A 72089-nucleotide genomic window follows, 5' to 3' on the forward strand; every position below is an offset into this window, starting at 1 on the left:
ATTCCCATTATGAGAGTCAGGTATTTGGAATGTCAATTCACCTTAGCTAAAAATATTGCTCTGAAACAAAGGTGTTAATCTGTACCTGACTACATCATTCATTCATTCAAACAAGCAAACAAAACATAAAAAAAAAACACCAAAATCCAAAACCCTGGTCCTATCCCAAACTTACTAAACAAATTGTAAGACTGAAAAACCAACATGTTGCAAAAGCCTCCTACATGAAAACTCTGAGATATGATGTGTGATTTGGTGAGAAGAGAGCCCTGTGCTGGGAGTCAGGAGGCCCAGGTTCTAATTGTGTGACTCTGGACAAACCATTTAGATTTTCCAGGCTTCATTTTCTCACTATTAAAATGTAAGATTGGACAGGACCAGTGGATGTCCATAGTGCCCCAAGGATCCTCACCCTTTTCAGGATTACATGGGGAGTGGTCTTTTCCTCATCAGAGATCTCACAAAGGTGGAGGGAGGCATGGCAGAATTCCTCTGGGTAGGAGTTGGAAGAGATGCCAGGGGGGTGCTGAGAGTCATTTTCCTTCTATGATCCTCAGCAGGGCTATCTGAGTGCAGCAAAGAGTCTGAAATGAACCCCCTCATGTAGAGGAAGGTTCCAAAAATAAAGACAGCAGTGGTAGATGAGACCTGGAGGGCAGGCATATGTGTGTATCCTGATATTCTCTCGCTGTGCCTGGATCAAAACTTTAACTATGGTGAACCTCAAGATGTGTTGCCTACATAAGGGTTAATGTAAAAACTCAGGGCAAGATTTCTGCTAGCCTGATCCTCTTGGGGCTGGAATTAAAAAAGGAACTAATTGTTTTGTTATTTTTTCCAACCAGACTCTGAAACGCCCCAGGTGCGGTTTGATAAGATTAATGATGAGGATGTGGCCACGTGCGTCTCCAGGGGCTGGTACCTCACGCCCAGTGTGACCTGGCTGGATCGGGCAGAGAGGGACCTGAGCAACCACGGTACCGTGGAGCTCCTGGAGGAGCAGATGAATGGCTTCTACCGGGTGTTCTCTGTCCTGAAATACCCGGTCAAGTTAAATGAGAAATATGTCTGCCACATAACAGAGACAGATGTGAACAACCAGCCCTTCAGAATCATCTGCAAGTACCCAAGTAAGTGAGTTAAAGCAGGGTGTATTCCCCCACAAAGAAGTCATTATTCAGTAATATTTACCAAATGCCAAATGTATCAGGCACTTCTGGGCACTTTGGAGATTTAAAGAAACTCAGGAAGAGAAGGTTGTAGCTTGGGGCAAGAGAAGGTGGGGAGGTGGGAGTTTCTCTGTGTTTGAAAAAAGACCACACTTCAGGAACTTACAGCTTTCATCCCAATCGATGTGTCTGTTCCTATTGGTAAGGCTTCTCTCCCTCTGCTACGGGCGTCAGCTTTATGATGTGACAGGCTGAATAAGCATAGCTGCCCTTGATCAGTCTCTTACCATGTGCCTGGCACTTTACATACGTCATATTAAGTCCTTGCCTCAACCCTGCAAGGTAGTTGTTATTGCTGTCCCCCTCCTGTGTGAGGGAAGCAAGACGGCAAAGAATTTGACCAAGGACATGGCTAATAAGCACGTGAGTTAGAATTCAAATCCGTTCTTTCTGAATCCAAAGCTCATATACTTTATTTTCTTACACCACCCAGCATTTATGTATCTAAGATTATACACTCCATGAACAGATTTAAGTCATCTAAGTCTTGTCCCGAGACTGCGAATCCCTCACAAGCAGCAGCCATGTTCCTCTATCCCTCTTTTCTGGCTCCTGATGCACAGCAGTCTCTTGGAATAGGTGGTGTTCGCTCTTAAGTTTTTGAGTCTCATGGTCGTGGCCCCAGAGATGCAAAATAACCTTGAATCTTGAAATGGAAACGCACAACTCTTGTTCCTTTTCTCAGGACACATCAGGAGCATCTTCCTCCCTCCTCCCCCTGCAGGCTCAGATCTAATAAGCAGACTCTGCAGTCATTCCTTGGCCTGGGATGTATTCTTTCCGGTGTATACTGGAATGCGGTGGGATCTGGTGACTGATGGTATCAGTTCCTCTGACATGTATCTCAGTCCCACAAACCTAACAGACACAGTAGTACAGTATATTCCAAAGCCCTGGGCCTATTTTGCTTCTGTATTTCCCCTCTCTCTGAAAGTTGGTGGGAAATATCCCATTCACTTCCCTTTTCTCTTTTTGCTTCTGTCATTGTTCCCCTAACAGTAGTGTTGAATTAATGAATGAGTAAACCAGGATTTTGCCTTAAAAATGAAGGAGAGTTACTAACGGTGAATGAGTTATTTAAGGGCTACTGCTCTTAGGAGGAACAGAGAGAACTCATTTTTCACGACTGCTCCTTCCTGTGTGACTTTCAGGAATGCATTGTAGCTGAATGCAGGGTTTGCCTCTAATATAAAACTCCAGCCTTCCATGCTTGCTTTCTTTTTTACAGGGAGAAAGTATCCCCGTACATATGACTACTATTAAGAGATTTGAATAACATCTGCCCGAGGACCAAACTGTCTTGCCTTTAGCCACTGGAGCTCCTGGTTTTCTCTTGTGGACTATATTCTCTTTGTCCTAGGCACCTACCTGTCATAAACCTAAAAGATAAGGAGGTAACAGGTCCAGTGTACTGGATGTTGACTAAAACTATAGGAGCGCCCCTATTTTGTCTCTCTTAGGTCTGTATATTTATAAAGTCTTGTTTCTTTATCTCTAATTCTCTTATTTATAAGATTTACTTTTATTTGACCTCATGCCTCTCATATGTTAAGTTCTCTGAATAAAATTTTAAAATCTTTACTGTGAGATGAAAGATGACCAAAAACCTGATGAACTTTCTACTCTGTGTATGTTTCATTGATGTGGTGCTGCAGTGACAGACGATTTGTTGGAGACTTCAGGGCAGAGCAGGATTTCTCTAAGCCAGATTTTTTGGGTTTTGGTATCAATATTATTACATGGGCACTTTGCTGATACGAAGTTGAGAGAGACATCTTCCTGAAACTGATTATGAATGGGAATCACTATATCTGTAAAAGCCTTCTTTTACATAGCATAACTGAGCAAAGGCTATGGAAAGCTTGGAAAGTCAAAGAAGGTGAGACTCACTCTTGAACGTTTCTGATTTGCCCAACTGATTTCAGAGTCTTTGTTACTCCTAAAACTCACCTTCCAAATCTCTCCTATCTCTATACTTTCTGTACAGAATCTCCTCCTTTGTTCCTTTTGGAAGGGGGTGGGGGTGATATCTGTCCCGGGCCTTGTAGGAATCAAGCTTAGGTTATGGGAGAGAGGAGAAAAAGGCATGTAAGAGAAAAGGGAATTCAGAAAATCATCCAGGAACCAGAGATTTTAATTGGGTTAAAACCCCAATTTTTTGAATTACTGGACTCAGGTGATAAAATAATTTTGATGGAGATAAGACATATATCTGCTTCTAAAACGTCCACATAGAATGTCACAAAAAGAAGGCATCTCAGAGAGGTTTACTGGGCCAAACCTCTGAGGTGTATGCTGGAGGTTGCTGGGGTCCCACACTGGCTGGCATGACTCCTGGATGCATCGTTTCTGGGGAAACCAAGTTGGATTGTGGATCACGCCTCGGGGAACTTCAGAGGCCCGGCCTGATCCGCACTCACTTAAGAGTGAGAAGACGTGCAGACAGTTATTAGAACTAAATGAAAAAACTTATTAATTGCTTATACGTGCTCAGCAGTTACATAATTAGAGAACACGAATGAGGAATTAATGGCTCATGTGGATGTAATAATTTTTAAAATAAAGGGAAAGACGGTGGCAAAGTAGAATGAGTATGAGAGGGACCCAGGTTTGAATCCTCACTCTGTTCTTTGCAAATTGTGTGGTATTACATAAATTCCTTAAACTTTACAAACTGTCTGTTCCTTATCTGTAAAATATCTTTTTCACCAAGTCATTGTGAGAATTATAAGAATGTATAATAGAAAATAATTGGTGATAATTTGACATTTACGCAGCACTTTCTACGTGCCAGAGACTATTTGAAAAAATTATATACATTAGCTCATTGAATCCTCGAAAAAAGAACAAAATGAGGTAGGTACTCTTGTTATGCCACTTTAAAGAGGAAACTGAGGGACTTCCCTGGTGGTCCAGTGGTAAAGAATCTGCCTTCTAATGCAGGGGAGGTGGGTTTGATCCCTGGTCAGGGAACTAAGATCCCACATGCCACGGGGCAACTAAGCCCATGCGCCACAACTACTGAGCCCACGCTCCTCAACTAGAGAGCCCGTGTGCCACAAACTACAGAGCCCGCACACCACAACTAGAGAGAGAAAACCTGCACGCCACAACTACAGAGAGAAAACCCGCACGCCACAACTACAGAGAGAAAAGCCTCACGCCACAACTCGAAAGAGAAAAGCCGCACGCCACAACTACAGAGAGAAAAGCCGCACGCCACAACTCGAGAGAAGAGTGTGTGCCGCAATGAAGAACCTGTGTGCCGCAACAAAAGATCCCACATGCCTCAACGAATATCCCACGTGCCGCAACTAAGACCCGATGAAGCCAAAAAAATTTAAAAAAAAAAAAAGGAAACTGAGACACAGAGAGATTAAATAACTCCTGGAATATAAAGGGCAGAGGCAGAACGAGGATATAAACTCAGGAAGCCTGGTTGTTAAACATTACATGATATCGTCTCTCAGTAAGTTATCAGTCACAATAAGAACAATGTTATGATACAGATAAATTAGAAAGAAGTTGAAACATGAAACTAAGAATGGTATTTATGAAAGACAAAGAATATATAAAGTTATAAATATTACTGGCTGCCAGCTTTAACTATGGAGTCTAGTGGAAGGATTTTGGAGCAAGCATTTTGTTTTGAGTTGTCACTGCTCCTTGGAAAATGACAAATTCTGCTAACTTATATAATTTAAAATGAGGCAAGGCACTAGAAGGATAAAGTCCCTTCTCTTTTGGCGGCAGAAATTTCCTTTCATCATCCTCTTGACAATTTTATACAGGTTTCCTGGTTAAATATTTTATTCTTATCCATTAACCATCTTGCCTCTTATTTTCCTGGCAATATATTATTTTTACAGACCCTAACACTGTCAAGTTTCCTAAGTTTCTTATCTGACCACATCAGGTCAGTTAAGACCTGTGCATTACAGTGATCATGATCAGGGTGCATTTCCTGTTCCTTTCTCCTAAATTCATTTAACCCGTTTTCCAGCAAGTTGTGTTACTCCATTCCATACATTCATGGTGTTTCCTTCTCAGTTTTGACCTCTCTATAGAATCCATGGTACCATTTCCCATCTGAACTCTCTACATGCTATGTTTTCATCTATGAATCCAACCCATTGTACCATTTTTCTGTGTACACTGTTTGTTAACGATGCCACAAGGAAGCAGGAGAAATACACGTACCCAGAGTTTCTCAAAAGGGTTCTCTGTCTTTATTATGGACCTTCCCAACTCAACATTTTCTTTTTTTTCTCACTTGATATATTCTCCATAGGCCATCTTGTCTACACAAAGGAACACTATCTCCATACTGTCTATTCCAAGATCTTTATCTCCAGCCCAGATCTCTTCCAAAACCTTCCTATCCAACTACTCATACCTCCAAACTCAGATTCAACCTGTGAAAAACTGAATTCATCACCTCCCATTCCTTCCTCCTTTCCCCAGCCAACTGGTTTCTCCTGCTCTCTTACCAACGCTAGAAGATGGCACCATTATCTACCAAGTCATCCAAGCTGGAACCTTAGGGTCATTCATGACCATTACCTCCTCCTTAACTCCCATAGCTAGTCATTAGCCAGCTCTTGTCAATGTTACCTCATTAACCTTCTATTAATCCCCACTGCCATTATCTTAAAATTCAAGTCACCATTATTTCTCACCTCATTCCTGAAGTAGCCTTCTATCTGGTCCACTACCGCCAGATCTTGTCACCCTCATGACAAAGGGCTAATAATAATACATGAAGAACTATTATAAACCAGTAAGCAAAGGCCAGCAACCAACAGAAAATGAACAAAGGTAATGGAAGAAAAGAACAAGGACCAATAATTCACGAAAAGATGCTCAATCTCACATAAGGAATAATAAAATAATTAAAAATAAGTCAATGAGTTACCATTTTTCCTCTGTTAGACACCCCAAAGTTTGAAGACACAGTGCTTGCAAAGTTTGGGAAAATAGATATGCTCAGTGTATGTATTTTTGGTGCAATTGTAGGTAAATGCATGCAACCTCTTTGAAGGACAAATGGCAATTATAAGCAAATTTATAAGTGTACACACCCTCTAAGAGGATGAATTTTTTTCACTGTATTTTCTTTGATACAATTTGAATTTTTTCTTTTACCATGTGCATGTATTAGTTTATCAATAAGAAATGTGTTAAATAATTTTTAAAAGTGAACTCCTATTGACAGGAAGACCTCTCATTCAGACAGCAACATGATACTTCCTAGTTACTTCATGAATCAGCCTTCAGCAGCAGTAGCCCAGGGTTTACGTTCTTCATGTCTTCCACCTATGCTACATTTACTCCAGGGCTCTGAGGACATCTGCTTAGATCTACTCGTTCAATAGACTTTTTTTACTCCCTCCTCCCCCTTATTTCAGAAGTAATTTAAGAGGACTGTTGGGGACTTGACACAGGCACTCCAAAACTAAAGTTAATCACAGTAATTTGTTCTAATTTACAGAGCTCATAATGTTACATTTTGATTATAGGAAACTTACCTTCTAAATTATGTTTCTTTCAGGCTCTTTTAATTCATTTTCATTTCCTGAACACATGCATACTGTAATAGCAGGAGAAGTGCTCCCAGAGCATGGTAGAAGGTTGGGAGAGGCCAGCCAGCATTTAAAAGTGGTTGTGGACAAGGTACCCTTCAAATTGGGTTTAAGAATTCTGAGAATGAAAGTTTAAAGAATCAAACGGTGATTAATGAGATCAGTAATTTGTAGCAATAACACAACCAGAGATGACATTTTAATATCTGATTAGCATTTGAATAATACTCCAAATCCAATCAAGGTGACCTGGCTATAATTTGAGAGAAGCAAGACTTCTATACATTATGACTAAAATTAAGAAAGCTTAAACCAACTGTAATGAGTTCTCTTGGAAGACAGAATTAATTATTGCTGGTGGGGAGTACATGATATCTGTAAGAATCACTTGGACAGGGAGATGGAGAACTAGTATTGGTCATGTATCTCCAAGATAGAGCAAAGCAGAGGGTCTTAACTAGCCAACATTCAGTCCACTTGGAAATGCTTATCCCTATGGTATACACGTGTACCTGGTAAACAGCCACTAAGATTATCCTACCAGATCTTCACATGCTCCCTGTGCCACCTTCCCAGGTTTGTTTGGCTTCTCATACAGGTTTACCTGCAGCCAGCCTCACCCGATGCCATTCAGTCTCATAAGGTCCATGGCAGTTTTTGGAGTCATTTAGTTTAACCTCTACCCAATACTGTTCCCTGACTTCTCATTACTTCCTACCCAGACCCACCATTGGTGATTCTTTTAAATAAACTTGTTCTATCAGTCCTTGAGTAAACCTTTCCCCCTGCAGCTGCAGTCCCAAGATCAGGAGAAACTTTTCAGGCCTCTTTTAAGCCTCCTGAAACTCAAATCTACTTTTATGAGGTAAATGGTTAATGTTCTTGCAACTTTATTTGGCCTTAATTTGGGGGAAAGAAAACAATACAACTATTATTTTAATTTCTTTATTTATCAATAGTATCCAAAAAAAAAAAAAAATCAAGAGTTAACAAAAAACAAGTTAAATGCAATAAGGAAGCCTACTAAATACAAATACATTTCACAAATACACAGGCAACAGAAACCTGTCCAAATTGCTTCTTGGAATTTGACTGTTTAAAAACACAAGTATAAAGGGAAGACATTCAGACTGGTCCACATGGGCTTATTAGCAGGTGGAGGAGCCCTGCTTTCCAAAAGCAGTGATGGAGGCCAGAGTCATGGCATGTGAGAAGGTTTCCATGGACACTGAATCTTAACAGATGCTGTAATATGTTTATAAAAACCATACACACACAGAGAAAGCCCAAGGAAGCTTGCAGTCTAAGCCCTGTGCTTTTAGAAAGCTGGAGGAACAGAACCCAATTGAATCCTGTTTATTTGCTCCATGCAAAGCTTCACGCAAGACTCCCCAGACTAGGCTATTTAGCAGCTTTCCGTGAATGATTGTCAGATCACATGATCCTGTGGTGCATACAGTAGCTTCCCTATTTACAGGAGGAATGCAGATTTTGCTCTTGGGAATTCAATGTTGCAGGGGAGGGTCGTCTTGGATAGCAACCACTGACCTAAATGTAACTGGTGAGGAGACACTCTGCCTTCTTGCTTTAAACAGACTGGTACTCCTGCCCTCTCTTCCATAGTGTCCAAGGGCTGGCAAATCTTGATCAAGGCGTGCTGTTGGGAGTTCTCCAAGGCACTTTGACAGGGAGGTACATTTCAGACCACACAAGTTGGGTTGGAAGACAGCTTTTAAGTGGGATGATTTACAAAAGCTCAGAATTCTAAACAAAGTGGAATGTTTTCAAAGGAGAAAAAGGAAACCTGTTTAGAAGGAATTCCATTTTCAGCACAACTGTCTCAGAGTTGCCTGTGCAGTACAGTCTACATCATTTCCCTTTGGTGGTCTGTAATCTGCTTTCTGAAAATGAGATCTTATGTCAAGTTTTTAATTTTGTTATTCCAAATGCATCCTAAACATTGTATTGAGTGGAGTTAATTATCACAGAGGCCGAAAGACACAGGAATGACTGACTTCTCCCCAGTCACAGTTTTAAGATTCAATGTCCATTTTTTTCCCTCTCGAAATGTGAAACCTTCTTTCATCCTCATCTCTAAAGGGAAAGCCATTTCTGTTCCCACGAAGGTTAAAGATGACATGCAAAAGTGAAGACAAAGTGAAGTGGTTCTCTTTCCCACTCTCTTCCTGGGCAGGCTTTACCAGAAGGCTCTACATCACAGCACAACCCGTGGGGCCATTCAGACCGAGGTCAGATTTGGTCAGCTTGTTTTTGGCTGTCTGACTCTTATATAATGACAAGGTTTCATTTATCTTAAGCAGAAGGAGGAAAATCACATTGTCTCCTTCTGGACCAATTATCAGAACCACAGAATTTACAATTTCTCAAGTCAAAAGTTTAATGCATTCCTACCTGCTGAGGAAACTGAGGCCCAGAAATAGGAAGAGACAGGGACAGAGTCACTCTCCTAGTTAGTGGAGGATCAGTGAGCATATTGATAGGCTGGGACATCTAAGTCTTGCTTAGCTGCACTGGTCTCAATCCTTTGGAATACTGATCTGCATGGATCTATGAGAATGAATGAAAACAAATTAGCTTTTTGGATCTTAAAAGCTTTGTATGGAGACACTTCTCCTGGCTGCTGTCTGAGGTACTCCCTGCTCCTCTGACAGACTGCTGACCCACTGGAAGCCAGGGGGCAAACTCTGGGCTGCATCTAGTATGTGGCAGGGCTGGGGGGAGTCCGGGTGATAGCAGTCCCTGCACAAGGAAGAACCCCAAACTCTCCCACCTCTGAAATGGCAGGACTAATGAAAAATAATTACAAAAGCTTAATTTCTAGTGAAGAAAATAAAATATTAAACAACAACAACAATAATATAATGATAATAACTGAAGAATGAAATCAACTTGCCAAAAAAGTTTACAGAAAAATAGCACCTTTGGTAAAAAGTATTTTAAAAATTTGGTTAGGTCTCTAAGGGGCTCAAAGTCTACAAGTATCTGCATCATTTGGGTGCACCCTCCCAGACACTAGGTAACTAGGAGGATGGCCGTGTATCTAGAGCCAGTGGCTGGGGCCATGAGGAGAAGCACAGATGCTAGAGGTCTGTTATGCTGATGGCAGCAGGAAGGGCTGGAAGCCAAATGCAGTCTTCTCCACTGAGCTTCCCAAATCCCTCCTCTGGGGACAGCCTGCTAAGCTCTTTCTCACTGCCTGCACCCCCTGCAGCATGTTCACAGCTGTGGTAGACTCAGAAGTGTTCCAGATCTGGTTACTCTCTCCCAACACCGATGCAGTTTCCCTCCAGCCCCCGAGCACCATTTACAGTTTCTCTCAAAGTACTCCTAGAAATGAAGGCTATGGCCCTTCCCCTCCTAGCCAGCCACCCCCATTTCCTTTACTGCAAAACAAATAGACAAAATAAAACTCATTGCTATACAAGCAAATACTGGTGATTTGGCGATTGTAGCAGACACTTGCGTATACTGGACCCAGCGCTGAAGTGGAAGAGAAGGTGCCAGGCTCTGGACACCTTTCCCAGATGCCTCCTCATTAGATCTCTTTGGTGCTCACTCTCTTGGTCTTTTCAGCTGTTTCCTTTGAGAAGCAAGAGAAAATAAGCGTTATGGAATAAAAAAAAATATTGGCATTTATCTAGTCTTCAAGACTTTACATAGCATGACAGATACATGCTTATGCCGAGTTCTGTTTGCTTGTCTATCTCCTCTGTGGATGATGAACAACTTGAGGACAAGGATCATGTCTTACTCGTGACACGGCTGTATAGGGACTGTTGCTAAATTAAGAGCTGACCCCATTTAAACTCCTATGAAACAATAACGTCAGACATTATTATATTCACGAAGAAATGAAGAAAATGAAGAAAAGGACGCTAAATGGAGGTGCTACAAAATGTTCTGAATCCAAGTTGGGAGAAGCATTAAGAGCAACAGGCTCGGGACTTCCCTGGTGGCGCAGTGGTTAAGAATCCATCTGCCAACTCAGGGGACATGGGTTTGAGCCCTGGTCCAGCAAGATCCCACATGCTGCGGAGCAACTAAGCCCATGAGCCACTACTAAGCCCACGTGCCACAACTACTGAAGCCCATGCTCTGCAACAAGAGAATCCACTGCGATGAGAAGCCCTGAGAAGCCTGCGCACCGCAACGAAGAGTAGCCCTCGCTCACTGCAACTAGAGAAAGCCCGCAGGCAGCAACGAAGACCTAATGCAGCCCAAAAAACAAACACACACACACACACACACACAAAAAAAGAGCAACAGGCTCTGGAGGCAAATTGCCTGAGCTTGAATCATGGCTGTGTGACTTTCTGGGGGACTTTGGGCATATTATGAAATCTTCTGTCTCAATGTCTTCAACTACAAAATGAGTACTACCTCTTATACCAGTAGCCCATTTCTCCAAAGAAGACATTCTTACTTATAGCCAAAAAGCACATGAGAAGATGCTCAACATCTTTAGTCATTAGGGAGATGAAAATCAAAACTACAATGAGATGCCACTTCACACCCACTAGGATGGCTAATAAAAAATAACGACCATGACAAATGTTGGTGAGTTTGTGGAGGAATTGGAATAGTGCTGGTGAGGATATAAAATAGTACAGTCACTTTGGAAAACGGTCTGGAAGTTCCTCAAAAGATTAAACACAAAGTTTCCATATGATCCAGCAAATCTCACTCCTAGGTATATACCCAATAGAACTGAAAACATAAGTCCACACAGAAACCGGCAGAAGAATGTTCATAGCAGTATTGTTTATCATAGCCAAAAAGTAGAAACAACCTAAATATACATCAACTGATAAATGGATATATAAAATGTGGTATATCCACACCATGAAATGTTATTTCGCCATAAAAAGGAATGAAGTCCTGATTCATGCTACAACAAGGATAAACCTTGAAAACGTTACACTAAATGAAAAAAGTCAGACAGAAAATGCCATATATCATATGATTCCATTTATATGTGTCCATAATAGGCAAATCTATAGAAATAGAAAGTAGATTAGTGGCTGCCAGGGGCTGGGGGAGGGGAGAATGTAAGTGACTTCAAATGGGTATGGGGTTTCTTTTAGGGAAGATGAAAATGCTCTGGAATTAGACAGTGGTGATGGTTGACAATCTTGTGAATATATTAAAAACCATTGGATTGTATACTTTAAAAGGATGAGTTTTATGGTATGTGAATTACATCTCAATAAAAAAATTAAATAGGGAATAAAAAACAAGTGTCTGGCATCTAGTACACACTGTCGGTGCCCCATCCATAGCCCGTGCCTTTAACGTTTCAGTACACTGGCCTGGCTTCTTACTGCCAGCAGCTGCATCTCTTTGCCTGAGGTTTTCTCTGGCTGCTGGAGCCTGCTCTGCCCACACATGCCGACAGGGCAGAAATGCCAGGGAATTCATGTTTGCCGGTGGCTGCTCTCAGCCATTGGCTGATGGGAGTTCACACAGGCATAGCCCAGCTCCCTGCTCCGTTGCGCACAGTAACTATTCCTGGAGTTCTGCAACAGGACTAAGCTCCACTTGCTCCCAGTGGTAACATGCCTGGATACGCACTCTTTACTGTTTCCTTCCCTTCATGGGCTCTCTTCCCAACTCCCCTTCTGGTGTTTCCTGGGACTGCCTCCCAAATAAACTATTTGTACTTGAGTCCTTGCCTTGGCGTCTGCTTCCGAGGCAACTCACATAAAACAGAGACGCTAAAAAATGTTAGCTATTATCATTCACTCCCCACTGTCTACTCTGATCATTTCTCCACCCTAGAGATGAAAGGAATTCCTATTAAGTTCTTTTTGCTTTTAAGGGTTTATACTCATCTGGAGGCTCAAGGCTGCTGAAATATGGAAAAACAAAGGGCTAGGAGCTTCTGCATTTGTTTTAAAAAATGACATGAGGTTTCTACACTATCAGTGACAATAATGACAATAATGATATTTCAGCAGTGACAAGGCTGCTGAAATATGGAAAAACAAAGGGCTAGGAGGTTCTGCATTTGTTTAAAAAAAAGACATGAAGTTTCTACACTATCAGTGACAATAATGACAATGCATATGAAAAAGCATCAATAAATATGAGAATTTATTATTAATACTAATAATTCTTGATTTTCAATTCAAATATTTCATGTCAATAGTTCTTGTGACCATTATATTCCTTAAAAACTTATATGTCAGAGAGAAGGCATATATGTCATATTACCAGACCCAGTTTACAGACAGATGATTCAAGGAGCAACATCCTCTGTTAAAACTACAGGTAAACCAGTGGAAAGACAGGCCCAGAAGTCCAGCATATCCATGTTTTCTCCCTAGGCCCTCAGAAAAATATGTCAGTGGATCACTATTCTGCTAAGAACCTTTTCCCCAAGAAGGCCTTCAACTTAATGACATAGAATACTGATTTATTATTTTCTCAAGTCTCTAGGAAGCAGAATCTCTAAGTTTCCAGGCTATGTTCTAGCTAGCTTGGCATTTAACTTAAATCCTTTCTGCTGTGGCCCAAATCCACTAATTTCATGCTCACTGAGAGCCAACTGTACACCAGACCCTGTGCTAAATGCAGGGCTACAATGGTGAGCAAGTCATAGAGCCTGCCCTCAAGGGGCTCACAGTCTTTGGGTCTGGGCACTGGTGGTGAAAAGAAATAGGAGTTTTTTTAGACTATGCTCATTTGCAAACCACTTCCAACACATTTGCAAACCACCACTCAGCTGATTCTAACTTATAAAGCAATTTACCAAGTTGTAACCTACATCTGTTGGGGCATACTGGCCCCACGAGGACTCCGTCAGGGAGCTATATGTATCATGGTTTGCGTAATACAGGTATACAGGTATATCATTCGGGACCTAATGTATGGGACAGAGCACATCTCCTTGGTCACCTGGGGAGTTAGGCAGTGTCTGAGTGGTGGAAGGGCCTGGTGGCAACAGGGATACCTGAACCAGCGTGGAGGCTGCAACTCACCTGGTGCTTTTGGAGCTCCTCCACATATCTGGTCATTTCCTCCTCTGTATGGGTCTGGGCCCCCTTCTGATTCTTTCCTGTAAGAAGAACCAAGGCTCAGAGCAGTGGTGGCTGAGGGAGGCCAGTTAGGGATCGCCACTAATATCTACCTTTTAGGCTCTCAATTTCATTTCCCATTTACCATATGGAAGGTGAGGTGAATTACCCACATTTTTCTAACTATAAAGTGTCCCAGTGCAATGGACACCTCCAAAGTAATGTGCGTGGGTAGTAAGTGACTGGGCCAGGGTCCAAATCCAGGCCAAGGGGAGACGGATGGAGCTGGGGTTCTAGAAAACTTTTCTGAAACATCTCTTTGTAGAAGGGTGATAGTGGTGATGCTGGCTTGTGCACGGCCCCCTCCTCCCCAAACTCTCCCTGACATCTCTATCTCCCAACCCACCCTGCTCATATCTCAACTATCTCAACTTTCTCTTTTTTGGGGGACCCAATGCTGTTAATTCAAACATGTGTATGAACATGCCTCCTTTTCCTGCTTGGCATGGATGGCAAGCAAGAGTCATTTTGTCTTCCAACCACCTAAGTCTTTGACATATAGGATTTCCTAAGCTGTCATAAGGATTAAGTGGGTTAATATGTAAAGTGCTTAGAAGAAATGCATGTACTTCTCACTCTTATGCATTTGCTTTCTTTATTATTATTACCATTCTAATCTCTTATCAACATTTGATCTTGTCCTGGGTCTCGAACCTCTCTTGTTCCAAACCTCTGGAGTAACTTTCCAACATAATGCATCTGGCATAAGTGCTTTGCCCTCAATGCTGCCCCCTGAGAGCTCTGACATTACAAGTATGAGCCAGTCTCTTGCTCCCCAGTTTCCTTGCTGGGACCCAGCCACTGCACTCTTCCCCACCATCCCCACTCTGACTTCTCTCATGGTGATTTCACGACGGAAGTTGTCTCCGTGCCGTCCCTTCTTTCTGCGTGAGGTGCACAGCTCACCGTCACAGGTCATGGCTGTGCAGACCCAGTTTCCACAGGCACACACACAGCGGTTACAGTCCACCTCGGTCTCAGCTCCATCAGCATATGTTTCGTCCTCCAGAGCACACTCTGTGGGACCAGAAATAAGAGGCAAGAGTTTAGGGCGAGGGTGGAACAGGACATCTTGGCTATAGTCTGTGCATGTTACCCGTTTCCCAGACAAGACCTGCTTGTCCCTCAGAGGCACCATATCTGAGCAAACGCCACCAACAACCTGAAGATTTTTGGACCTGAATCTCAGCTCGGAGATGCTGGGCTGGCGCCCAGTCTAGAATCGTGGAAGGGAATTTTCTTAGTAAGCTCTGCAGAGTTCCACGATCCCCTCTATCTTGGCCCCCTCTAAATGTCCCCACTCCCTACAACCCCCTCCCTATTTCTTAGGTTAGGCATACTCTTCTCTGGAGGGTTGAAGGCTGGATTGAGACACTTGAGGAACTCTTGGAAGCTGAGTTTCCAGTCAGCATTTTCATCAGACAGTTCAATGAGAGCATCGATACAGAGTCCTCTGAAATGAAACACAGGAGAAACGTGTCAGCAAGACCTCAGCTTCAGTCCCAAAGAAAGGAATTAAGCATCAGGATTACACAGACCTAGGCCTCCGCAGGCGGCCAAGGGGACTATTTAAAGAGAACATTTCTACACTGACCTCCTACAACCATTATGCGACCCGACTCCTGTAACCATCCAACCTATAGTTTATTATATGGGATGTCAGATCACTCAAGCTGTTCAGATATGCCCAAGATGACTAAAGTTTCCTGGATGGTTTTGTCCACTTGGATTGGCAAATGTTTCACCACCTGCATACATTCCACTAGCAGTTGCCTTTCCCCATGCTATGCATGTCAAGTCAACCCAACTAGAAAAATCCAACAGAAGTGGTAGGAACAGATGATATGAAATGCATGTGTGATTTGAAAGAACATGAGTTGAAGCCAGCATCACCACTATCACCCTTCTGCAAAAAGATCTTTCAGAAAAGTTTTCTAGAACTCCAGCTCCCTCCGTCTCCCCTTGGCCTGGATTTGAGTCCTGGCTCAACCACTTACAACCCAAATGGCCTTGGGCTAGTTATTCAACCTTCCCGCACCTGTTTTCTCATCTGTAAAATGGGAACGAGGAGCCCTCCTTCACTGGGATATTATGGGGATCAGATGTTGAACTTGTAAAATATTACCTCATTTCAGGTTATCAAAATATGAAGGATTTACAGATATTATACTTTAAGGTCATGGGCTATTATTAGGAAAGAATCCTAGAATCTGGGTTTCATGCTTTGAAATCTTTTGAACAAATAGGTGCTTTTCCTATTTTTAATTCTTACCAGTATACTGGAACCACACCAGAAGTTTCTTAGGGGTTAATTTTTATTAATATTTACTCTGGAATAATACCAGAAAAGGAGAGGAACGTGCTTACATTTGTAACAATTAGAGTTCTTTACATGAAATAGCACTGGTTATCTTAAAATCAGAACTAAAGCTATTTTAGACCTATGGTTAAATAGAACATTAAAGTAATTCCTTAAGAAAATTAAACATTAAAACATCACCCATGACACTCAGAAACAACTTTGGTCTGATGTGATCATTTATTTTAAAATTACATTCTTCCATTCCTTGCAATTTCTGGCCAAAAACAGTAACTACTTGATCCGATATCATAACGTTCACAGAAGAGACCAGGACAGAATCCCTATTTTGCTTTTTACTTCACATCGACTTTGACACTGGTGGCTCCTTTGCAGGTAGGAAGGGGTTCAAAGCTCTTCTCTTATCCAGCCTTCCCTCGTGGACCTCTCCCTTACCCGCTCACTCCACTCACCTAAGCAGCTTGTTGTTCCCCTGGTCTGCATAGGTAGTGATGTTGATGGCGGTTTCATTTTGCTCCACAAATTTCAAAAATTCGCTGGAGTCCAAGCGAGAGTCACCATTATCAAAGTTCTAGAAAGGGGACAAAGTGATCTTTCAGGAATGTTTTGTAAAACCCCAGCTCTATCATTCCCCCATTCAGCTTGACCCATCTCTGGTTCATCTTGTTCTTGACACTGTCCAACCCTGCTCTGCCCTTTGAGCAAAAAAGGTTCAAAGCCCTGGGGCACCCAGAGAAGGAAGGCACCTGTGCCCCAAGATGAGAGAGTCAAAGTGTCTGGGCAGAGGTCACTGAGGGCCTTTCAATCCTAGACCCTGCTCAGGATGGCAGCCTGAACCTAGGCCTGCAGTGTCCAAGGAGCCTGGGGGTGCTTAAGAGGTCTCTGTAGCCGCATCCCTGACCCTGTTCCAGACATTCTTGACTTCACTCCACCACTCCATGTTCTCAAACCCTAATGATCATGGAAGAAACTTGTGAATCAGAATCTGTGTCGGAGCCCAGGATGTGTATTTCTAACAAGCTGCTTGGGAACAATGGTGCAGGTGACCCTCAGAGCTCACTTTGGGAATCACAGGACCATTTCTTGCTGCTTGAATTCCAGCCTCCCTGGCCTGCTCTCAGTGCTTACTTCTCACACTGGTACACCTAGCTGAACTCATCAGTGAGAAGTCAAAGGCAAAGGCCGCTGCATGTTATTTGCATTGATAACCTCCCCTTGGAGGTGGTGCAAGCCCCCTACCCCTCCACCCTATGCTGCAGGCTACACTGTAGATGGTGCAGCCTGTCCTCATGACCCAGCTCACACCCCATGAGCACAAGGCAAGGGTGTAGTGAGCTCAGTACTGTCCTCCCTTTGGCAAGATGCTAAACTGAGACCTTAGCCATCTGGGACAATTCAGGATGCCCAGGCCCCAGCCGCAGGAGGAGGGTGGCAATTTCAAGGCTCTGATCAAAGTCCAAGTTGGATAACTGCTGCTCTCCTAAATAGTTCTAGTGGAAAAAAATTTTTTTTCAAAATTCTTTCCCTAGGCTGCCTCATATTGCTACCCTGGGAAATAGTCTGCACCCCCATGTTACTTTCAAAGTGGCTCCCAGGCGGTGGAAGGGATTCTGGAAGAAAAGTCTGACCAGGTGGAAGGGAAAGATACAGCTACTGACTGACTCTCCTTGCATGACTCATGTGTCATGTGCATTCTACACTAAGGTTGTAAATCTTTCCGTGGTATGTATGACGGGTACGTATAAAACAACCCTGTAGGCCTTTGCTTAATCCCTAGTTATCATTCTCATCCTAATTCCTAGGAAAAGGTCTCAGATCTCTGGTCACTATACTTATACCCTGGCTCCAATTTCAGCCCTGGCCACCAGGAATTCAGGGTGTGTGTGTGTGTGACACGGTCATAAAAGGCTCTTTCTACCCGGTCTTCCCCTCTTCACTCTGTTACGCTTTTGTCTAAAAATTGTGACTGAAACACCAGTTGAGATGAGAGTCTGATTCTGGTCTTATCCAAATTCCGATTAGATTTGTTTTGCAACTGATTCTGATGTAAGGAATGCCGACTGGGCTAGAGGGCAATTCACTGGTTCAGAAACAGTCTCTGTGAGATACTGATCTCTCAGCAACAGGCAGCTGTCTGCCTAGTGGGAAGAAGCCTCCCTTTGAAGATTGCACCGTATGGTTCTTTGATAATCATCAACAAGTAGATAGTGAAAACCCTGTTTTCTCGGAAGACACTGGGAAGAGTGAGCATTTGTTTGTCAGTCAGGAGTAAGCTTTCTTGGTTAGCATGAGAATGCCCTACAGAAAAGCTACTTTCTCAAGTGGCCTTGCAGTGTTTAGATGGGAGCCTATTAGAGAGAGTTACTGCCAGAGGAGGTGGAGATGTGTGGAGGGGGTGTGTGGCCCTGGTCCTTGAGAATCAAATTAACAGCACCTGCCAGTGATGCCCACGGCAGGGTACCATCAAGGGGCCACCAGAACGGTTACAAGGTCCCAGGAGGTCTCCTGGAAAGAGCATCCTGGGCCCCACGGCTCCTAGGCTATAATGACCACGGCAAAGTCACTGCTCACGACCGACCCAGCAGGTGCTGTTCACTTGGCTTTGGAAAAATCATTTTCTTTTAAGTAACCTTCTGCTCCTGTCTGACTCTCCTGGCTCCTTTCTGTAGACAAGGAAACACCCCTGCCCCCAGGGCTCTCTAATGTGGGAGTAGTTGAGAGAGAAGACAGAGTGAGAGGCTGTGCTTTCTCTTCTCAAACACTTGGAATCCAGAGAGATTTACTTTCTGTCACAGAGAGAAACTTCTACCTAAGGACGGTAACGCAAATGAAGTCCTAAATGACCAATATCCTACTTCAACCCAACCTGGTATGTTTCCATCTGTGGGGTCCATGATGCCAGTTAGAAAGAGGAAGCCACAGACTAGGCAGGTGTTGACCACATTCAGTGGCCACAGAGGTGCCAAGAAGTCCCTTGTGTGTGTGTGCGTTGCCCCCGAGTCCGGGCTGGCTAGGCCTGCAACACACCCTGGGGGCATGTGAGGGCGTCCGTCTGGGGATGAGCCTCCAAGGGCACCTACCCAGAGATGTGTGTGTCTGTAAGTGAGGGGGTCTTTTGTGCAGGTGTGGGAATGCGGGCACCTGAACGTGTGTGTAGGATGTGTCTCTGTGTGGCATGCACATCTCTGTATGTGGTGTATGTACGTCTGTGTTTCTGTGTGTGTTATGTTTATGAGTGTGATGTACCTATGTGTGCGATTATGTCCTTATCAGTCAGCAGGAAGAGCGCCATTAACTGCTTCTTCCAGCAACTGTCTCAAGCTCTCTGAAAGATCTCCACATCATGGCAGCCTTACTCATTGCTAAATACTATCCCCTCCCTCGTTTTCCTCTTTGAAAGCAGCATCTTTCCTCCCTCCAACTGGAACGATCTGTTTCTTCAGCTAAACACAATGGGAATAGCAATATCTAGGTTCATGAAGAATTCTGGACCCATGAAACACCAGTCCATTGACTCTCCTCAGATGAAGAGAAACTCTGCAGGCCATGGATGGTCAAGTTAAAGACTTAGAAAAGGGCTTCCCTGGTGGCGCAGTGGTTGAGAGTCCGCCTGCCGATGCAGGGGACATGGGTTTGTGCCCCGGTCCGGGAAGATGCCACATGCCTCGGAGCGGCTGGGCCCGTGGGCCATGGCCGCTGGGGCTGCGCGTCCGGGGCCTGTGCTCCGCAACAGGAGGGGCCACGGCAGTGAGAGGCCCGCGTACCGCAAAAAAAAAAAAAAAAAGACTTAGAGAAAAGCCAAACTGGGTGGGAAAGAGGCTGAAGTGGCCTGGGTCTGGGTATTGGCAGGCAGCTCTACAAGGTGTCATATGGAGGATGGGGATACAGCCTGGCCATATTTTTCATGGACAGGCTCTCCAAGACCTTTGTGGCTTTAATTGCCCAAAGGGAGCAGCCCATGTGTGTTAGATCCCAAAGGCTGGACTCCTGGAGTCCCACTGTCTGTCACAGCTTCATGGAATGATCTGTGAAGAAACTCAGGGACTCTAGGCAGGTTTATGTTTCCTTGTGGTCTGGGAAGATGTGATCAGGTAATGGAAGAGGAAGACTCCCTTTCTCCGGGCTGAACAGTCTTTGACTCCAACTCTGGTTTACCTTAAAGTACTTGTCTAGGATTTCACTGTAGTTGCTGCCTTTAGAGAACCAGCCATCTGGGATGATCTCCGCTTCCAGCCACTGGATAATGCGACGCCGGAGTTCATCGCGGTTGGACTGATAGCAAACGACTGCAGGAAAGGGGAGAGAGGTCAGCCGAGCAGTGAGGACCCCAATGTCACCCAGCACCGCGTACATGGGGACTCAGTGCCCAGGAGTCTGCATGTGTCATCTCACTGAATTCTCACAGCAATCCAGGGAAACAGGATCATCACACACATGTACAGAGGGGTCAGCCCAGGGTACACACTAGAAAGTATCTAACCCAGGATTCAAGCTCATGTCTAAAAATATAAAGTTTGAGAATGTTGAAACAGAGATTATGTTGCTAAGGCGAGAAAAAAGAAAGAAAAATAAAGGACATTTTCATTAACTTTAGGAAGCTGAGGGGAAAAAAAATCAATCAATCAATAGAACAGCTCTCTTGGCTCAAAAATGAGCTGAAATAATAAACGAATAAGTGAAAACATTACAATTCTTTATGCACTGGATTTCTGATTCTTTCTATATAGCTTTTCGTCTCTCTCACTTAAAAACTTCTCCCACTTAAAATTTTATACTTTATTATGAACAACAGAAAATGAGGCCAAGGAAGGGCATGTTGAAGCCCTGCTCTGGAGAGCTGTTCATTGTAAGCCACATGGCAACAACAGGTGGGGCTGAGAGTCCAGTGGATGGGGAAGCAGAGAAGGGAAAGCCTTGGCAAAAGGGAATTCCTGGAGGCAACACATGTTGGGATGTGAAAAGGGCACTGAGCCAGGGAAATGAAACTATGGGCACTTTCCCCCACTCTGCCACTTCCTAGCTGTGTGACTCAGGGAAATTCACTTAACTTCTCTGAGCCTAGATTTCCTCATCTATAAGGTAATTATAGTAAAAGCTACTTCACAAGGTTATTGTGAGGATCTAAGGAAAAGTGTATGCTAAAGGAGTCTGGTAACTATAAACCATGAGGAAATTTTAAATTTGTATTCATAGAAAACCATGGAAAGAGTCTCACTGTCGTTTCCAATCACCCCTTTCAAAACGAGTTGTCCTATCTGATTCTCCTTGTTCTGTGACACCCGCAGGTCTCACAGAGCACTGAAGGAGGGACTTGGTGGCTTTCCCATCCTTGCAGTTCAATCATTACTCAGCAAAAATGGAAAACACAGCCAACATTCTGACCCAACCAGCTGCTTCCCGTGACAAGCACAAAAAAATGCAGTTGTGCAGCTTTTGTGAGCTATGTTGAGGAGTGACTAGTTCTGGGTCACAAGTTCTGACACACTGAAGATCTTGTGAGCTTTGGCAGGGATTGTGGAACATGGGATTTCCTCCCTAAGATGCACACCGTAGAAAAAACAGGCACTCACCTGGGCTGGCAGATGGACTTACAGATTTCTTCTCTGCAAGACAAAAGGAGAAAATGCATAATGCAAAGTGAAGAAAAAAGAAATTTCTGTGTATTGCTAGGATTAAAACTGCCCACATTAAGGGAGCCACTTATATCTTTCCATCACTTCGTCTTGAGTCCTTATATCCTCTCCTTCCAGGTCCCACGTTTGGGGATCTTTGCTTCCCTGCTTTGTTTGACATTTTGAGGCCACTGAGTTACCCTCCTGATCTCACACCTCCTACTGTTAGCTTGCGGGGGGCGCGGTGCTGCTGGGAGTTTGAGAATTCATACAGAATCATTATGGACAAAGAAATGGAGACCAACATGTGGGAAACAGCTTCTTATTTCTCCAAGGAAGTTCAAGGCTGGCCAGGCGGCTGGTGTCTAGGTAGCAACAAGCTTGGGACCCCTTCCCTCTTACCATAATAGCAATGGTTTGAGTGTGAATTAGAGGAAGTATAATATTATCAGGGCTGAGAGGTGCCCAAATTTAAAAAGCATAGGATATGTGAAATTTATCTGCTTTCTAAAAAGGTACAGAATTCAGTTAAATGCTACCATATTATTGACTGTTGATGTGGTTCCCCACCCACTATCCATCTCCAGACAGCACTGAAAGCCACATTGGGAATCTGATGCAGGAAGCACAGGGCAGAGGCCTGGGCCACCCAGGGCAAACCCAGCAGGCTCATGAGCACCAAGGGGATGCCTCTCCAAGCAACTGGGTGGTCTCCACAGCTTTGGGCCCTATGCTCAGGGTGGAAAGGACTCCAGGGGGCCACACTGCTCCGTTCCATGGCTCCCCAGCTGGAGCTGTGATGTGGTGATGAGAGCACTCTTTACCTTTGCAGTGTCCATCGTAATCGACCTGGATTTTGGATCCAGTAAGGCAGGCATCTCTATGCAGCTCGCAGTGGTTGAGGTAGGTCTTGCTGTTGCTGCCACACACAGGCCTCTTGTGAGGTTTGCATTGCTGAAACAGACCGCGGAGGACGTTGGTGCAGTTAGGGCTGAGTTTGTGTGTGTGCACGTGCACACACACACACACACGCACACGCACACAGAGCCATCTTGTGAGGGGAGTCCCCACCAGCAGAGATGCCTTCTATCCTGCCAGGGCAACAGGGAGCCTCAGCTCTGGCATCAGTGACCTTACCCCACTCATTGTTAGAGGGACCACATCACCTTGCAGCCCCTCGTGGTGCTCTGTGCTGATCCTGGCCCAGGGTCATCTCTTCTACTCAATGAAAAGAAATAAATCCCCCCTACTCCAACCCTATCAAATTAGCAGGAAGGGCATTTTATTCGAAGTCAGGAATCTGGATTATCTATCACTTTATCACTTTGTAGAAAGTCAATCAATGTCTCTGGATGATCTAAGATCCCTTAAAATTCCAACATTCTTTTTGTTTTTTTGCGGCACGCGGGCCTCTCACTGTTGTGGTCTCTCCCGTTGCGGAGCACAGGCTCCGGACGCGCAGGCTCAGTGACCATGGCTCACGGGCCCAGCCGCTCCGCGGCATGTGGGATCTTCCCGGACCGGAGCATGAACCCGTGTCTCCTGCATCGGCAGGCGGACTCTCAACCACTGCGCCACCAGGGAAGCCCTAAATTCCAACATTCCACGACACAAAACAGCCAGAGCTGGGAATGTGGAGAGACTGAAAGACAGGCACATACAGCTCCCTACCCCCCATCACCCCAATTCTTCACTTATTCCAGGGTCTAGCTACAAGAATCTTTGCTCTCTGGCTTTATTTAGTATTTTGTTTTTCTCCTAATCTCACAACAGTTGCTGTGAGGCAGGGGCAGGGGGTGCCTGGGTCTTTGTGAAGTACTACACAGTAAATGAACTAAGGTTCACTTGGCAACCTGATTCTACTTTGGCTATACTATATAAAGTGCCATTGTGACAGGCAAGCTCAGTTTCTTTAGACTTCATGATTTTTTTTTAGTTTCTTTTAAATTTATTTAATTTAATTTATTTATTTATTATTTTTGGCTGTGCACGGGCTTTCTCTAGTTGCAGCAAGCGGGGGCTACTCTTTGTTGCGGTGCGTGGGCGGTGGCTTCTCCTGTTGCGGAGCACGGGCTCTAGGCGGGCGGGCTTCAGTAGTTGTGGCACGTGAGCCCAGTAGTTGTGATTCGTGGGCTCTAGAGTGCAGGCTCAGTAGCTGTCGTACACGAGCTTAGCTGCTCCGCGGCATGTGGGAGCTTCCCGGACCAGGGCTCAAACCCGTGTCCCCTGCATTGGCAGGAGGGAAGCCTGAGACTTCCATGGTTTTTGAAAGGGGTAAGGGGGGAGCAAGTTCTGCTCAGACCTAACAAAGGCACTAAAGTAAAAATGAGCAGCTGTGGTAAAAGAACACAGAACCCTGGAACTGGAAAGTAGCCCAACCTTTCCAACTTATAGACCAGAAAACCAAAGCCCAGAAAGACAAACTTCTTTTAACCAATACTTACCACTGGGTTCTTACCATGTGCTGGCCCTGAGCAAAGCGAAACATGGTCTGTCTTTATGGCATCCAGTGGCAACTAATTTGTTTAAAATCACACAATGATATATGGCCGAGCTGAGGCTAGACACCAGGTTTCTGGACCCTAAATGGCCACGTAGTGGCCAGGAACACCACTAGTGAGGACATCCCAGAGTCCCCAGCAGATTTGGTTTGCAGGTTTCTGAGTTGGGGACTTCCTTTCTGGGACAATGGGTCAGGATCTTTCAACAGGGCACTAAGGTGGGTGTATTTACGTGTAGAATTACAGATGAATTTCCAGTCTTGGGTTCATTTGACAGAAAGGGGAAAAAAGGGCACACATCCAGGTTATTTATGTTTGCCAAGAGCAAGAATCCTGCCTACAAAAGAAGTATTTCTTAAAAGGTCACTTTGTTTTTTAAACTTCATTAAAAACAAAACCAAACCTGAGAAATCTGCATTCCATCTAGTATTTTAAAATATGCATATCCTTTGACCTAGCATGCCCCAGTGGGACTCTTTATCCTACAGAGATAAAGCCAGCAGCATGTAAGAACATTTGTAGAAAGATGTCATTGTTTGTAGTGGCAAACAATCCATGAAACAACCTCAATGTCCATCTTCTATAGGAAAATGATTACATAAATCTGGTTCCTGTACATCACTAAATATTGAGCTATTAAAAAATGAGTTAGAACTATATATGCTGACCTAGAGGGTTGTTGTTATATATTAATGAGTATAAGATACAAGTTGCATATACCTAGATCTGTCTATATTACGATCCCATTTTTGTATAAAATAGGGGGAAACCCTATATGTTTATAGCTGCATAGAAAAAAAACCCGTGTGGAACACCTAACTGTTTATACTGGTTATTTCAGACTAATGGGATTTGAGGGTTATGGGGAAGATTATTATATTTATGTTTGCATAAATGTCTGTACTACTTGACTTATAAAAAGCAATTGTTAATTTTGTAATTTAAAACTCTTCTAAAGCTAAACATTTTTTAAAAGGAAAAATATCCCTACATTCACATCTGATTTTTAACTTCTGAGATAAAAATTTCACTTCTCTCAGATAGACAAGGTGTGCTTTTATAAAGATGATGAAATCGTTGGCACTGCTCTGCAGACTGGTAGCTCCAGCGAGATAACCACACTCTGGCTCCCACCCTCGGGACTTACCTCGATGCAGAGGCAGGTGGGCTCTCCCTTCTCTGTGACTGCACATTCCCGGCCGGCTCCACAAAACACATTGGCACAGATCTTGGATTTGCTCCTTGGTTCCTCCTAAAACACAAAATCATCAAGGAAACCCTTGTGTCAGTGAGATGAGCCCATCTCCGGATGAGCCAATGGTGGTGATTATGTCTCAGCCTCGGGCCGTGGCCTAGAGTCGAGGCTCATGGTGCTGAAGGGTCCTAAACAGCCAGAAGTTCTCCCCAACAGCCAGCATCAGTCTTGCTGGCACTGCTCCCTCTCAGGCCCAGCTCCCTATGAATCTCTAAGATTGTTTCTCAAAGAGCAAGAGCTTCTTTCTTGCAGGCTTCCTTTCTTCTAAAACGTTTATTGAGCACCCATTAAATGCCAATACTAGGCTAAGGACTGGAGATAAAAAGGCATAGTCCCTGTCCTCAAGAAGCTCCATGGCTATCCAAGGAAACAGACTAAAGAGACCTCTAGAAAGCAATGAGCAAGTGTTAACAACAGGAAGGTGAGACTCAAACAAGACTTTCTGAAGGTAAGATGCCTTAACTGACTCCTACAGGATGAGAAGAGCAAGCTAGGCAGAAGTGGAAATGCTTGAGAGAAATACAGATATCTGAAGGACCAAAATCTCACTGAGCAGTGTTCAAGGCACTGCCATCTCAAAAGGCAAAAGAAGGATGGTTAAACCATTGGAAACATGGATCTGCCATTATTCGACATGGTCTTATGCAGCCCCTGCCCATATCTGCCTCTGGCTTCAAGACCAAGAGGGCCAAAGAATCACGTGACAGACAGACCTGTTCTCAAACCACTTGTGGTCAGACATTCGTGTTCAGACATGTGCAGCAAAACTGACAAGGCAGGGAATGGTCCCAGTCTGTGCCACTGACAATGTGGGTGTTCACAGGCACTAATCTGTCAGTGACACAGTCCTTCCCTCCTATTAATTGGTGGCAGAAAGCTAGTCCCACCTCATCTGCCACTCAGGTCAGCAGTAGTGGAGGCTGAACGAAGGAGAATGTGATTTCTTGAGCCCTTTTCTTGACTGCATGGGTAGGCAGTCACCAGTGCCTCCAGGCTTCTGCCCACTGGGGTAGCATTGGCCGTGGAAGAACCAACAAAGATGGCAGAGGCTGGGATGGGGTCGTGGGACTGGCTATAGTAAAGCTGGGGGATGGAACCTAAGATTCCATCCTTCAGGCCGTGTCTGCCGTGTCATGCAGAAAACTCACACCCGCAAAGCTTGTAACTGTAAAATTCTTATAGTCGGTAAATGTTTTACATCCAAGAAAAGGTCAAAGAAAGCAATAAACAAAGTGGATGTTGAGGGCTGAGAGGGTATGTCCAATACAAGTTGGTCTGCTGCCACCCGGAGGCTGCTTTGCAAACTCTAGGTTATTTTCTCTCTGAGCCAGCTTGCCCGTCATGCAGGGCTCCCATTGGTCTAGAAACCCTTGCCATGCTCGCATTTCATTGGTTCACAAGCTGTTGCTAAACCCATTCTCTTTTGGATGTTGCTAAGGCGAATTCAATAAAGCTGGCAGGGAGCAAAGAAAGAGGAAGTAATTCCCAGCAGGCTGGGGGTACTGGAGAGCTGTTGTTTCCTAAACCAGGAGTGGAGATAAAATCTAGTATATTCTCCAGGCAGGGCCCTCTTGGAAACTCCCTGGGAATGGCAAGCAGCTCTAAAAATGAAGAGGAAAAGGCTATTGCTGACCAGTGTAAAAAAAAATCTCACATAAGACTACCTTCTCCTCTCCCCCTTCGTGAAACAACATGCTGAGGGCTACAGACAAATATATACCCCCAGTGAGTGTGTCACGTGAGTTAAAGATACACTACTGCATAAAAAAGCATGCTCAGACATATGCCTACACTCAAAGACACACCAGCAGACAGTCCCACAAGCCTTTACCACTTACTAGCTGTATGTCCATAATTAGTCACTTCAATTCTCTGAGCCTTGCTTTCTTCATCTGTAAAATAGGGGTAAATACCTGCCCTACCTTGTGAAGATGAAATGAGATAATATATTTGGAACTGCATCATAAACTGTAAAGCAAGCTGCTTGCTAAGTATTATTCATTTTAATGATTATAGAGTTTCCTGAAGAATAACCTGTGGCATTTACAGAGCCTATTTTCATCTTATGTTTGTTTTTAGTGAGTATTAAAAATAAAAGCTTTTACTGATAGGTCAAACTCAACCCAAGTCATTTTTCAGAAATAATTCTCAAAAACCCATTTAAAGAAACAGATACCCTTTACATAAAATATAATGACTAATAATTGAATAGTACTACTAAAATTTACAAAGCGTTTTCATACATACAATTTCATCTTACTGTGGACAGCCCTGCAAAAACATGTGTATTATTAACCACATTTTATAGATGAGGAAACAAAATGGGAAGGTCGAGTGACTTGCCCAAGGTCCCACAGCTAAAAATGAGGAGCTAGGATTCCAACCCAGATCTTCAGACAATAGGTGACTAAGCTCCTATTTCTAAATGCCTGGCGCCCTGCTAAGTGAATTTCATTTTACAGGATCTTATTTAAGCTCTACGACAACACCATAAATCAGACATCATAACTATCCCCATTTTATAGATGAGGGAACTAAGCCTTAAGAGCTGAAATAAGTAGAAAGTGGCAGAGCTAGGGTTCTACCCAACCAAAGGGAAAACTATTCTTTTATATTTGATTTATTTTCATATCTATAAGATTGAAAATTAAAAAAATTATGATGGGGATTTGATTTGCATAATTAGCAAATGTCAGGAGAAAGTGCTTAAGGTTATGACAGAGTTAGATTTGATGTCCACCTCCCACCTCTGCTCCTTACTTGCCATGGTTGTGGGCAAGGTACTCTCTTTAAACCTCAGTTTCTAGTGTGTAAAATGGGAACACTAATCCCTATGAGGACTGTGGGAGGCTTATATGAGATGTACTGCATGCAGCACAGTGCCTGCCACACAACAGGAAGCGGCCGTTATTACAGAGGGCAACTGATTTTCATACAATTTTCCCACCGTGATGCTGTCATCACCTTGGGCTGTCAAGTCCCCAACCATCCTTCCTTACACTGAATGATAATACTAAGAGCAGCACTGACCGAATGGAAAAAACCAAGAGCCTAACAACCCTGTTATCGTGTCTGAAGACCACAGAGAAATGCTAGCTAAACAGCATTCCTCTTTGCAGGTGGCACATCTGTCAATAGGGGGCAATCTCTCTCTTTGTCTTACGGAGCTTGGAGCTGCAATGCAGAAGCGCAGCTTTGGCTTCAGCAGCTCCTCCCAGCTCCGTCCTCCCAATCGAGATGTGACAAAGCAGGGTGGGAGAATGGGCGGGTGCCCTGAGGGCATCAGGACACCAAGAACCAGGGATTTGCTGACTTGGGAAAAAACATCTAACCTGAAGCCCTCACAGCACACCAGCCCCCTATTCTGCTCATTCACAGGCATGCTGTCAAGTAGAAATCAATAAGGCAGAAAATTTTCTTTGTGTCATTGAAAGCCCTTCTCCAAGCCCTATGTTTTCTGGGAGCAGGGATGTCAGGAGCATCCCTGAGGCTCCTGAGAAGTTCCTCAGAGGGGTAGGTGCTCTTACCCGTCTGCTGAGTGACTGATTCTGAGTGAGGGAGAACATCTTGAGAGGGGATAAACATGGCAGGAACATGCTCAAGGTACAGGACAATGGCTGCCTGGTGTGTGAATGCAGGAAGAGAGAGATGAGGTGGGGCTCGCAGGTGGCAGGGGGCGGGTCAGGCCAGGTGATCCAAGGGGCTCTCCATGGATCTGATGCACAGTGAAGACCCTGGGAAGTTTGGGACGGGGCAGGTGACATGATGAAGGTGGTGCTTTCGAATATTGTGTCTGGTCCCTTCCAGCTTGGAAATACCGACTCAAAGTGCAGGGCAGCCTGGAGAGAGGCTGGAGACAAAAACCTGCCAGGTGTAAGGCCGCAATCTTGTGGGGGGTGACCAGGGCCTAGGGCTAGTATTAATCAGGGCACCTACAACTGAGTGAGGCTCTTCACAGATCTCTTTGTCCTCACAACGTCTGTGTAGGTTTCCATATTTTTAGTTCCATGTAACAGATAGGGAGGAATTATAAGATTCAGAAAAGCTCTGTGATGTGCAGAGTCCACATAACTCGCGAGAGCTGCGTCAGAACTGGAACACATCAGCCTGACCCCAGAGTCTTGATAATCCCTTATGGGGAACAGTCAAATGAGCTGCAGGGAGAGGGTACAGCTACAAGGGCTGGTACAGGGAGGAGTCACAGGCGCAGTGCAGTTCTCACAATGGAAAGAAAATTGTCTGCTTTACTACCATAACAATTTTAGGAATTAGGTCCCAAAGCTGTATGAGAATTTCATCTACGTAGAGATAACGACGTTGGCATCTGAATATTCTCTGGGAGCATGAGGTCGCAGGTATATGAACCGGTTGTCTGAATATACCTGTGTGACTGAGTGGAGAGAGGGAATGTGTTCTGGAAGTGAGGCCACCATGATATATTGAGAAAAATCAACAAAATACTTGCTCCCTATGGAGAAACATCAAGTTTCTAGCTTTATCCTTCTACATCCTCTCCTTGACTTGCTTTTATGTTGCTTTCATTATGTGTCGCAAGCCATGCTCTGGGGGTTTGGTCTCATGTTCATCTGCACACTTCAAATTCTCCTTGGTAAAAGATGACCGGGAACATTGCTGACTTTTACCAGGGAAAAACGTCCTCTCTGAGCCACTGCATGGTGATAATGATACTTTCTGTTTGAACAGCAATTTTGACGAGTCTGTAATTTTTACTGTTACTTTTATTTTCAAAACCTTTTAGGATAGGCAGGCAGGGGTTACTTCTAAGCCCCCTCCAGATGTAACATCCTGTGATAAAGAAGAAATGGAGGCTCACAGCTGTATTGACTGTTCCAAGACTTCATGGGTACAGACCTGGGTCCTGGCCCAAGGTCTCCAGACTTTATTTCCAGTCCTCTTTCCACTAAACCACTTTGCCTCTCTACAAATCAGAGCTAGAAAAGGTATTGTCTTGGATCCAAGGTCTAAAAAAAAAAAACAAAACAGAAATTATCTTTGCTCTTGAAAAAGATCCTTTGCAAGCCATGGGAAAACCAGTTATCTGCAAAACCACCAGTAGAGGTGACAGGGTGTCTGAGTCTCTGGGCTGACCAGCACTAAGCCTGAACATAAAATATGCTTTGAATGTTTAAAAGAAGTCTTCTGAAGTAAAACAATTTCTGGAAGAACAGTGTGCTTTGGCAGGGGAGGAAGCTTATAAGCAAAGCCATAAAACTGTCAGCTTAATATACCATCATCATTTCACTAATGTGAACTGGGTTGGCGCTGTCCCCTCCATCCCTTTTCTCCTTCCCAACTTTCTTTTTGAAAAAAACAGCCCTACATATGCCAAGGTGGAATTTTGGCTCCCCTTGCCACTATTCTGTGACAGAGCGGCTTTGCTGACATGAGAAAGGCGCTCCTTGCTTTGCCAGAATTAGTCATGGAAACTTCACAGGAACACCAGGGCCCCTCAGATATGCTGAGCACCAGAGCTGGGGACAAAGGAATTCACAGAACTGGGGAGAGCAGGAGACCTGGGTGGGGCACAGGCTGGGACGGCCGTTCTGGAACGGAACCCAGCAGCACAGGCTTGAGAAAGCCAGGAAGAAAGCAAGGCCACTTCAGGATCCTGAAATATGGCTGGAGCATCATGTGACCTTGCTCAATTCTCTGATTCTTTTTCTCTGAAGAGTTGTGTTGCTACGTCCTACATATTCCAGGAAAGAGGAGGAAGGAGTGACTTCTAGCAGTTGCTCTGATGCACTTGGCAACAGGCACTGTGTTTGTCCCTCCCTCGTGGGTGCTCACAGCCAATCCCTCATCTTAAGGTTTAGGCACCAGGGCCAGACCCAGGTTTTGTGGGGCCTGAAGCTTAACAAGTTGAGGGGCCCCCCCTTAAGAAAAAGCATACACCACTATGACTGCAAAATTGGGCACAGGGCTTTGGAAGTGGGCCTTACAAGTAAAAGGACCGAAAATGAAGCTTAATTAGCTTCTCAGTCAATCTGACTCACCATAAACAAGAAGGCTTTGAGGTCTTTAGTCTGTCAGTCAGAGCCCTATTTAATATTTTATGCACACGAAGTGTATCTCAAGTAGACTAAACGCCTGCACATTTTGGCTTCCCATAGACTCACCACATTGTCTTGCCAGAGAAAAATGCTCAGTAAACGTTTTTTACATTAAATGTCATTTGGGGTTCTTCAGGTTGGTGTCAGTGTCAGTGGCCAGCGACAATGCACTCAGGATGTTTGGGGTAAGGCATGGCTAAGCTTCATGATATCAAAATAAGGGCTGCAACACCCCCAAGAGGATTAGCCTTAAGATAAAAAAATAAAACACCTCTATTATGGATCTGTCATTCAAGAATTATCTATTTTTTCATTGTATTAATTTCTATGTTCAGCCTCTATCATAGCTTACAGGATAGCACATTTTCTACTCATTATGTGGTAATGTGTGCCTGGAAATGCCTACTTTCAAATTTCAAATGGGACAAAGCTGTTTACCTTAACCACTGTCTTTGTTATTTTACAGATCCTGTCACATTCTCCTAAGTGCTGGCCCTGTCACACAAGGAACTACACTGCCATCTTCATATGGAAGCCCTTTCACCTTCCCAGCTGCTCATCTGCCGTCTCTGGAATGCCTCCCCCTCCGTATGTTAGGACTTTTTTGAGGTGGCCCAGATACAGCATGGCAGACTGGATGCTTGGTTTCTATATAATGGTAAGTTCAGTTTTCTGCAATGGTCTTGTCCAGTCATAGCATAAACAAATAGTGGCATTTAGTAAGCACAGAGTTAGCAATATGTTAGGCCCTTTCACATGGACTGAAAATAATCTCACAAGGGTCTATGAGGGTGGAGTATTCATCCCTGTTGGCAGTGAGGAGGCTGTAACTCTGAGCTGTGTGTGAGGTAGGTAGGCATTTCTGCTCCCATGCCTTCAGGTCATGGTCCACAGCAATGAGCTGGGTGTCTTCCTGTGGAGTGCCATGCTATCTCCCCAACTCAGGCACATGCAGTGACGCCACTCTGACGGGCTATTGGGCTCCCCACTATCTGTCAATAGTCTTCAGAGTGACCCCTGGGAATTCCCAAGATAGAGTGGCAGTCTTCCTAAAGGGTGCTTTTTGTAAGTTCCCTGGTTTCACAATTTCACCCTTCAGTTTCATCAGAACCCTCAATGGAAACTTTTAAGCCAGACCACTCTCCACCCTGAATTAGTCTGTTGGGTGTGAGCATGGTATTCATTTTCTGTTTTCCAACCATCTGCCTGAGACTTGTCCATTTTAAAGGACAAAGTAGAGGGTACGGATAGTCCTCTAGTCTTCTTCAGTGAAAGCCAAAGCAAGGAGTTTAAACCTCTCAGAAAGCGTATTTGATAATGCCTATAACAACAAACAAGAAGGATAACAGGGGCTTCCCTGGTGGCGCAGTGGTTAAGATTCTGCCTGCCAATGCAGGGGACACGGGTTCGAGCCCTGGTCTGGGAAGATCCCACATGCCGTGGAGCAACTAAGCCCGTGCACCATAACTACTGAGCCTGCACTCTAGAGCCCGTGAGCCACGACTAATGAGCCCGCGTGCTACAACTACTGAAGCCTGCGTGCCTAGAGCCTGTGCTGTGCAATAAGAGAAGCCACCGCAATAAGAAGCCCATGCACTGCAACGAAGAGTAGCCCCTGCTCGCCGCACCTAGAGAAAGCCTGCGCACAGCAACGAAGACCCAACACAGCCAAAAATAAATAAATAAAATAAATAAATTTATTTTTTTAAAAAAGAAAAAAGGATAACAGCCTGTGACCAGCATGGTACAAGTCCTGTGGCATATACTCTAAAAGAGTACAGGATGTGGCCTCTGCCTTCACAGAAGTTTCTAACATAGTCCAGGAGATGAAACTAACACACACAGACCAATGCAGTCCTGAAGTCAATGGGGCTGACCTTAGGAGATGGGTTTCACGGACGAGGTGGGACTCGTCCCGAAGAATGGTAGGATCTGGACAGAAAATCTGTAAGTTTCTGAGCAGGAGGGTTTTTTTTTTTTTTTTTTGGCGGTACACGGGCCTCTCACTGTTGTGGCCTCTCCCGTTGCGGAGCATAGGCTCCGGACGCGCAGGCTCAGCAGCCATGGCTCACGGGCCCAGCCACTCCACGGCATGTGGATCTTCCCGGACCAGGGCTCGAACCCGTGTCCCCTACATCGGCAGGCGGACTCTCAACCACTGCGCCACCAGGGAAGCCCTAGCAGGAGGGTTTTAAGAACAGTTGGGTGGTGGCATGTGGGAAGAAATAGGTCAGGAGGAATTGGGGGCACAAGGAAACCAGCTAGAAAGAGTCTGGGGTGATAAGTCTCATGGAAGGTAGTGACATGGATTCAGAGAAAGGAAGAAATCAAAGAGCAATCTCTAAAGAACAAGGGGATCTGGCAACATACCAGACAGAAGAGAGGAAGGAGAAAATCCAGGGAGCTGCCAAGATCTTTGGCTTTGAAGGCCTGGAAGGCTGCTGGTGTGTCTGTCAGAGTGGAGCCCTGGGAAGGGGCTGAATGAAAGAGGGGCAGGCAATGATGAGTCAGTTATGGACATTAGTCTAAAGGGACAGTAAAACATCCCACTAAGTTGAAAATAAAGGATTGGAGGTGCACATCTGGACATCATGTGTAGATGATGAGAACAAATGAGCTCAGGAGGAAAGGGTGGGAATCGAGGGCTGAGGGCAACTGAGACAAAGGGACAAGATGAGCACAGACAGCAGCAGAAAGGAAGGCAGGTTGCCCATGGGGTCCTTGTGCAAATCAGAAAAAGTGTCTTCCCCTTTGGGCAGATGCAACACCGGGCCAGGTTACAGGGCTTGGCAAGCAGAGTGCAGGTTGGATTTCAGCCCCCCTCACCTCCTTGTGCAGTGAAAAGCCTGCACAACTGTATGAGGGCTGTGAAGGCAGACCAGCCAAGAAAGCAGAGTAGGCACATTCAGAAAACCGGGAGCAAAACCAGGAAGTCTAGAGAGCTCCTAGAAATGGAAGATGAATGGCACTGCATGCGAAATGCTTTGGCAAACATTGGGAAGTAGGCAAAAAAAAAAAAACCCACAAAGAACTTTTAAACCTCTGCTAAAACCTGAATCAGTAACCCAGGTGTCAGACCAGGCAGAGGCAGTGAGGTCCTATGTAAAGAGAATTGGTGCAAGAGCCTGGAGAGAGGCCTTGGACATGTCTCTGCTTCTAACACACTGTGTGACTTAGGGCAAGGTGCTTGACCTCTCTGGGCCTCAGATTCCCCATCTATAAAATGTAAGTGTTGTTGATGATGCCAAAGTCCCTTAAACTGTTAGAATTCTCTTACCTAGGAAGCACAGGAATTTACCGTTTCAGATGTTCCTGAATATCAAACTTTAATCTCCCAAGGAAACTAACCTAAACTAAACTAAAGATGTTGGTTATGTATAGACCCTCTTGAGGGTGTTTCACGGTTTTTGCTGGGCTTTGGTGGGGGAATTAAAGTTGGATTTCATAGTCAAAGGATTTTCGTAAGCAATGCTTTTTCATTCCCTCCTGGATCATGGCAGAGGAAATCAGGGGAGCAGTAATGGGACCCCAACTGAGTGGCCTGATTTCACTCTTAACTGGTTGGAGCCCTCTACTCCCCTAGAATGCCATTAATAACATTTTTATTCTATTTGTGTTTGCCTTGCAAGAAAAAAAAAGGAAGAAAAGAAGGGAGAGAATGGCTAAAGGAAATTCACATGAGATTCACAATTCTTCATTCCTGCCAAGAACCTGTCACTGAAGTATGTCTGGGACTGCCAGGACTTACATTTACTCAGCATTCATGCTCTAATTATTTCCACATGTAGTTCAAGGAAAATGGTTGATTAAAGGTTAAAAAAAAAAAAAAACCCCACACACCTAAGTCCCAATTCCCTCAACTAAAGAAGGGAGACAGCTCTAGGGCAGCTGTGGAAGAGTTCTGAGAGCCAGTTTTAGAAGTGTCCCCTGCAGTGCTGGCCACATCTGGACCAACATCCCCACACATTCCCGGCACTCCTTCCCGAGCAAGCCAACCCTCCACCTCCCCAGGCTTCCCAAGCCCTGAACAAAAGAGAATTCACATTCTTTGGACTTCTGAGTGGAATATAGGATTTATTCCCCTGCTATGGTGGAAGGCAGAAGAGACATGAATACAGGCTAAGAGCTACAAGTTCTCCTCACCAGCCCTTTTGGCCTGGGCTCTTCTCAATTTAGGTAGCTCCTGATATCACATAACTCCTAAGGAAGGAATCCAATGTGGCAGAGAACTTGGGTACCTTCCCTGAACTGGGGGATAACCATTTGTGGCTCCTTTCCATCATCCCAGTTTGCACATGGTTCTCCCTAAAACTGAAAGGCAATCCACTACTCTCCAAGGTGGTTCACATGATCTGGCACCAATGCCAACACTGTCACCTACTTGGCCACATTTAACCAGGTCTTTGGCACGTGGCTCAGTCTTCTTCCTCTCTTCTGGGTGACTTCATTGTTTACTTGGCCTTCTCACCTCCAGGAATCCTCATTTCTCAGGTCCTCTGGCTATAGGCACTTCAGGAGGTGTCTGTGAGTAGAGCAGGTGGCCAAAGCAGACTAAAATAAAGGGTATGACGCAACTGAGGTACTACGTTTGAAAAGAAAACTCATTACCCTTTGAAAATGTCAGCACCATGAGGTATTGTTATCTGCTTCTTTAACCTTCAGATGGGCAAAGAATGTCCCACAGGACCAGCTAAAAAAATAATGTCACCGGGCTTCCCTGGTGGCGCAGTGGTTGAGAGTCCGCCTGCCGATGTAGGGGACACGGGTTCGTGCCCCGGTCCGGGAGGATCCCACATGCCGTGGAGCGGCTGGGCCCGTGAGCCATGGCCGCTGAGCCTGTGCGTCCAGAGCCTGTGCTCCGCAACGGGAGAGGCCACAACAGTGAGAGGGGAAGTCTGATTTATCGTCTGGATTGCCCCAATTCTTCCTGTCCTTCAAAGCTTAGCTCAAGCTACACCACCCCATCCTCAGTGGCTTTTTCCTTTTGATTGGTATGAATTCCTCCTTCCTTCTCTGAACGTTCATTCCTCTCTGTATGAACTCCTTTTGATCACTTTTAAAAACTTTTAATTGTGCAGATTTTGTCTTCCCAGCTGAACTCTAAGTTCCTAAAGGACAAGGATTATGTTTTAGAGTTCTGTCACAGGTCCTGGCATAGCACCCTGTGACACTCAGTCAACCTTCGTTGAAAGTATGAAAGGGGGACTGAATCCCACTGCCCTAAGGACTTGGAGCAGGGGCAGAAAGCCAGCCCCTGTGCCAGCTTCCCTCCTGGGGCTGCCCCCTTCCAGGACCAGTCTTTTTGGGGAAATAGGATCAAGACCCAACTCTTCCATCAGGCCATAAATATTTAGCTTGGAATTTCACTAATTAGAGATTGCCTTAGACCCACAGAAAGACATTGGGGTGCGTGTGTATGTGTGTTTTGATAAAGTGGACAGGAGAACAATGGAGGACTGAAATGACTTTCAGACATGTCCTTGTTCACGATTAATGTATAACCTAGCTGATAAGCTGAGGGAATGAGAATTTGGTGGAGGGAGGGAGGGTGGAAGATGAGGTGATGCGGGAATATGAGGTCCTCAGGGAGGGCAAAATTGGGTGGGACTTCAGAGTGTAGCGTACAGGCCACCCAAGAGCAGCCCAACAAGGTGGCCTATAAAAGGGAGAAGTGGACATGAAGAGAAGCACGTGAGAAGAGGCCAAGAGAAATTGTGCAAATGGGCTTGTTATCAAGGCAGCTGTTTTGTGTTACCTCTTCTCAGGAACCCCACCCGACACTGCCCTATGAGGTAGAAGGAAGGCAAGATGGTCAGTCTTCCTACATGAGAAAAAGAGGCTTCTTGCCTTGTTCTACCCCTCCTCCAGTCTGAGAATCTCTCTAGCCACTCCCCTCTGGCTCATCCACTAGGCTGACCTTGCAGTGGGCTGGAATACACTGAAATGAGTTGCCAGGGCAGGGCAAAGACTTAGCTGTGACCGAGTGATTTATTTCCCCTGGTGCTTGGGGAAAAGGAATTGTGATGTCCAACCAAGAGCTGAGACCATTTGACAGAATGGAGCGGGCAAGAGGGTGGGGGGAAAGCCAAGAAGGCAGGGTTGACTGGAACAAAATAGAACAGAGAGACCCAGAGACCCAGCATAGCAGAGCAGCCTAAGTCTCCTCTTTAAAGACATAGACAAAGCCCTGGGAATCTTTTGGGGTAGTGTAGCTGAAAAGCATCTGTCAAGTTTGCAGCATCCTGGCAATTATTCGCCAGCCCAGGGAATGCAGAAGGGGTTAAAACCCAGCAAGAAACTCTGGACTAAATGAAGTCTCCATATGTGTGGCTCGGTATGGTTCTAGGAGAAATAGACAGATGTAATTAGAAGTGCTCAGACATTGTGTTGTCATGGCAACTGCCAGACAGGGGCAGGGGGAGGGGGGCACTGGGGGGGAAGTAGGGGGAAAACCTGGAGTCTGAGGAATACAATCTTCCAACGAAATGCCAGAGGCAGGTGGCGGTCATCACCCTCAGGCTCCACAAGCAGGGTCTATTTCTCTAGCCTACCCACTCCCAGACTCTTGAGGACTCTCCCTACCCAGTTCCTCCTCACTTCCCACCGGCCGGGTACATACCCAGAGCAATTCCACATGCAAATGAAGGGCTACATTCAGATGGCATCCAAAGGAAGTTGATTCTTGGGGAAGAGTTTGTGCAGGTGATATTGTTCTCTGGGTGGTCTCTGGCCCCAGGAGCTTTCTGGATCTGAGTCTGAGGACCAGTGAAGGAAGCTGCAGGCTTAATTTATATATCACTATGGAGCCTAGCTCCTCTATGAGGGGGATGCTGGATGAGTGCTGAGGGCAAGTAGGGGTATGTGAGCTTGAGTGGGGGAACACGTGCTCATAGTAGGACTATGATACATTTTATCAGCCAAACTGGGACATTTTTGAGAGTAAAAGGGGGAACTTTCAAATAGATTACTTGGACAACAGGCATAAACTGTGACACATGGTCACCTTAATTATTAGGCTGCCCAAGTGGAAAATGCTTATTTTCATTTTATAATGTGGGAATTCTTACCTGGTGTCTATGAGACCCTAGAAACCCAGCTACAGATTTTGGTATTCGGTTTTCCTAGGGCATAACCTAGGAAAGATGAAAAACCCAAAGAAAGTACTCTTTTGGGCCTGAGCTGCCTCTTGTAGCTTTAATCTCCCTTGATTCAACTGCCACATGAGGATATTCATGGGGTTCTGCTGCTGCAAAGCTGGGGAACCTGGGCAGATGAGACCATTCTTACTTCAAAATCTTTGTCATTACAAATCCTTCTAACTACTTCTCTAAAGAGACAATCATTAAGTTCACGCATCGTTGCCAAAGGGAGACGGTCCTAATGAATTTACGGCAATAATGTGGTCAATGGAGTGGGATCATTCCACAGCAGTGAGACCTAATAAATCTCCCCCTGAAGAGGGGAGGTTTCCAAAGGTGCATTCTTAAATATTCCTTAACAACAGAACCAAAAGCAGTGGCTCAGGGATCCTCTGGTCACAAAACCCAGCAAAAGGTCAGACTCTCCCAGGCAACCAGCAGAAATGACTGTATTTTAGGTATAATACAGCCAGCCTAGAAATTATGAGCATGTGGTCCAGCCACAACCTCAGTTACAAAATTGTAGGATGTTTAAATGGTAAGGCCACCCAGGGTGCATCCCCTAGTATTTTCTCAGGGACTCTGGAAATCACAGCCATCTGGTCAGAGTTCCTGGCAGTTACTTAGCAATCATGGCTGGTCGCAGCCCTCTCCTCTCAACCCTGGTTCAAGGTTGGCAGCCACTGGGGCCAATGTGCCTTATTTACCTGGACCTATACCCCGACAGGTTCTGGAAAATGGGGCTCAAAATCTCTGAGCTTAATGTAGAGCTTCCCCAAGATTTTTGGGTGGCAATTATGACCCTTAATCATCAATTAACACTGCTGCTCTCTGCTGGGCAGGAGTGTCAGGAAATTCCAGCACCCACTGCATGTTTCCTGGGTTTTAATAGTCCAGTTTAGAGGAATGTTAATCTTTCTGGAATGAATTAAGAATTACATAAAATCAATCCTTTTGAAAAAAGCTACACTCCAAACACAATTTAATCTGCACTTCCTTATCATTGTCCAGAGTGGAACTGGACAAAACCTATTTTGGAGAAAGTCAGCAAAATATGGAATAATCAAGCAACAAAATACCAAACATCATGCTAGATGCTAGGGACTCAAGGAACAATAAAGCATAGTCCACGTCCCTAAGCTGGTGACAGTTCAGATGAGAAGATGGAATTTTAAATAACAGAACAACACAATCTAATAAGAGCTAAGTCAAGACAATGTGTGGCTAAATGCAACATATGGTTAGGTGACAACTGTCTAGAGCAGTGCTGTCCAACAGAAATATAACACCAGGCTCATAAATGAGTTAAAATTTTCTAGTAGCCATATTTTAAAAAGCCAAATGAAACAGATAAAATTATTTTAATAATTTGTTTTATTAAGCCAATATAGCCAAAAGTTTACCATTTCAGCATGTAATAATTATTAATGAGACATTTTACACTCCTTTTTTTCATACTAAATCTTTGAAATCCGGCATGTATTTTATACTTACAGCACATCTTAATGGGACTGGCCACATTTCAAGTGCTCAAGAGCCAACCTGTGGCTAGTGCTTTTCCTACTGAACAGCACAGTTCTAAACAGTAAGTTCTGAGTTCTGACATTACTGAGAGCTGAATCAAGGAGGAGAGTTTAGATAGAGAGATTAAGACTTTAACTGGGAATGTTTTAGAAGTGGTGTATATTACAGAAGTCAACAGATATTATCTGATCCCGCAGGGAAGGCAGCATGCTGGGCTGCGTCTGAGACCAGGAAACTGAAAGAGTACCTAGTCCTTTGAAAATGGACAGGCATCCTGGGCGCTTAAGCCTAATCCTGACTCAGCTTTCAATGCCTGTGGACAAGGCACTTCACCCTTCTGGTCTCCTCTATAAGGAAGATAAAATGTTTGCTACCTCCTATTTTAGGACTGTATGGCTTATCTCATGAAACAGTGTTAAAGGGCTAATTAAACCACATATTTTGAGCCTTCTCTTAACTACTTAAATACGTTTTTTTTTTTTTTTTTTTTTTTGCATAGAAGTCCATGGACAACTTTCACAATGAGGTGGATATTTCTCAAAACTCTTCTTTTCATTTTTCTGCTCTACTGATATATTTACTCTGTTGCCGTCAGCTTTCAATAATATCACACACACACACACACACACATACACACACACACACACACTTTTAGTGCCTTGAGATTAAAGTCAATGAAAACATGCGCATTCTATTCTTCTTGAGATACTCCTGCCTTGCATTCTTTCCTTGGAGCAGTTGGGAAGCCACAGCTTGGGGGGGAAGGAGCTGCAAAACCTACTTGTGCTGGCCAATCAGGCCTTAGCTGACAGGAGGCCCACTAGTGGGAATGTGCCAGGTATCCTGCTCCATTGTAGCAAACTCCCTATTTTTGCAGAGATTAAAATCCTGTGAGACCCTTAAGCTATACCAACAATGCACAAAGACCTCCTTTTCTGTTCATTTTGTTTTCCCTAAGGGCTGCATTAGAAACCCTACCCCAAACCCACTAGCTCAGTAACTACACACAGATTATCATTTGTGGTAAAAACATTCCCAAGTATTATGTGGCGGTATAGTTCTTAAAGCTCTGTTCTCCTTCATTTTTAACTGACTGAACACGAGAGAAATGCCACACACTGAACTGACTTCACTGAAAAGTGGAGCAAGATGCAGCGGAAGTCGGGAACGTGGTCTGTGGGTCAATGGCAGGAGAGTTTAGAGAGTAAAACTGCAGATAAGGGGCTGGTCTGTTCCCTGGGACTCCACTCACTACTGGTCACTGTGCCTCAGGAGAGAAGACTTCTCTGAGATCTAATGTGGAAATCCAGAGACATTGTTTTACCCATACTGGGGACATCACAGGTGCCATTCAAATGAAACAGAAGAAAGAACAAAAGCAGGAAGCCTCCCGAAAAGTAAAGGTCTCAGCAAATGGTGAGGTCAGAAGACAAACCGACCAGAGGCCTTGGGGCAAAGAATCACTGATAACAGAATTTAATGCTTTATTTTACATTCCTTGGGACATTTGCTTACTCTGGGAATGAGGCCCAGTTAAATCAGAATTGCTGATCATGGAAAGAAAGAATAAAAATATTTACTATTCAGCTAGTGTCTGCGTAAATTCCAACTTTACCTGGACCTGAGAGAATCAGAATCCAGGTTTCAGACTAAGCAAGCCCAGCATTACTACCACGTCCAAGGTTAAGCAAAGTGTTGATGGACACGTGCTATCAACCACCTTCCCAGGTGCACAATATACTTGCAGAATCTGGCACAGAAATGATTGAGGTGGGCAGGATACTATGCATCTTCTCATACTGCAGATGAGATATTTGAGTGCATTGATCAATACATTTGGCCAGTGGATTAATTCCACAGATTACTTACTGAGCACCTACTATATGCTAAGCTCAGTTCTAGGTGCTGGGGATTCATTGGTAAAGGAGAAAGAAGGGCTCTGTCCTGAAGGAGTACATATTCTAGAGCGAGGACAGTGAGTAAACCCAAATAACAAGATCATTTCAGATTGTGATGAATGTTTAGAAGAATATAGAGTATGTTTGACAGAGAAATCTGGGAGAGAGGCCACCACTTAGATCGAGTGGTTAGGAAACACTCTTTCGAGCTGAGACCTGAGGGATGAATGGAGCAATTCAGACAGAAGGAAAGTGTGAAGGTTCTGAAGCAGGGTGGAATTTGTCATGTTCCTGGACCAGAAGAAAGGTCACTGTGGCTGTGACACAGGGCCCAACAGGGAGAGCAGTGAGAGGTGAGCTAGAAAAAGCAAGCAAGGGCTTGAGCATGTAGGGCCCTGTAGGCACGGGTAAGAAGTTTATATTTTATTCTTAATGAGATGAGGGCTAGTGGAGGGTTTTACATAGAAGAGTGACGTGATTATATAAGTGCTTTATGAAGATCACTCAGGTTGCTGTGCAGAGAAGTAGATGGAGAAAGCTAGAGGGCAAAGGGGTAGAGCAGCTAGGATGCTACTGCAATAGCCCAAGTACAAAATGATGGTGGCATGGACTAAGGTGGTAGTGATGGAGACAGAACAGTCAATAGAGAGGTGATATACTCTGACAGCAGAGCCGACAGAATTTGCTGATGGACTGACTGGGTACGGATGGGGCAAGTGAAAAATCAAAAAGAAGATTCCTGGATACTTCAAGCTGATAATAAAAGACCCCAGCCAGTTCTAGGTAGATATAGACATGGACACGCCAGTGGTCCAGTCTAGAGTCAGGCTCAGAAGAATCTTCTGTCAGACTGGCCCTGGGATCCCGATGAGTCCCATGCCTTCTTCATGAAATTGAATTATAGTTTAGGAAGTGAGTTCACCAAGCTCACGAAGACCTGGGGTAAACAGACTCTGCTTATGGAAATCTGTCTAGAATTGACCCATACTTCCAAACTGTTCCACTAGCCTTTAAATATTTATGGTATTTTTCGAAATGGTTTTCTGTGGTGAAATGTCTGGAAAACATTGCTTATAGTACTTTCTTTTAGAGAGGAAGATAAATAATGCACATGAACATTATAAGGGTCTGAAGTCTTGCAACTAAAAGACCATTTAACCAAGCATATATATTAACATCACTCAGTACTCAGTTTGAGAAACATGGGTTTAGGCTCTGTATGTCTCTCCCTGTAGTTCTACTCTCCCCTGGAATTCAAGCAACAACAAGAGAATAGCAGCTACTATTTATTGAGCACTTACCTTACGTAAGGTACTTTGTACCATTATCTCCCTTGCTATACACACTATATACAGGTGCTGTTTTAATTTACACCTTGTGCGTTATCATTTGCTGTTGTGAGTTTTGCTTATGGTCCACACATTCATTTAGTAAAAAGTCACCTTTCTTTTCTGATCGTATGTATCAGCAGAGTTCACTCACAGTATTTCCTCACAAAGCATTTAAGATAAAAGCCAGATATTCTTCACTTTATCACCCCTTCTTCCTTTACGTACCCAACTATAGCTAACGGTGAGCGTCTCCCACCCCCACCCCCGCCTCCCTCCTCTCCCTGCAGTCTTCCCCAACACTACTTTCCTTCTTCCTATTTACTCCATGCATTTCTAAACAAGAAACTGTTTTAGGACAGTTCCATGCCTTGAACACCCTTGGCCTTAGAATCCTTTGTCTCTCCCCCAAAGAGAATGTCATGACTTTCTGAATATGGCTGTTGTCACATGTAAATCCACAGACTGGTAATGTAGACACACACACACACACACACACGCACGCACGCACGCACGCACGCTCGCTCGCTCGCTCCACCAACCTGGTTAGAGAGAAGACTTTCCTGGAGTTAAACAGATCATTGGGGAATGAGGAGGTCTTTGCACTCCAAGCCACTGTAATGTGAGTAATTATGGTCACTAAATGACAATGCTATTTACCCTAGGCCAAATAATGATAGCATTACTTAGAAAAATAACCCAATCACCAACTCAAATATAGCCCCCGGGGAGGAACCCAGCTTGCTCTCTAATTCACACAGCAATTCAATGAAACAACTTAGGCAAGAAATGAAGAGCCTTCTGTTTGATCAGATGTGTAAAGGGAATCTAGAGGGAAAATGCAATTACCGAAGCTGTCAAATGACCAACATAGCAGGGTTAATAATCCGTTGGTTGTTCTTACAGGATTTCATATCACCTTCATGGTTTCTTTATTTTTATGTAAAAAAAGAGAAAGCCTAGATAGGGCATATAACAAACAAAAAAATACAGTTTCTTATTATCATCCAGGTTATATTATACCCGTTCTTTTACAGAAAACAAAGAAAAACACAAAGACTCTTTTCCAGTTGTATTTCTCAGAGAGAAAACCGTTAACTTTTTAACTGCCCTTTAAACGATACGGCCCACAGACAGCTTAGAAAATTTTATTAAGAAATAAGTCTGCAGTGAGTACTGAATTTATTTTACCCAACATTTAGCAAAGACTTGAATGTCTGGCCTCTGCTCAAAACACTTCCCAATCCCATTCTCCCTTCTAGTCCCATCCCCCAGGAAAGGAAATTGAGAAATCCCAAACAAACTCATACCTGAAGTGGATATCCTTGTGCTGGGGTTTTCTTTGATCATTAGCCAGCCCTTGATGCCACACAGAAAATTACTCTTTTGTTCAACATGATACAGACACCAATTAATGCATAAAGTGAAAGGCTTTACCCTTAAAATAAAGAGCTAAACTAGGAAGTCTGCTCCTCTGCATGTGGCTGCTGGCAAGGCCAAGGCCACACAGGCTAAGAAATGAAAGAAAATGCCAAGGACAGACGACTAGAGGAGGGGTAGGGGGGACAAAGCACAAATGAACAGATTCCTGAAAGATCCTAAGGACTCTGAGGAGAAGCCAGGTGAATTTCCAGCTTCTGATGTAGACCTCCGTCTGCTCCAATTAATTGTAGCATTGTAATCACAGCATAGGGTGAAGACCCAAGGATGGGAACGCCCTTGGAAAAGTGAAGCTGACCGTTCTGAGCATTTGTGAATTCTGCCACCATTCCCAAGAAGGTTTTGTGAGCTGGGTTGGGCCCCCCAGAAGCCGCACCTGGGTCCTCCTGATAGGGACCCTGACAATGACGGGAACTCTGGTATGTCTGAGTCTGGGCTCAGTGCAGGCATCTGGAATTCTGCTTCAAAGGTTGTAGCTGCTCTAATAGGAATTCCACACTAGTGTGTCAATTTCACATTAAAATCTAGATGAGCCAGGTATCGTGGTGAGTCATCAGGAATTTTAAGTTCTCCATCCATTTTATTTTTCTCTGTTGCAACTGTTATGCCATAAACTTGAGTCCTTTACCAAAATGGAAAATATGTCTATTTAGCAAGACCCTAACAAAAACTAGTAGGACATGCTAGCCACAGAATTTGAGAAGAAAAACATACTTCTTATTTTTGGAATAAGGTAGGGAATGAATGAATGAATGAATGACACATTAAGTTAACAAGCAAACTTCACAACCACAAAAATAAGCACTGATCTATATCACTAGGCTCAGAAAGAAATCAGGACATTATAACAGAAGTTAAGTACCAAACTAGATTAAACACAACAATCAAATTAAGGGAAATTTAATAACATATATGCTTCTCTTCTTTAGTTTCCACAGGAATTTGTTTTTGTGAGGGGAGTGTATTTGTGAGGGGAGTGTATTGTAGTCTATAAGTAGATGGTCACATTCTCCAAGTAGTGAAACTTAAGTCAGTTAAGTAGTAAAATTTATGGGTGTCTCTGTGTATATAGTCTACCCTGGAGCACAGCCAATTTGAATTCAATTCTGACACTGTATAAGTGGCCTTATTAGGAAAGCCACAGACAGCACTGGGCTGGCCCCCCAATTCAGAACCAAAGGTCAGCAGAGTTTAGCATACTGGGATTGTCTAGTGGGATTCAGGAACTAGAGTGCAGTTGAGGTACCAAGCATTAAACAGGACTAAAACATCTGCACTGGCCTCTGCTTCCTTACTGCATTCACCCTCTCAAGTCACTTGATTTAACCACTGAGGTCAAGGCCAAAGAGTAGTGCCTTCAGCTGTAACAAGAGCCCTGAACTGATTTAGAGAGAAGGCATGGGGACCAGGGCAGGAACTTCATCAATTCCTGTTGAGGAAACCCAGGATCCTGGTCATGGGCCAGGCAACATGGTGAGAAGGCAAGAAGAGTTCTGGAAAACAAAATAGGGTCCATGCAACGCTTTCAGACAATGATCTTTGTAAGCTGTTTCAATACTGCATCATTATTTTGAAAAGAAAACGTGAACATTTACAAAGGTCAGAAGAAAGTTTTGTTTTTGTTTTTTTGTAAGTTCAGTAAAAGCTCAAGTTGCACGTTTTGGAATCTTGGGTTGTCCTCTTTTTTAAAAAAAGATTCCTTGCTCAATCCCAAGAAGACCCAGCATCCTTCATTTCTTGCCCAGGGTTGTGGATTAGCTGCTTTCTAAAGTGGAAAAATCAAGTGATTCCTTTCTGTAGAATAGACAGCAACTGGGATTTCTGGGCATGAAGACTGTTCGGGTGCCACGTGATGTACCGTTTATATTTCATTCAACGCACACAGGAGAAAGCAAGGGACACAAAATGCCTCCTGCTTTTACTCGTTCTCTGTTCCCATTCCTGGGCCAGCTTCTCTTTCAAACTGCTCCTCCTTGGGCCGTCAATTAAGACAAGAGCTAATCAAATATCTTAACTCCATTAAGTAGAATACTTTGACAATCCAACCTAAAATGTCTGCCTCCTTTTATATGGATAGGATTTCAGAGCTGGGTTTGAGAGCTCCCCTACTCTAACCCCCATATTTTGCAGATGAGGGGCCCAGTGACTTGCCCAAGTTCACTCCACCAAGGCTCATTACCTGGGTGCCACTGTCTGTCCTGGGTTCCCTCCAGCCCATCTCTGGCCAATAAATGGAGGCTTGTTGGAAGCTGGCTCACATCACGGAATCTCTGTAAACTCAGCCACAGCTGCAGCCAGCACTGCTGATATTTTCTCAACTCTGAACCTCTCAAGACAGCTGAATCCTGACGGTCTCATAAATTCAGTCACCTGCTTCTTACATGTGAGGCTCATGCCAGTCCCCTGAGACAGTTTAAGGCTAACTAAGAAAACGGGGGCGAGGGGGCAGGGAATGAGTGAAGAGAGGCAACCCAAGTCAGAGCTGCAGAACTGTGCAGACTGTGCTGAAAAGGCTCACTGCCAAGCAGACACTGTCTAGACTTTAACCGGCCTCTCCAGAGCGGGGTGTGGGGAGGAGGGGGAGTAAGGCCAGAAAGCTTGCTTGCTTTTTATTCAGCTAATGCAAACACATGACACAACCTCTGACAGGCTCCAGGCTGGGAGTTCACTCTGTCTAAGACGTTTCTTCCTCGGCGCTGGAATTCAGCTGTGGGCTGAGGGAAGTTGTGCTAATCCAGCAATCCGGGGGAAGCTAGGAATGCTTTTCTTAATTCCTGGGGAATCATAGTTCCCAAACTAAATTGAGTTGGGCAAGAGCCAAAAGTAGCACATTTTTGGTTGTAAAAGGACAGATTTTTTAAAATTTCCATTTGTATCATCTTAGGTAATCCATGAGGAAAATCCACAAACATACAGAACTGGCTTTTGGTGGAAGCCTGTTGTGAAAGCTTTCTAAGACTCTGAATGATATCAATTTACAAAATGTACAGAGGAGAAATGGCCACCATAGTCAAATAAGCATCTTATATCTGAGAGAAAATGTTGGGTCTGGGAAGCTCTGCACATCAGTTAGAAAAAAGGTGGTTCTCCCCCTGGGTGGGCAGACAAGGCCCAGGATAGGGCACAGAGACTGGTAAGCAGAGTGCAGGATGGAGTCAGCCCAGTTGGCTCCCTTCGCCAGCCACTTTTGTGCAGTCGACAGTCTGAACAACCATACCCAGACACTTAGCTGGAGTCTTAGAGCTGTCTTGAAGTTTGGTCTTATTCAATGTGGAATCGCTGTGAATACATCTGAAGGACAAAGAAATTGTTTTAAAGCAGCTCCTGAGTCACTGACCATTATGAGGCAAGTGCTCTGGTGGAACAACTATACTGTACTTCAATGTGGGTCAAAGAAGCACTTGGACCCGAACCAAGTTGAGGCCATGCCCATGTCGATGTGGCCAGAATGACCATTACCAGGCCTCAAGTATTGATCCAGGCACTTGCAGCTGATAGAGCATGAAGAGTTAAATGACAGAGCCTGTGCAGTTGTTTTTGAGTCCACATAACCTAGAGAGAAAAGGTCTTTGCTTTGTTTTCAAAGTCACTTTCAGAAATAAGACTCAGTGGACCTTAAGCACACTTGAACACAGAGTATTTGCCTTCCTTGAGAGTTGGAAGTCCTGGGTTTGTATCCTGGCTTTACGATTTACTAGGTGACTGATTTAGGGTAACTAACAATCTTCTGAGCCATGGTTTCTTCACTGATAAATGAAGATTATAGTAACAGCATCATCATGTTGTGAGAGTTAGATAAGGCTCTTTCCCTCTCCCTGCTGTTGTCTGGCTAACACCACTCATATTTGGGGCTCAGCTTGGGGGCACACCCTCTGTGAGGCCTTCCCGCAACCCCCAGTGATGGGTTACGTTGTCAGCCCTGTCCTAGCACTTACCATGCTGGGTCACTCCGCCCTGTGTGCCTCCCCCAGTGGACTGCAAGCTCCTTGGGGACAGGTCTGTGTCTTAGTCACCAGCATTAACTCAGTGCCTGACAGAGAACAGGAAACCTTTCCTTCCTTGAGTTTACTTGGAGAACTGTTACTTTGGCCCAGATGGTGAAGCAAAATAATGCATCAAGATTTTGTGCAGCTTTCTCTCTGCATGAAATGTGAACCTGGTGCTCTGTGTATGTTTTGGCAGCTCCGAAAATGCAGCCCAAACACTCCACGATGACCTCTTTGTTATGGTGGAGGAAGGAGATGAGAAAGAAAAGGAAAGACAAGAAGGCAGAGGGAAAAGATGAAGAGAGCAACGCAGGGAGCAATAAAGAGACCAGGCTCCGGGGCCTGGGAATTGGTGGCCACGTGAGGCTGCAGTCAGGGCTGGCTGCCAGACACAGCAGCAGAGGACTCAAGTTTGTGTGCAAAACACCCGAAGCACTGCCTTGGTTCCCAAATGGACAAATCAGCCTGCTCCAGGGATACTTCCTACCCTGTCTTTGAGAGAAGGTATTTCTTTTTCTTTTTATTATTATTTTTTTTTTGCGGTACGCGGGCCTCTCACTGTTGTGGCCTCTCCCATTGCGGAGCACAGGCTCCGGACGCGCAGGCTCAGCGGCCATCCGCGGCACGTGGGATCCTCCTGGACCGGGGCACAAACCCGCATCCCCTGCATTGGCAGGCGGACTCTCAACCACTGCGCCACCAGGGAAGCCCGGTATTTATTTTTCAAACAGTGAAAGCAAAGGGTTCTATTCCTTTGCCTGATCATTATTTTCTAAACCCCAAATTGAGTATTTGTGGCACGGGGACAGGCTGTGCTACGGGGACTACAGCAAGAATATGCAAATGACAAATCCCACAAAAAATCCAAGATATCTGGTGGCCACCTCCATGTGTAAGAAGGGTGGACACAGGAGAAAAGCTGAATCTGGAAAAATTCCAGAGGAGTTTTATCACCTCTCTTTTCTGCCTTTTCTCACTCTTCTTCCCTTTCCAGTTCTCTGCCTTGTTCACTCAGTCTTCAGGGAAAACCTATGCTGGCTTACAACATGCACTGCCTGTGCAAGGAAGGTGCTCAATGAGTCCTTAACTCTTTTCCCCGAGGAATGACAGAGCTGTGGCTTCACAGAGGAAATGCTGGAAGTTTGAAGGCAAGATTGGCTAAGTAGAGGCAAGGGTTCTGATATGAATTCTGGGCGTCAAAGCATCCACTGAAATAAATATTCTAGTTGTCTTTTAAAAGGTGATCCTTAATCGCTGGAGAGAATAAAGGAAGCAAGGGGAGTTCTGCCAGCCATGAGCACATGCGAGTGTGCAAACACACACACACATACACACACACCATAGCTTTTGGAGCTCTTCCAATAAGTAGAGATGCCACAAGCTTGATAATAATAGCTAACATTTACTGTACTCTGTGTGCCAAACCACTCTTCTAATTGCTTTACATGGAATAGCTTACTTGATTCTCACAACTAACTTATGGGGTAAATACTCCATATTAAGCCCATTTTATAGATGAGGAAACAGACCCAGAGAGGTTAAGTAGCTTCCCCAAGTTCACAGGGCTAATAAGGGCTACGCTAGGATTTAAACTCAGGTAATGTAGCTTCAAGGCCTGAGTGCTAAACCATTACGCTATACTTCCTCTCAACGATAAATCAGTGAACAGAACAATCTGAGCCAGTGCACAGGTTGTACAAATACAGACAATGCCTAGTGAATGTTAATGTGTAAACTGAGAATTCTCTTGTTGAAATCATTAGAGTTAAAAACAGTCTTTATCAGTGCCCAGTAGGGACTCTTAAGATGCACTTTTTTTTTGCAAGTGTTTGGTGTTGACTGTGTGCTATGAGGAGAAGAGGCTTTTTTATTATCTAATTGGATTGACAGGCAAGAGAGACGTCTAGCCATTATTCATTTTACAAATGAAGAAAGTAAGCTCAGGGAGGTAAAGTAATTTGCTCATGGTTTCACAGCTCGACAAGGCCAGAATTCAAACCTATTCATTACCCCAAAGCCCTTGCTCTTAACTGAGGCTGCAAGTCAGAGATATTAATTAGGTGGCTTTAAAAAGGTAACATTAGCAAGAAAGGGAAAGAGCAGAACTTCTAAATCAAGGACTCTTTCACTATGTTCTTCTTAATAATAAGAAAGTTCTGTAACAGGGTCCATGTAAAAGGTAAGACTTGGAAACACCCAGATATGAGAACAAGAGAAGAGAATGAAGAAAGGAACTCAGGAGAAGGCTTGAGTGACATGAAAACAAGAAATAAGAGAAAAGCGCTAGCACTCCAGGAACAGACACAATTTCAGATGAAGTTCCACACAAAAAGCTGCCACCTACTGGACAGACTGGTCAAGTGGTCGAGGTGAACAGCCTGAAAATGGCCCCAGCAGCTCCCTTGGAGCCTCTCAAATTCTGAGAAGGCATCCATCCCACAGCTGCATTTCAGGGATTTCTGCACCAGCAGCAAGAGGTGAGGAAGGGGGTGGTAATTTCTGTGAATGCCAAAGATTTGGCCCCCTAACGGCCAGGTCCATTTGAGCTGTACAGTAGCTATGGTGGTAGCAGCTACTTCAGAATAGGGACCAATATGGTACTGCTTTTAGTTCCACACTATTCTTAATAGCAGTATATGTGCAGAGTGATTGGTATAACTGGCACTGCTGTAGATCAATAAATTACATTCATTTACTATCACTGAGGGACAGAATGACAGACTGTGGAATAAGACAAATTTTGCCTCAGACACAGGATTTTAAATCTTGAATACGATAAAAAGTAGTAAAAGACATTTTCCCTACCTCAAGCCAATATCCCATGGCACACATATGTATAAACCGGGCCTGCAACATATCATGCTTTTGCCATGTGTCACATGACTTGTTTTGGCAACAGCTTAGTTGGTCACAAATAGTGTCTGGGATTATACAGGAAACATTTTAAAGGTCATAAATTCAGACAATCCTGGGAATAGCTTACTAGTGATGGCTTCCAAATGAGCATATAAAAAGTCTGCAAAGAGATTACATGGAAATCCTCCAACCACAGCAGAAAATGCAGATTTACAGGATATATTTTGTACTCCAACTACCCAGAGAGCTTTCCATTTAGCAGTTTCTTGCCAGGCGGCTGCTAATGCAGAAGCTGTTATCTATGACAGCAGCAGCTCTTAGAGCCTTAGCAAGAACAACTATTCACTCCAGCAGAAGAGCCAAGAAAATTCTCATATTTTTGTTGATGGCCAGTATTAGAGAGTTTGGCTTACAGGTTTGAGGTGTTCGAACTCATCTAGAGAACTTAGAAGCTTGAGCCAGGAACAAACTGCTGTTTTCTCGACATTTTCATCCATTTGCTACCCTAGTTCCATCACCTATTACCCCATGTTGTTGTTGTTTCACATAGTCCCAAACTCTGCCTTCTAATCATCTTAATTCTGGCTAAAGATATACCAATGTCTGTCAAATTGGATTGACTTTTCCAGCAGAAAAGGCAAATGTCTTTTATCTCACACACAGAGTAACTGCTAGTGGCTGTCTACAGCATTGCTGAGAAGGATTTTCTAACCTCCTCCAGGCTCAGAAGGAAGAATTCTGATTGATTAGTAAGGTCTGCCATGGGTAAGGGAGAGGGTAGTGGTGACATGCACACCATGTTTGTTCCATCTCTGCAGGCGATTTATCATAGTGTTGGGAGGCACTAATTTTCATTGCTTACAGTGTCTAGTAGGCATATCACATACATCTGTTAATTGACTTTGATAATTTCTCTGAAAGGAGGGATGAAGGGCTAGTTTATCTTTAGGTGGTAGAATTATGGGCAACTTTATTCGTTGCTCTAGTTTTTTCTATATTCTCTGAGCTTTTTATGAACATATTTAATTTCCATATTTTATCAGAAAATAACACTTTCTTATTTAAATAAAATAGCATATATTAGAAGGATAAATTCCTCTCGAAAAAGGTGAGATGTCACAAGAATCCTCATGATGGATTTTAAGACATTTTGTCATACTTCTCTATAAATTGTTACATAGTTGTGAGGATAGGCATTGGAGTGGGGGGGTGTTCTGCTTTTTTATTTAAATGATCATCATTTGCCGGAGCCTTAAATTTTTTGTAAACATAACTTTTAGTGGCATATATTGCTGTTAACTCTTAACTCTTTTCCTCTTGTTAGGTAGGTAGTAGGCTTTAAGTTTTTAGCTTTCCTAATGTGATAGGCGTCTTATGTAGAGTCCCTTTAAAAGTAATAATGAATGACCAGGGCAAAGCAGTCAAACAGAATTAACTGAGTTTCTTTCCTTGATTTGGTTTCTCAGCGTAGATTATATGGAGCCCTGAAATATCCATCAGCAAAACAGTCAAGTCAGCTACACAAAGTCTGCTAAAATGAATTCATGTCAATAAAGACTGTATTTAACTGTGTTTGCTATGTTTTTGTAGCTAACAAGGAAAACAATTGTCTACTGCAAGCACTGTTAACTACAAGTTAAAAATGCTTAAAATAATATCCAAAGTGCAAGTCTCATATGGAGAGGGTTCATTTACCTTTTCATGAATTATTAAAGGTTCATTATTGTTAAATCATGAATTAAAAGCTCGCCAAATGTTAGTAGGGACAGACATCAAGAGACTGGACTAATTAAATGATAATTAATGATCATCAGGTGATGAAACGTAACCTCGATCATATCTATACCTCACTTTTTTTCATGTTAACTGTTTCCACACACCCTGAGTTCATAGCCTCCTTACTGTACCAACTCCCTCAGTCTTGATTGGGTGGTGGCTACATGGGTATATTCACATGTGAAAGTTCATCAAACTATACATTAAAGATTTGTGCATTGTACTAATGTAAAATAACTTTAAAAATCAGGGGAAGTCCTTGTTAATGTAAAAAAAAGCAATAATAATAATGAAGATAGTTGTTCATCATGCAGTTATAATATTATACAGTATAGCTGCCAGTTTAAATCTAACGGCTCACCATTAGATTGTAAGCAACCTGAGGGCAGAGACCATGTCTTGCTATGACTCTGACATAGCTATGCTTGCTATGACATCCATGACTCTGCCCTGTGTAGGGCATGCTCAGCCTAGATCAGGGAATACTGACTGATGGGCACCATGAAGTGAAGGCCTGTGCTGTTAATGACTCACTCCTGGAGAAAGCACCCCATGCCAAAGTCACAAGTGACAGAAGATGGAACCTTAGAGAAAAGTATGCATTTGACCTACAGGACATCAGTCACATAGCTTACAAAATGAACCCATCTAAGTGTAAGTTGTTTTTCAGTCCTATAATATCTGGTGTCCTTAAGCTAATACTATTTGTGGCTACTAGAAATTTCTGTCTGGATGTCCATTTATTTGAAAAGGAGCAGGAAAAAGACACCATGATGTTTTCAATCCTCCATGTGTGACCACTGGCATTTACAGCTCATCCTTTCCCTGTTCTCCTGGAAACATGTGTCTTCCTGCCTCACTGACTTTGAAGACTTTATTTTCTTCTTTGCGACATTACATTCATAGCAGCCCATGCCCCCACCTCACAGCTCTTCCCAAACTCATTCTTCTGAGCCTGAGAATGGACTCCTGCTTTCCATTACCCAATCCAGAGATGTCTATGGGAATTGTGACATGTCCTTTCTAAAGACATTTTCAACATCCAGGGCCTCAATTTGCAGGGTGCTTGTCCATCTGTTCTGGCTATTCAGCAGAGTCACTGCCATGTTTTAACATCCCAATTTCTAACAATGGTCTCCAGAATCACAGCCAGGAGTTTATTTGCCAAAGGATAAACAAACAAGAGATAGTGGTTAATGTACAAGATGGATATTAAAATCCTAGTTTTTTCTGTAGCTTCAAGAAGCAGTCAGAGGATGTGGGGAAAATCAAGGCAAAATGGGAAAATCACACTCTAGGCCTTCCTGAATCCACTATTAGAATAATTCTAAAGAATAAAGAGGAGACCCCACATCTGCCAATAATACCCCTGGTGGTTGCTTAACTGTATGTTGATAATAGGGTATAAATGAGGTTATGAAACCTGGCTTCAGAGGGACAATGCCCTAAGAATCTTCTTGCCGATCTGTATAATTGTTATTGTTCTTGCTGCTATTATCTTAAATGATGCGCTCACAGTTCATAGGTTAAGTATTCCCTTACTGGAATGAGTGTTCTGATTTGTGAATCAGTCTCCTGTACTTGTGACTTATCGTGATGAATTTATAGACCTGGAATGTTGGAAATCAGAGTGCCAGCAGAGATAACCACCAACGGAGAGTGGAGTGTGCTTGGGCACTTGCCAAGGCTGCCTTTTGGTGTTAAAATAGACTCATACCCACCACCTCCCGAGACTCAAGGGCACATGTCAACCTTTCCCAGCCTCCACTATCCACACCTCGCAGTGAACTGCAGTAATTCTCAATGGGAGGGGGATGGGTGAAGGAAGAGTGAGCAGGCCCACCTAGCCCCCTCCCAAAAGATTCTGAAACAAGGTAGCTTGCTCTGCCGCTGCAACCCCCCATTCCTTGTCCATTGCAGATACTAATATATGCTCATCAAGAGATATGTGCCAACACCCCGTTTCAAGCAGACTCTAAAGAGTACATGGCTGTGAGCTCAAGTGGATGGGATGGAATTTTGATGGAGGCTGCCTGAAGTATTAAGACAAAAAGAAAGAAAAAGAGGAAGCAGTCAAAAAATCAACCCTGAGGTGCCAAGAGACCATGAAAAACATTAAAAATATAACACTTTCCTTAATGAGATTTGTTAATAGTTTCTTGAATCTAACCAAACAGGATTTATAGACTGGCACTAATAATGACGACAACCACCTTTTCTCAAGCTAGGGACACCTGATTCTAGAGGTCTACTACTATTCCAAAGACTTGGCTTCTTCAACTATCAGCATAATTTGTTGTGCAATCACATACTTTAAAAATATGCTGAATTGAATCCTTGTGCTTGTATTAAATCAAAAAGCACCAAGAAAACTAAGTTTGTTTTTTAAATTTCATTTTAAAAGTTCAACAATATTTGTACGATTTCAGCCCTAAAGTCTACTAAAGTGGATTCATGTCAATAAAAACAGTCAATACCATTACTTGGCTTTGTTTGCTATATGTTGTTGCAGCTAACAAATTCCACTGCAAAAGCACCATTAACTACACGATAAAATGCTGAAAGTAATATCCAAATTGCTAGGGCTAATCTACCTTTTCATTTATTATTATTAAAACACTGATTAAAAACTTGCCAAATGTTACCAGAGTCAGATACCAAGAGATTGTATTGATAAAAAAAATAATCCTTAATAATCTGGAGTCATGAAATGAAAGCTACATCATACCTACTCCTCACATACCCTGAGTTCACAACCTTCTTTCTGCACCACTTCCTCCGTTTTCATGCCTCAGCACTTCTTGATTTTGCCTCTTTCCCCACGATTTTGCCTTGGGAATTCTGTGAGAGTACTTTCTGCTCTTCCACCTCAAGCAGGAAATTGCTGCTGGGGGAACTTCCTATGAGGGCTAAGCTTTTCCCTGCAATGCACTGGGGGTGGGGGGTGGGGGGGTGTATAGTACAAACAGCTTGGGAGAATAGATCCCAGACCTTGGGCTACAGAGCCTTGTGGTGAGTGAACCTATGGCATCCTCACTCCTCAAATGTGCATTCCAGTTCACAGAGCGATTTCACACACTAGCTGGCAATTCCTAAACCTGCAGTAAAACAAACCAGGGATTCACCTCGTCCATCAATGGACTACAGCAGCCTTTTGAGGGCAACAGCAGGGATGGAAGGCTGTTTCTCAGCCAGGACTAAATCAGCCAGTGAAGGATCCTCCCTCAAACTCAAACCCTGGAGAACAAAATGCATTAGAAGCAGATCTGGAGTTCAAGATGAGCTCCACCAGTGGAAGGAGCTGGGTTCAGATCCTTCCTAAGAACTAGCTGTGAGACCTTGGGCAGGTTACCTAGTCTCCGGAACCTGTTTCTTCCTCTGTAAATTGTGGATAACAAAACTGACCCTACAAGGTTCTGGGAAGCTTTAAAAGAAATGAGGCATGCAGCCCAACCAATGTCTGCTATATGAGAAGTACATAGCAAATATGAAGTCCTTGTGTGAGACAGTGGTTAAGGGCCTGGGGTGCGATGCCTGACTGTGTTCAAATCCCACTCCTACCATTTAACAACTTAGGACACTAGGTAAATTACATGACCTTTCTGACTTAGTGTCCCCATCACTCAAATGGAGTTTTATTACAACACAAAGTAGATATCCAAAAAACATTAGCTATTTTTATTTCATTGTGAGTAAAAACAGCACGTGTTTCCAGATCAACCAAAAGTGTGGTAGTGAATTAAATGAGAGTTCAGTATAATGTGTATTTTTTTTTTTTAATCGTGAAGACCTTGCAGGCTTTTATGACTTTTCTGGGCAGTCAAGCTGTGATGCTAAGGGTGGGGCTAAACTGTAATATGAAGAAAAAAAATTCAAAGAGGGAGAATAACCACCCACCAGGGAGCTATTTCTTTTGTAATGTACATTCCATTTCTTCTCCCTCATGCTTTTTAATTCCTTCCACATTTCCTGCCATAATTATCAAATGTTTGGTTTCTGACCTCACTTTTCTGGAGACTAGAGCCCAGGGAATTTAGAATTGTTTATTTTCTGTCCATAAACCTTTGAGTTAATGGAGGGGCTTGTGAGCGAAGGGTTTGTTGGTTTGTTTGTAGTGTCTCAGGAAGGTCACTGGAGTTGAAAAGAAAACATTACCCAAAAGGCGCTGAAATACTTTGACTGGAAACGCAGAGCCCTCAAAGAGCAGAGCAATGGATCACTCATACTTGCGCAACGCCAGTTTAAGAAAAAAATTGAGATTTTAAAAGGCCGTTATTTGGCTCTGATAATAACGCAAAATCCGAGGGCACTTTACAAAAAAAGAAAAAAAAAAACCCCAGAGAATCATCATTTTACTTTATAAAAGAAAAAAAAAATATCCCGCCCTAAAGGAAGAGTCTCTTGAGATCCCCCGACCCCCCTCCCCCAGGAGACAGACTCGGAAGGGAAAAGTCTCCAACTATTCTCAATTTCCTCTTAAGTGAAGGAAAGAACTCAGGCGCCTTTTTGAACTCGGCTCCTGCTCTTGTGGCCGCCTGCATCCCAATCGGCCCTGCTCGTCCTCTCTCCCCCTCCCCACTCTCCCTCCATATTAGCCGCGGGGGGGTTCCCGCTGACGGCCCAAACTACTTTTCCTGATTTTTAGGTTTAAGTTTCGTAAGCAGCATTTCTGCTCCGAGCGCCCCCCTCACCCGGCAGATGGAAACTCCCAGTCCTACCCGGGGAGAGCATCCCCTGGACGCACGCACCGCCCGCGCGACGCGCAGACCCCAGTGGCCCCGGCGCCTGAGTTCGGACCTCCTCAGAGGCTCACCTACCTCGGCGTGGACCCAGGCGACCGCCACCAGCGCGAGCGCGAGCCAGCGTGTCCACATCTGCGGAAAAGACAAGAGCGAGAGTGAAGGCACCGGGCCCCGTGTCGACCCCGGAAACTTCCTCGTGCCTCGGAGGCTCGCTCCCTCCGCCCGGCCACCCTCGGCCGCCCAGAGGGGTCGGGCCAGTGCGCTCGGCTCCGCGCAGCGAACCCCGCTCTCACCATGGTCCCGTTCCGGTCTCCGGAGGGCGCGGGGGCAGGCGGCTGCAGCGAGCTCTAAGGGAAGGTGGGAGCTTCGCCGATCGCCAGCCTCAGAGGAAATCCGACCTGGCCTCGCCGCCCCTTAAGACCCCTCCTTCCCCGACAGCCTGCCCCCCAGCTCCTCCCCATTCTCCTCCCCCTTCTGCAGCAGCGGCCCCCGCGGCTCAGGATTCCGCTCCCTCCTCCCAGCCCCTCGCTACGTCCTGGAGCCCGCGAGCGTCCTGGCGCCGCCGAACCCCTTTCCCGAAACCCAGGCCCCTAGTTTAGCCCCCAGGACGTGGAAGCCGAGGCACAGAGGGGGTGGTCCTGGGGGACACTGCAACAAAGGCGGAGGGGGTGTGGGTGTGCGAGCCGAAACCCCACCCCCGGGAGGGGCCGCTGGCTTGCTGCAGCTCGGGCAGGCTGCGAGTGCGGGCTGCGGCAGTGGCCAGGTGGGGCGGTAATGCTGGGGGCCCTGGCTCGCCCTGGGGCGGGAACCTGGGGGGAAAGGCCCTGCGGCGTGGGGAGCTGAAGTCGCCCCCTACGGCTGATAGAGGGCCAGAGGTGCAGAGGGACCCCCGCAGCTCCGGGTCCAGGGCATCACTGTCGCCAGAGCGCGAGGAAGGGGGCGCGGGGCCCAGAAGACCAGCCAGCCTGAGGAAAGCTGCTTTGGGTTCAACTGTGGATTTCCTGGGGAGGGGGGTGGGAGGCGGAGGCCATCCTCCTCTGCTGAGAAGATCCTGATTCCAGCGTTTGCCTGCAGCCTCATCCCGTCCTTCCCTCAAGCCCAGGAGCGACCGGGGTCCCCTGCTCTCCTCTTCCCAGCTTCACCTGTGTCCCTACTCCCACCTCGGTCATCCCGGGCACCCTCTATGTTCATACTTCACATCTCCACCAACTTCTTCCCAGAGGTCCTCAAATGCGTGATGCGTCTTTGACAGCGTTGACTCCGCAAACTGCTCCCACTGTAGCTTTTTTCCTACTGTGCGCCCGGTGTCCCTGGTGCGGAGAGCAAACCAACTTGACACCTCAGATTTAATGTGCCCAAGGCTGAGACCCACTTCCCACCAGTTCCGGGCCTGCTCATATACCTCCCTCAAAAACGTTATCTCTACTTCTCAGACCCCAGTTGTGACCGTATCCTGACAGTTTTTCCTTCGAGATCTTCTGTTCATCCTTTCACCCCCATCACATTTCCACTTCCCTAGGCCAGACCTTCATCCTCTTTCACTTAGGAATTATAGAAACCACCTCTGGTTCCCTCCAGCTCCAAGTTCGCCCCCGCCAGTCTCCACTGCAGCGCACTGCCATATTATCTCTACATAAACACGGTCTTCCTCGTGCTCTTCCCCTGCTCAGAAACTTAAGCACTCTTCCCACGTCAAATCCAAAAGCCTTTCTTGTAAGTCATCCATCTAACCTTACTTAAGCTACTTATATGTCCTCTGCTCACATCAGGCCATCTTCTCATTGTCCTCTGAATTTGTCACATTCACTCTTTTACCATGGTTTATTGAGTGCCGACGGTTGTGGTCTTAGGGGGCTTCAAATAACACCCATATCGCCCATACAAGTTCAGAATCCATTGAGATAGCTGCAGGAGTCAGACTGGTGGAAAGCAAAATGTCAGCCTGTCCCTGGTAAAAACTGGAATGGTGGCAGTGGCTTTAGATCTGCAGGGACAAGGACCTGCTTGTACTTCACCACAGAATTGAACATACCCCACCAGCCACAAACAGAGTTGGAAAGTCTGCTTGTATAAAACTGACTGCAGTTTTACAGTTTCTGGAAAAGCAGAAAAGAAAAGCATGCTTCCTGGGGCAGGCCTGCTTCCCAAAATTGAGGGGTCAGAGGGACACATCCCTAGTTCCTCCTTCAAGCTTCCCAGTCAGAAAATGCACTCCTGCTTCCTCGTTATGGAAGTAAGAGAAGTAGGGAATAGGCATTCCCCCACCAGCTACCTGTCCCAATCTCTGTGCTGGGACTGAAGGGCACTATGTTGTACAAGTTTTGCTTCTGCCCTGTAAGAACTCACAATACTTTTCATCCCTGGCCCATGCACTGCACCCTCTCAGAATCTGGCATGGTCTCCTCTCTTCCTTCTTCCTTTTGTCTATTCAAATTCTGTCTTTTTAAAAAAATTTTCAGGATCCAAGCAAAGTTTCATTGCTTTTCTGGTACCTTTTCTGGCAATAACTTGGCATAGTGGAAAGCACATGAGGTTTGAGGTCAAATGAACCTGGCTTTCAATCTTGTTGCCACCTTTTACTGGCTGTGTGACTTTGTCAGATTACTGAAGCTCTCTGAACCTAGGTTTCTGCATCTGACAATAATGCCTTGCAGGGGGTTGTGAAATTTAAATATGGTATCTTATAGAAAGTGCCAGGCAGGTAGCAGCCCTTCATAAATGGTAGCCATTATTATTTCATTAATCTGCTTTGCATCTGAATTGCAGTCGGTATTATATGCCAGGTACTAACCACAAGAGCCAGGTCTTTTTTATTTAATTATCACAACAAACTGAAAAGTATTTTTTTATTGTGTCCACTTTCCAAGTAAGGAAACTGAAGCTCAGAAAAATTGGGGTACTTTTCCGAGGTTAATAGTTGATTACATAGACTTACAACTTGGCATCTTATTGCATATTGTTATATGGTGTCTGACACTTGTTCATAATAGTTGTTAGTCTTGATTCTTCAGCCAGATTTTAAGTTGCTGAGGGCATAAACATTGTTTTTCATGTCTTCATTCTCTCCACATCTCGAGCACAATTGATCAATTTGATTATATCAAAATTAAAGATTCCTGTTAAACAAGGGCACCACAGAAAAATGATAGATTAGAAGGAGATGTGTAATATCTAAAATGGACATAACTGCAATATATATGTGACCCCTGCAAATCAATAAGAAAAAGACAGGAAACTCAGTAGAAAAATGGTCAAAGGGTATGAACAGGCAGTTTCTCAAAAAAAGGAATCCTGAATGGCCAACAAGTAGAGAAAAGATGTTCACAGTCACTGGCATTATTTAAACTACACAACAACCCTATAAAATCAGTATTATTTTATTACCTCCATTTTACAGGTAAGGAAACTTAGACACAGAGAGTTTAAGTAACTTGTCCAAAGTTACATAAGAAATGGTAAATATTACTTTACACTTATTACAGTGGCAAAAATTAGAGAGTTGGACAATGCCAAATGTTAGTATGTGCATAGTGTAGTCTTTCTGGTATACTGTAGTGATTAAGAGCATGGGTTTAGGAGCCAGGTTACCTTGGTTCAAATTTGCCTTGGTAGTAAATCTTGGCTTTATTACTTACTGAGTAACCTTGGGCAAGTTACTTACCTCTGGTCTCAGTTTCCTCATTTGTAAAATGGGGATAATAATAATAGTAACTCCATAGGATTGTTCTGCAGATTATATGTGTTAATATATGTAAATTACTTAGAACAGTGCCTGGTACATAAGCTTATAATTAATGTGTGCTGCTAGGGGAATAATTCAATGGAAGGACCTTGCAGATACTGATGATAATTCTGTGCTCCAGAGTATGGTTAACTTGACTCTCTATAATAAACACAAAACAAAACGAACCGACAACAATAACAACAAAACAAAGGAGTTGACAGCTGTATCAGTGATGAATTTTTTGGCTGCAGATGACAAAGAGGCCAACTTAAATTGCTTATGCAATTAAACAGAATTTATTCACCTAGTAGCTGAGAGATCCAGGGGTAAGTCTGGCTTCAGGAAAGCCTTCATCCGACCGCAAATAAGGTCAGCAAGGATCCTGTTTCTTGCCGTCTCTCCTCTTTACCTTCAGCAATCTTATTTCATCCCTGGGTTCCATATGGTGGCTTCTGAGAGTTCCAGTTTATGCTCTCAGGGTGGTAAACTGGTTTCAGTGCCAGCCTCATCACGCCCTTGGACTACCCCATCTGGGTGAGGGAGAGAGCCTCTTTTGGGAGCTGCTACAAAATCTTAGGGTTCACTTTTTAAAAAGGAAAGCATAAATTGAATTTCTTGACATCTCCATACCAGTCACTTTGATTGGAGGCTGGGCTGGGCTAATTTGAGCCAATGAAGACACACCCAAAAGAAAATAAGGGTAATGTTGACAGGAAAAGCAGGAATGAATGCTGGGACCAAGCCAAGAATGTCCGCTGCAGCAACGAATCACCAACCTACACTGTGAAACCAGTACTCTCCAAAGTTGGGGTGCAGGGTCCCCCGAGGGCATGGGAAAAAATATTGGAATGTCTATTTTTACTTATTTCCAATCTAAAAATAGAAATTAACTTTGTAAATATGTAGATAGACTCTGTTGCCCATATTTAGTCCCTATGTCAGACAGTCACGAGTTATGTCCTGTTGCCAAACACCATGAGGAAAGAGTGGGCCTTCTCCCCACAAAGGGATGATGGCATCGTTTCCTTTAACATATTGTGTTATACTGCAGTGTGCCCACTTAAATGGATTTACATATTATATGATCTAGTTTTAACTAAACTAGATTAAAAACATTTTAGGGGTCTTCCCTGGTGGCACAGTGGTTGAGAGTCTGCCTGCCGATGCAGGGAACACGGGTTCGTGCCCCGGTCCGGGAAGATCCCACATGCCGCAGAGCGGCTGGGCCGGTGAGCCATGGCCGCTGTGCCTGTGCATACGGGAGAGGCCACAACAGTGAGAGGCCCGCGTACCGCAAAACAAAAAAACATTTTAGGAACAGAACCATAAATTGAGGATAAACCTTCTTCCTATTAATAAGAAAAGGTCAGAGCTGACATGTTTCCTACTTCTGAAAAGAGCTCGCTGACTGACACATTAACAAGATAAAAACAAACGACTTAATTAGATCTGACAATGAGTCAAACACAAAAGTAACAATAAGACTATGTGAAACATGGATTCACATTCATTATTATTAGTGATATCCTCATGCTTAGTATGCTTTGAGTTATTTGTCAGGAATGTTGTACTTAGGATTACCAAGAACTTTAGAAACCAGGTATCTGGAACATAAGGACATTGAGACAGATACCTATCATTTTTTTTGGGGGGGTGGGGTGATGTTCGAAGATATGCAGTACTCAATTCTGTACTTTAGAAAATTTCACTCAATTTGTTATTAAATATTTAGAGACACTCTTTTAGGTTTCTTACATAATAGCAAAAGACATACCTTGAGGGGGAACAATTATCTTCCTGATCTAATCAGGAATAGTAGAAATAGTACATGGAAAACAATATAATAACAAGTTAAAATGCATATTTTGGTCAGCACACACCACTGGAATTGGCAAAAAAAATTCAAAAAGCCACACACACACACACACACACACACTCCTGAAGATCAGCAGGAAAAACAAGTATTAGAGCAAATTACACCATCCATAGTTGCTATATAGTGATGAAAATATGGATGCCTCAAATGTTTCATTGCTTATTAAAGATTGGCTAGATTCTGTTTCAATAATGAAATCAACAAAGAACTGCTTTTTGTGTGTGAGCAACTACAGAAAGCTATAGTGCTGGAAAAGATACATTCTTAATATTAAATGACTTCTTTAATGAAAGCAACATCTTCTGGAAGAACTGTGTATGTGAAGCCACAGAAGAGTGGCTGCTTTGAACAGAGTGGAAGAAGGATTCAGGGTAAGGTTCCGCGGCTACCCTCACAGGTGGAACCCTGTGCTGCACAATTCACAGATGAGATACTGCAGCAAAGAGACTGAGGCCAGCGCTGCATAGCATGCTGTAGAAAGTCACTGATGTGGTTTATTTTATAAATTAACATAGAGCAGAATATTTTAATATTTAGTAATGATATGGGAAATGACTATGAAAGCATTTTATACTACATTGAGGCTCACAGATTACCTTGGGGCAGAGGCCATAAATGTTGTCGAACTTGAAAACTCAAACCTTTGTCTGATATAAAGACAGCTGTTCTAGGATAGAAAGCCCAGAGATAAACCAACACACATATGGTCACCTTATCTTTGATAAAGGAGGCAGGAATGTACAGTGGAGAAAGGACAGCCTCTTCAATAAGTGGTGCTGGGAAAACTGGACAGGTACATGTAAAAGCATGAGATTAGATCACTCCCTAACACCATACACAAAAATAAGCTCAAAATGGATTAACGACCTAAATGTAAGGCCAGAAACTATCAAACTCTTAGAGGAAAACATAGGCAGAACACTCTATGACATAAATCACAGCAAGATCCTTTCTGACCCACCTCCTAGAGAAATGGAAATAAAAACAAAAATAAACAAATGGGACCTAATGAAACTTCAAAGCTTTTGCACAGCAAAGGAAACCATAAACAAGACCAAAAGACAACCCTCAGAATGGGAGAAAATATTTGCAAATGAAGCAACTGACAAAGGATTCATCTCCAAAATTCACAAGCAGCTCATGCAGCTCAATAACAAAAAAACAAACAACCCAATCCAAAAATGGGCAGAAGACCTAAACAGACATTTCTCCAAAGAAGATATACAGACTGCCAACAAACACATGAAAGAATGCTCAACATCCTTAATCATTAGAGAAATGCAAATCAAAACTACAATGAGATACCATCTCACACCAGTCAGAATGGCCATCATCAAAAAATCTAGAAACAATAAATGCTGGAGAGGGTGTGGAGAAAAGGGAACACTCTTGCACTGCTGGTGGGAATGTGAATTGGTACAGCCACTGTGGAGAACCGTATGGAGGTTCCTTAAAAAAGTATAAATAGAACTACCATATGACCCAGCAATCCCACTACTGGGCATATACCCTGAGAAAACCATAATTCAAAAAGAGTCATGTACCAAAATGTTCATTGCAGCTCTATTTACAATAGCCCGGAGATGGAAACAACCTAAGTGCCCATCAACATATGAATGGATAAAGAAGATGTGGCACATATATACAATGGAATATTACTCAGCCATAAAAAGAAACGAAATTGAGCTATTTGTAATGAGGTGGATAGACCTAGAGTCTGTCATACAGAGTGAAGTAAGTCAGAAAGAGAAAGACAAATACCGTATGCTAACACATATATATGGAATTTAAGAAAAAAAAAATGCCATGAAGAACCTAGGGGTAAGACAGGAATAAAGACACAGATCTACTAGAGAACGAACTTGAGGACATGGGGAGGGGGAAGGGTGAGCTGTGACAAAGCGAGAGAGAGGCATGGACATATATACACTACCAAACGTAAGGTAGATAGCTAGTGGGAAGCAGCCGCATAGCACAGGGAGATCAGCTCGGTGCTTTGTGACCGCCTGGAGGGGTGGGATAAGGAAGGTGGGAGGGAGGGAGAAGCAAGAGGGAAGAGATATAGGAACATATGTATATGTATAACTGATTCACTTTGTTATAAAGCAGAAACTAACACACCATTGTAAAGCAATTATACCCCAATAAAGATGTTAAAAAAAGACAGCTGTTCTAAATTTGTTGTCTTATTATGTGATAACAAGGCTACCTATCATGTAAATCATGTTAAAAGAAGAATCCACACACAATCTACCATTTCGTGGAAAATTTGTGATGCTAATAATGAGTGAGAAAGTAATTGCTCTTAAAAACAAACTTGTGGGCTTCCCTGGTGGCGCAGTGGTTGAGAGTCCGCCTGCCGATGCAGGGGACACGGGTTCGTGCCCCGGTCTGGGAAGATCCCACGTGCCGTGGAGCGGCTGGGCCTGTGAGCCATGGCCGCTGAGCCTGCGTGTCTGGAGCCTGTGCTCCGCAACGGGAGAGGCCACAACAGTGAGAGGCCCGCGAACCGCAAAAAAACAAAAACAAAAACAAACTTGTGCTATGGAGAAAATACTTTGAAATCGGATATTTGGAAACGTTTCATTGTTAGGTGATTTTGTTGTCCCAAACAAAAAAGGTGTGGCACCATAAAAAACTCTCATGTATGCACATTTAAAAAACTTTAAGCATTGACATACATACACTACCAAATGTAAAACAGATAGCTAGTGGGAAGCAGCCGCATAGCACAGGGAGATCAGCTCGGTGCTTTGTGACCACCTAGAGGGGTGGGTTAGGGAGGGTGGGAGGGAGACGCAAGAGGGAAGGGATATGGGAATATATGTATACATATAGGTGATTCACTTTGTTATATAGCAGAAACTAACACAACATTGTAAAGCAATTATACTCCAATAAAGATGTTTAAAAATAAATAAATAAATTTAACAAAATTTTCTAACCTGTTTAAAAAATCTCCCAGCAAAGAGTTTTAATAGTTTATCTACTCACTTGTGAAAAGTTTAAATATGTAAAAACTTTCAGTTAATTTGAAGAACAAATGATTTCTGGAGCAGATGGAAATTTACTAGCCAAATTTAGACAAAACTTTTGCATGATTGATTTATAACACTGTCATAATTTTGCGAGTGGGCCACTGATGCACATCTCCCATTTGATCTATGAACATTTGGACTGTATGAGTCTGCTAGGGCTGCTGTAACAGAATACCACAAAGTGGGTGGCTTACCGAACAAAAATTTATTTTCTCACAGTTCTGGAGGCTAGAAGTGCAAGATCAAGGCACTGACAGGGTTGGTTTCCGGTGAGGTCTCTCTCCTTGGCTTGCAGATGGGCACCTCCTTGATGTGTCCTCACGTGACACATCCTATTGGGACACCAGTCCTATTGGATTTGGACTCCACCCTTCTCACCTCTTTTAACCTTAATTACCTCCTTAAAGGCTCTATTTCCAAATACAGCCACATTGGGGGTTCAACATATAAGTTTTGGGTAAACACAATTTTGTCTATAAAAATGAGTTATCTTTTTCACCTCTCACAGTCATCAAACCAAATATCAAAATAAACTGGACTTAGGATCAGACCTTCAACTGTCTCTGTCACAAAACATTAAGCAAATATTTTCTAAATAAAATAAAAACACCACTCTCACTAAATTTATTATTATTATTTTTCCAATGAGAGCATAAAGGTTTTTCAACCATTAATAAGTAAAATGATGTGTTTTTTAAATGTTGATTATTTTGTCTTTAACTCATCTTCTTATTTTATATTTTGTGTATGTTTTATAATGTATATATTTAGTCCATTGTTATTGCTGGAGGTATGTCACCATAAAGTTTGAAGACCGCTGCTACAGAAAACTAAATCTCACTCTCAAGCCAAAAGAACATTTCTAGAATTGAATGCAATATTTATTATTGTTAATCACGTTCATTGTGACATTAATCAAATCATTGTGACATTTTGTTTAATCATTGAGAGCACCTGTGACAAGACGCTTTCATCACCAACTTAGGGAAATATTACATATTTATGTGTTCATTTACATACACAGAACAATGTGTAATTTATATGTATGCCTATTCTACCCTGTCTAGAGGTGCTAGAGTCACACAATCTTCTCCAAGTTAATTTCTGAAAATTCTGTGAATTGGTAGTATAAATTATCATATTGTGTTCACAAAGCTATGATTTATGATAATCTATTTATCATGAGCTTGACAGGCCTATTCATTTGAAAAAATAAAGGAATTTATATCATGAAATCTCTGATATTAAGTACACATCTATTCCTTTTGCAGCCAGCATGCTTTCACCCCACTTCAGGTAACCATATTGCATATCCCTCTAGAATACCATTCCTATTCCACTCTTCATCCTTGTGTTCTAGTCCACTCTAGAGCCAAAGCAATGATCTCTAGGGTAAGCTAATGCTTTTCATTCCCTTGGCCACAGTTCAGCAGTAGACATCTGACAGAAGTCAGACCAATAGGGCCAATGAGATCCAATTTCAAGATTTCTGTTCTACCCATCAGGGAAGGATACTTTCTCTTCCACTGGCCAGGGTACAAGATGATGTGAGTTTGAAGCTGCAAGGGGCCGCTTCCTGGGACCTGAGATACCGCCAATCGTAAAGAGACAGAGCTAAGAGATGGAGCCCAATATCATCAGAGCCTCAAACTGAGCTGTACCTGATTAGCCCCAGATTTTTTAGCTTTGTTGTCTGCTTGGTTTTGCTCAAGCCTCTTAGGTTGAGTTTTCTGATCATAATTGAAAAAAGTCCCAACTGATTATCAGGCCATAAATATAAGTACAGAGTGTTTAAAACAAAATAGTTAGCATATGCAAATTCAACAGTCCTTTAAACCTAATCTTTGTAAGAGGTGTGAAGTATCAAAGCTGGGAAAAGGAAATGGTTTTCGCAAACACTTGCAGAAGAGCAGATGTTCTGTCCACTGCACTAGGCTGCTTCCTCCGTGTTTTTCCCAGCTTGCTGCAGACATGGGGATATGTATCATTTAAGATACCTTTAACACAAGTGATTAAACTCAACTTATACTAGCCTAAGACAAGAAGGAACTTATTGGCAAGAAATAAGGTCTCAGAGACTTGAATGGGACTTGTGGTAGGCTAAAAAAATGCTCCCCCCCGACTCCCACAAAGATTTATTTACTTCCTAATCTCTGGAACCTGCAAATGTTACCTAGGCAAAAAAGTGAATATTACTTATAAGGCAAAGATGTGATTAAGTTGAAGATCTTGGGAGGAGGATCTTATCCTTGATTTTCCAGGTGGGCCCTAAATGCAATCGCATGCATTCTTATAAGAGATAGGCAGAGGGATAGTCAACACAGACAAAGGAGAAGAGACACACAGAGAAGGCCATGGGAAGTGGAGATGGGAGATGGTACAGTCACAGGCCAAGGAACACCAGGGAATGCTGGCAGCTACCAGAAGCTGGAAGAGGCAAGGAACAGATTCTCCCCCAAGAGCCTGCAGAGGGAGCACTGCCCTGCCCACACCTTGATTTCAGTCTTCTGGTCTCCAGAACTGGGAGAGAAGAAATTTCTGTTGTTTTGAGCCACCAAGGTTGTGGTAATTTTTCATGGTAGCCCCAGGAAATGAATACAGTATTCAATGCTATAAGTACTTGCTCGCTCTCTCTCTTTCTCTCATCAGACTCTCAGCTTATTCTGCAGTTTTAGTTTCTCCATATGGCTGACAAGATGGCTAGTGCAAGTCCCCAAATTGCATCCTCCCAGCTTTGGTACCACAGCAAGAAGAGAGTGTGTATTTTCCCAAGGTTGTGTACATCCAACCCAGGGAAGGATTCTCATTGGTCCTGTTTGTGTCATGTTCCCCCCACCGCTACCACGTGCTTGGACAAAACATATTGTCAAGGGGGTGGTCCTGTGCTAGGCTGTATTTGGGTCATGATACCATCCCTACAGCAGGCAGCACATTCTGATTAACAGCTTCCCAAAACACATGGTATGGGGCAGGAGTTTCTTCCCAAGAAAGGACACTGGGCGGACTAAAACAACAAATATCCACCACGAGGTAGTCGGCCAGATTCCTGGGCTCTTTCCCAGCTTGGGACACCATAAGGACGTGTAGGGTTATGGGCAGAGGAACAACAGACTTGTCTCTGGGACATGGGACACTGGATATTCCCTCCCCTAATCCAGATGAAGGAGTAAACAACTGCCTTTGGAATTTATGTGGAGACTGGAAAAGCTGCGTGTTTGATCAAAATGATGGGCCCACCCTCCTACGTGTTTCAGTCAGAGTGGGCCTGGTCTAGGCTGGATGAGAGGGTGGCCTCAGTGGTGCCGTGAAGTTAATTGGCAGTCACCGGTTATGGACAGGTTGGGACTCTCCTGAGAGGACCCCTAGGGATAGGACATTTTCATGGCCAGAGCTCAAGGCTGAAGAGAGCCCTTCCTCATTCTCTGGCAATTTCATTTCCCTCTCTTTTCCCCCGTTTAATCTCCCTCCCTCTACTACCCTCCCTCCCTCTTTTTTCTCTCTTCTTCTCTCCTCATTCCCACCCTTGGGATAAGAAGCAGGATGCTAACGCACCAGCCATGGGCTTTGTAGAAAGCAGTTTATGATTTTTTTTTCCCCACTGAAAAGCAATGCCTTCCCCTGCCTAGTTTTGGTGGAACATTCTATTATCAGCATAATCACTGACATTTATCATAAAACCTCACAGACAGATTCTTCCAGGGTTTGGGCTACTCCCCGGGAGTAAATCAGGTATTTTGAGCAATGACAGGGCTTCTTTCAGATCCTTAGGTATTATTTTTAATGCACCAGCAAAACCTAAAAATGGAAGTGAATAAATGCAGCTGGTTAAAGGAACTGACCTGCACATGAAGATCATGCAGTAGAAGAACTTGGTTCATTTAGGATGTGTGAACGTGGCAGAAAATGTTCATTTTTACTGGCTTTTCATGGTAAATAGAAATGCTGCCATTAACCTGCTGAATACGACTCAGAGTGAACCTACCAGAGATGCTGCCTGGAAGCCCCCTCCAGCTGGGTCTGCCCCCTTGATGTTTCTTCTTTGCCCTCATTAAATTTTTAGGCACTTATAGCTTCTTCCAAAGAAAGCTGATTCTTTCAAGTTACTGACTTAAACAGCTGTAATGGGTGTATGGGGGAGGGGAAGGAGGAGAATGTAATATCTCTTCCTTGCAGATAGACGTACAGTTTATTTTTTAATGTGAGGAAATGGTGCTACTTCAGTATGAATGGAAATCTGTGGGCCAGATTGACTGTGTGTTGGGGGATCCCCAAGATTACTCCCAGTTCCATGATTTGCTAGGAGGACTAACAGGACTGGCCACATAGTTGTGTCCACAGCTATGATTTACTATAGTGAAAGGATACAAAGCAAAATCAGCAAAGGGAAAAAGCACATGGGACAAAGACCAGAAGAAACCAGGTGCAGCCTTCCAAGAGTCTATTGCCAGTGGAGTCACTCAGAATGCACGGAATTCTTCCAGCCCCAAATTGGCGCAAGTGTGAAATATTGTCTACCAGGGAAGCTTATTAAGACTCGTAACCAGGGCTTTTATTGGGAGCTGGTCATATAGGCACACGCTGCTTGGTCCTACCAGAATTCCAGAGTTTTAAAAGGAAAGCAAGTGTTCAGCATAAGCCATACTGTTTGCACAGATTAGGCACAATGAACCACTCTCATCGTTTCTGGGAATGGTGGGAACCCTCCTGAAATCCAAGTTTCCTGATGCCAGCCATGGACCAAACTTGCAATCAGGACTTTCTAAGGATAGCAGTCTCAGGCCTGTTATGTTCACTCTTTAATCTCCACAATTTGCCAGTGTCTATAGCTTTTCCTGCTTTAAGGAAAACTTGAAGTTATAAAACAGAACTTATTAAACATAAATTGGGAGATACACCATGAAGCCTCAAATGTCTGTCATGCTCCCACCTTTCTTTCAAATTGGATTTATTTATCATGTGTTTATCCTGCTATCCTGGCCATAAATGATGAAATAAGAGATTTCTCCTTGAGCCAAAAGCTGCGAAGCGCAGTTGGACAGGATCTAGACCAAGAGTCACAGAGTGTGACCAATAAGGGGAGCAGTAGGGTGGGGCA

General features: G+C 43.9%; 1 protein-coding gene across 1 annotated transcript; it reads right to left on the reverse strand.

Annotated features, from left to right (window-relative positions):
- Nucleotides 1-7775: 7775 nt before the first annotated feature.
- FSTL1 (follistatin like 1) lies at nucleotides 7776-58792 on the reverse strand. Its single transcript, XM_030857699.2, has 11 exons — nucleotides 58650-58792; nucleotides 58432-58488; nucleotides 25489-25593; nucleotides 22665-22794; nucleotides 21799-21831; nucleotides 20384-20514; nucleotides 16681-16799; nucleotides 15249-15361; nucleotides 14815-14925; nucleotides 13813-13889; nucleotides 7776-10412 (listed from the first exon to the last, which is right to left on the reverse strand). Exons 1-11 carry the CDS (start codon nucleotides 58650-58652, stop codon nucleotides 10368-10370), a joined length of 924 nt encoding a protein of 307 aa, XP_030713559.1. The 5' UTR covers nucleotides 58653-58792; the 3' UTR covers nucleotides 7776-10367.
- Between the last annotated feature and the right edge of the window lie 13297 nt (nucleotides 58793-72089).

This window comes from Globicephala melas, chromosome 4, assembly GCF_963455315.2.
Source record: "Globicephala melas chromosome 4, mGloMel1.2, whole genome shotgun sequence".
Taxonomy (NCBI): Eukaryota; Metazoa; Chordata; class Mammalia; order Artiodactyla; family Delphinidae; genus Globicephala; species Globicephala melas.

What these genes read in the sequence shown, in the direction of transcription:
- FSTL1 (XM_030857699.2), bottom strand. An exon ending in TTACGATGGACACTGCAAAG is followed by an intron (nt 21,832 to 22,664) that starts GTAAAGAGTGCT and finishes TTTGTCTTGCAG; the next exon opens with AGAAGAAATCTGTAAGTCCA. An exon ending in CACAGCCATGACCTGTGACG is followed by an intron (nt 13,890 to 14,814) that starts GTGAGCTGTGCA and finishes TTCTTCTTACAG; the next exon opens with GAAAGAATCAGAAGGGGGCC.